The sequence below is a fragment of the Hetaerina americana genome, unplaced genomic scaffold, assembly GCF_022747635.1.
Source record: "Hetaerina americana unplaced genomic scaffold, ioHetAmer1.1.p SCAF_12, whole genome shotgun sequence".
NCBI lineage: Eukaryota > Metazoa > Arthropoda > Insecta > Odonata > Calopterygidae > Hetaerina > Hetaerina americana.
Genome location: NW_027286292.1, coordinates 18,443,172 through 18,515,260, shown reverse-complemented (window position 1 = coordinate 18,515,260; position 72,089 = coordinate 18,443,172). Strand labels below are relative to the sequence as shown.

Genomic DNA, 72,089 nt, shown 5'->3' with positions numbered 1-72,089 from the left:
AACAAACGGCTTACCTTAAACCGCAAATTGTCTACTGGAGGTTTTGCATATGGGATTCCTCGGTAGGCCAAAATCTTCCTTCCTTTGGCAGAGAAGAGGAAGGAGCCCTGAATTTTGCCTTTATCAGTATTCACCGTGGGTACTCTGTCAAGTTCAGAGCCTTCTGTCCACCCGATGAATAAATATATAATGAAGATATACCTAAATCCCCAGTGATTAGTTGTCGTAGACATCGTCTTTCGAACCACTCGTGCAGCAATGCACAATATCATAAGCATACTAGCAGCATTTGCTCGTATTCTATTTCTTAGATTTAATCAATCCTCATACCCACTTCGTTAAAGTAAGCATTCTTTTATCAGAACGACCTCCTACTCTCCTCGTCTTTTATCTCAGAAAATTCTCAAACTCAGCATTAGTATATAAAATGCGAGCTAGTAAGATCAAACGAGTGGCTCTGTTGATTCAAATCGCGAGTAATGAGATTCTTATTGCGTGAATAGCGACTCTTTGCGGGCGTTAATAGTAGTAAAACACCTATGAAAAATACATCTGAGCACCGCTACATGTAGTGTTCGGAGGAAATTTTCGGCACATGCTTGAAGGAAGAACATTGTACCTCGCATTCTGTTGCTTCGCAGATTTAACATCTTTCTGCGACACTTAAATGCACTATTTAATTCACACGTTTCGAAGAAGTCGTCGAGCCCTCCGTTTTTCCTATATTCCGTATTACGTACTGCATCAACCTCGATCTCCTCATTCGTTCAAAACCTTTCCAAAATCTACGAAACACATATCCTAATCATGTCACCTTTATTGTTCACAGTAATTTATAATGTCGACACCAATTCCTCTGCCCAAACTGATTTTCGCCGAGTTGCTTGTTCGCCCGATTACGTAACCTTTTATTCACGATTATCAGAACATTTGTTGCACGTGAAATTCATCTAACATGAGTCCTGTGTCATGTATAGTCCTCTTAAACGGACGCTTTTCTCTTTTTGAGAACAGATTTAAGTTGATATTAGGAAATATTCTTGTTAAAATAAAACCATAAACACAGTCATCCACCTGAAAGTTGGTTTGGTAGGTAATGGTTGAGTTCGAGTTCACCCAATACTAGGCCCGACGGCGTATGAAATTCACCCATCAGGGTATGGGGCCAGATCCTTACCCTGTGCCGCCCAAGGTTTCCCAGGAAGTGCTAGTACCAGAATAATCGCACAGCTCAGATGAAGCTGAGTGTGTTCAGAGAGAAGTGCCCGGGAATCGAACCCGGGACCCTGGGTCCAACGCTCTACCGCTGGAAACTATTTCCTCATAAATGCTGAGCATTAGTCCAAAAAAATCTTCCTTCCATCACTACCAACACTCTTTAGTTTATGTTCGTATACATCATCTATTCGTACTCCCTTGTTCATCTTCATCTCCTTCAGTGTTTTTTCTATCTCACTACCTGGTACCCCTGGGGGGCCAAGCCTGCAACTTATCTCTTCTGGAGAAACGTTAAAAAGTTTCCTTCTCTAGATATCTCCGGATGCAAGTCCGTAACTGGACTAGATAACTTTTTCTGCCAACCTAAAACGGAGAAATGTCATGTGACATGAGTGCATGAAAAATTCTAAATACGAACTGTATCGTAATGGAAAAGAGCTGTGGCGTAATTTTATTAACCAATGAAACTCAAATCGTATCTTCTTAGTAGCGGGAAAAGCAATCGACTTTAGATTGTTTTTCGTAGAACTTCATAGTAAAAACAGATTTTACGAGTCAGAAAACGTGGAGACAGTAATGGAAATGTAGTTAAGGAAATAAAGGCCATTTTCTGCGTTAAGCTGTTCATAATTATGGTAATGATATCATGAAATTATCGTACACCTTTTTAGTGAGGGTAGCGCTCGAAAAGCTAGATTTAATCACAGGCAGATGTCGACGATGATCAATTTTATGTTGGAAAACCTATCATTTGCACAAGGGTAGTTCGAAGGAATGAGGAGGAAGGCGGGTATACAGGATAAATGGATGAGGTTGGCGCTGCCACTAAATAGCCAAGGCTCGCCTAAGGATGTGGCCCTTTGGATGAGAGTGCGTAATTTACCATTCATTTATGTTTCAGTGTTGTAATTCTGAGCGCCTCTTTTTAACTTGTCTGTCACATTTTAAGACATGGAAAGATCTTAAGGCCAAAACAAGACCGAAGAGGGCCAAACAGAATGCGGCCAGATCTAGGACCGGGAATATAGAGTAATGAAAACATTGTTATGATCTGTAAGTCATTTACCTCTTTTCTTGTAATTTTAAAATTCTTTTTCGTTGCAAAACTATTTGTTTTTCTTCTGTAGATCAATATGTCACCGCTGATATCTGCTGAACAGTTAATAATATCCATTATTGGAGCAAATACGAGCCAGCCTCTCTAATAGACTACCGAGTTAGCTGTTACACCCAGGGCCCAGGCTTTAGCATCTATTTCAATTCCCTTTCTTTTGTTATACTGACTGGCCTAATATCCTTCTATTAAAGCTCTTCCGAGCATTATTCACACCTTTAGAAGAGTACTGGCACATTCCTCATTGACGAGTTTTCTAGAACATTGCTTTAAGGAGACATGCCACATCGTTCACATTAAGCCATAGAGCTAGCTCATTTGTGTTGATAGCGTCTCTCAAGACGGCCTTGATTTTTTTTTACTTTGGGAGCGAAGTCACACTGGATTATCTCGTTTGGCTCTCTCTTCCCCCCCTATCTTTAGGGGGAACACAAGTAACTATAATATCGCGCAGCTTAAACACGCTCTCGTTCGAATTGCTTAACATGCAATTTTCTCAAAAAATACAATTCTTGTAACTTCCCTGTTTTCAGAACATTATTTCGTAAAAAAGTCATTGCTTTGGTTCCAATTTCGTGTCCGTTTTATGTATTCATTAGAAATTGATTAAATTATGGATTCTACTGATAACTACGGAATTACATTTGCTCAATCAATTTCCGGTCGTAGATTTGAAAATTTGCTAAAAATCGGCGTCTTCTTCTGACGTGAAGACGCTGACTGCAACGCCAGTCAGTATAACTGCCGTCCTCGCAAAAGGATCGACGCGGAAGAAATCCCGGTAGATTTGAATCTTCAATCGCTACACTCTGCGGAAGCCTACGCAGAGAAGGATAGAGAAATGGGCGAATCCAGTATCAAATGAGGAATTGACTCACCCTAGGCTTAGAAATTATTTTGTCAGTACACTGCAGTATTATGTTTACCTTTGAATAAATTATGTCATTGAATTTCCAAAACAATTTATTTATGAAGTAATCTACCTATTTACAACTTTCCACGGTAATGCTACTTGGTTATTGTGTACAGTGACTTCGAATTAAAAAGGTTGAAAAATTGTAGCATTAAAAATGACGGAGCAATTCCATACCTTATTGAAAACAACATTTTTGGCAAATTTAACTTTCAAAATACGCTTGGGTTAAAATACATTTACTAAAGAGTCAATTTTAAGTATCTCTCGAAAAGTACCCCTCGGGCACATATGTAAGACTCGTGCTTGCACATCATATGTACTTCAAATCAGGCGTGGCAATGAGGCTCGATTTTTTTCGCTCAGTCATTGGAGGAGAGCGAATAAGTTAACTTTAGAAGTGATGATATTACTTCCAACTTTAAATTCAGCAAATCTCGATTTTCGCACTGTCATTTTTCTATTTCTACGTTGCACCCGGTAAGTCAGCGGTAGGGTGTGTGGCAGGGGGTGATTACACGCCAGGCATGCATCATCAAAAATGAAGTTTAGCTAAATATTTAGGAACAATATTTGTGTGAAATAATTCAAATAATGTAGTCGATGATAACTACAAGTACATGCAGTATAGTATATTAGTGAAATTTTCATATGGGAGTGGCTGTTGGTAACAAGAAGGGCTATAAATTATAACTTATATGAAATCGAGACAATATACTAGGCAAATTAGAATGAAACAAATGCTTTTCCCGTTAATGTGGCCCGGTACAGTTATCTCATCCTATATATTTAGCGGGAAAAATGACATCTTAATCTATTTGTTCTACATTTAATTGCTCCAATTTTACTATCGTGATTTCTCGTACCGTAGTACGATGGAGCTAATAACACATTTTAATATCATACAGCGCCCTTCCAATTTATGCAAAAGATTTAATCTGTAATTTAATTTTCTCTCCGTGAGTGAATCCTAACCTAGTCCCTCTAGTAATCTTGACTCGCCACTAAGTTGATCAAATAGCGTTCTGGAAATATATTTGCTCTATGCTACGTTATCGTTATATTTCATGAGATGTAATTGCTAAAGTGACCTTTTTCTCAGGACTAAGGATAGCTCTGTAAATCATTACATCGTCGGCAAATTAACGTATCTTACTATTAGCCCCGTAGTTAAAATCATGAACGGAAAGAAGGAATGAAAGAGGTCCGATAACACTTCCCTGGGAAACACCTGAAATCAATGCTACTTTTTAGAGTTAACAATTCTATGACTGCTCTTTGTACGCGACAATAAAAAAGTCTTTAAGCCCGCCTAGGATATTTTTATATGTACCATAGGCTTATGGATTTGTGAGTAGTTTGCTATGGGGCACGCCGCTTAAGGAATTTTTAAAGTCAAGAAAAACGGCATCAACTACAACTTTTTTTCTCCTGTGACTCAAAAAAATCTCCAATGAAAAATTCAAACTTTCTCTCGCAAGATCTACCCTTTCGGAAGCCGTTATAACTTTTCATCAATAGCTCCTGTCTATAGAAGGGACTCATTATTAAACTAACAATTTTGCCCCATGACCTCACGTAGTATGTATGGACGTGAGTGATCTGCAATTCCTGGGGACTGTGGATAGCCAATGGTAGTGCGGCAGAAGAGAAGAAATTGCGTCTATTCTGCAGACGAAGAGGCCACTTACTGATCCAGAAATGTCCACTATCTTCCGATGTCGTGAATTTTTTTGCTAATTTTAAGTGATGAAAATATGACATTTCTCAGTGAGTCAGCTCACGACTAACAGATAGTCTTGTAATACTAACGATTATATATATATGTGTCTGTTGGTATGGCTGAAAAATCGATAATCCAGCCGAGAAATAGTCTTGGGCAAAGTTCAGCTCACTCATTTCGTAAGGATTGTTATTTCTAGTCCAGTTCATTACGTTCTTTGAGTTGAAAATTGTGCCACAAGTGCTATTGTTGAAGGTCCAATAAAGATAGCTTTTCCTGCGATACGATTGTTTCTGTTCATTTGCTAGGAACAATCTAGTTTCTCGTAGCCGTTTGAAGCTAGGCTAATTATTTGGAGCGCCCTGAAATGGAAGAAAAGCTGATAGAAGTGGGACCTGTTCAAACGAGAGTTTTGTCAATTGGTGATTCATCAACAAAAGATGAAATAGTTCTGGTCATTCCAGGTGATTATTTTTCACTGGAATATTTGGTTGTTTGGTTCTTCGGTTATAAAAATGGGCTTGGGTGATTTATAAATTATGTAGTTGTATGTCATGCAACTTATACGATGTTAAGCTACTTAATCGGAAGTGATACCGTATTGTAATATGATTATTTGTTTCAACAGGCAACCCAGGGGTTGCAGAGTTTTATGTGGATTTCTGTAAAAAATTACATCACAAATTGAAAAAGCCTGTATGGGTGATATCACATGCCGGACATGAAATCATTCCTCACCACATGAAACCTGCGCCGCATTTAAAGGGTTAGTTGTTGGTGTATAGGCAAGATTACAAGTATATAGTATATTGCTCCTATTTGCTTTACTAAAGATTAATTTTTAAAGATTTCACCTCCTGCTAGGGTTCATTTACCATAGTATTTATTGTTGCATAGGTACGAAAGTCAGAATTTGTACTTTTAAAAATTACTAAGCAATTCTGTTTGCAAAAAAATCTAAGAACCTACTGTTGAGTAGGATTAAACTGCAAAATGCATCATAGTTTACATAAACAACATGACCCGACTACACCAACAGAATTGTTTAATTAGAGTGCTAATAATCTCTTAATAGGGGTTGTTTTAGTTGATCAATTTTATATATTTAATATGATTGGAAACACGTATGTAAATTAAGAGTTTTCATTTATTATTTAGACTATTACACTATGGTGTGCTGCCAGAAAGGCTGCCCCATGTTTGCATTCATTCATTTTTTAAATATATATGAAAGCATAATGTGCCTACAATATGCTTTGTAACTTTTTGTGACCATTTTGCAATTTTTGGAATATTGAATTGGTAAATTTAATTTGCATTAGTGTTATAATTTTTTTGGTCTCTTTTACAGGAAACAAATGTTTGTATGATGTTGCTGGTCAAGTGAAGCACAAAAGAGATTTTATATGCAAGTATATTCCTGCTAATGTGAAGATTAGTTTAGTTGGACACTCCATTGGTTGTAAAATGATTTTGGACCTTTTAAAAGATGATATTATCAGCAATAGGGTGAATAAGGGTATTTTGTTGTTTCCTACTGTAGAGCGTTTGGCTGAATCACCAAATGGAAAATTGTTTACTGCTATAGATAAATACTTTCATTTAATACTCGTTTTTTTAATGGCACTGTTGAAGTACATGCCGTATTTCATAAAATTTCCCTTAGTTAAAGGTTACTCGCTACTGACCAAAATACCATTAAAGTTTGCGGACACTATATGCAGGTTGGTGCATCCTGCTGTTTTAGAAAAAGTTTATTTTATGGCTCGAGATGAAATGAAAACTGTCAAAAGCCTTGACAGAGATTTAATAAATAAAAACATTAGTAAGTTAAATTTTTATTATGGGACAACTGATCGGTGGTGCCCAGTCAAATATTATCATGATATAAAATGTGAAATTCCTAAAGTGAAAGCTGAGCTTTGTAAGATAGGATATAGACATGCATTTGTCCTAAATGACCCCACAGAAATGGCTTACATAGTTGCAGATTGGATTGAAAGGAAGTAGGTAGTAAATGCTCTATGGGAGTAGTTTGAGGGATCAATGATAATGTCTTTGGATACATAGCAAAATCCTATGCCACGCAGTTTGCAATTCCAGTCAAGTTCAACAAATGAAATGAGTGCTCATTTTTACATGACTACTTTTGTTGACTCTAAGAGGACCTAATGTATTAGTAAAAAATCCATATTTTAACTATTAAGGATAGAGGCATATTAATGCCTATTACACTTTGCAGATTATGGGTCATAATTAACAAATAGTACACTGTGATAACATTTTAACTGTGATAATTTAATATCATTTGTAATTCGTTTAATAAATGTATTTCTTAATTATGGTTTTGTTTATTTTAATTCAAGGTAAAATTATTGTTTGATAATACAGTACTTGTATAGTCAACTGGAGCTGTGGTAACGAAAGTTCTAATGTAGGCTAGTCTTTCCTCCTTATTTACCCTGAGGGTGATCATCATGATGTGTACTGGTTCACAACTTCTTTAATCAGTCATATTGAGGTAATACTTGGTGTTCTCATTAAAATAAATTCATTCACTCCTTTCACTTGGAGCATATTCAAGATAGAGATTGATCCATCCACTATACACATCTTATCTCTGATTCATATTCAGTTTGATTAAATGCAGATGTGTTTGTTAATTCTATCGGCACAATGAGCTGGTATCAAATGGAAATCCAGTTATATAAGTCTTTTTAGGCTGAAATTATGTGGTAATTTCTATTTTTCATGTGATTGGCACAATATCAAAGATTTTTGAGGCTATTAATATGAGGCTACGTTTGGGGATGCCTTGTGATATAAAGATTTTATTTAATATAGTCAAAACGCACTGTTATAAATTATCAGTAAGCTACATAGGTGGGTTCTAGATAGCCATTAATTATGAAGTTATGAGAAAACAAAATGGAGAATTTCCCATTGACTTTTGTCCCTCACAGCTTCCCATTTTATCTTCCTTTACACCACATCTGTATCTGCCCCATTTATCACAAATCTCTCGCCACTCATATGAATGTTCTACCATGTGGACGGTCTTGCAGGTGGCCATTGTCAATAAATTCTCCAAGGAGTGATCAATTGCCTTAAACTCTTTGTAATACCTACCTTCCCCTCATCCAACTCCTTGTCTCTCCCCACTTCTCAATTATTGGCTATCGATGGCCTGCCTACTCTCTGATACCCATTTGGCCATAAACCAAACTCCAGTTCACACTAAATTTCAATGACAACTGTATTAAACACAAACCTGGTGACATTTCATCTTAATTGATGTGTGTATACATATATGAGTGTGATGGTGTGTATATGATTAATTTGGTTAAATGAGCATCTTGAGTTCATCTATCTAGTTCATTTCACCTCAGGAAGTAATGTCATTCACTTACTATAGTCACAAGGCTGGATGAAATTGAGATGGACTAAAATGACTAGGACCTAGTGAGACCTGGGAATTGAATTCAACAGTGAGGAAGAAAAATTAAGCGCTCAGGATTGACAAAAATACTGGACGAATTATGATGCAAAAGGTTAAGTTGAAACAAATGATGAGAGCACACAACAATTCCGCCAAGCATATAATTTCAGGATATTAAAAAGGGATTTACAAGGTACTGCCTTTGAGGTAGAGTGAAACCTCATTTAAAAATCAACATCTATCTCAACTCTATACATGGCGAGGGAAACTGGGATCTCTTTTAACTACCTAAATACCTGGCAAACTGACCTGCAAGAAATAAGCTCTTTCTGCAATGTATATTTAGTACAGAACTATTAAAATGATCGCACCTAAATGCTAATTTGATCAGTGCCACTTCACTCCTATTTTTAATGGTGCTAAATGTGTATAATATACGGCATTCTGTCTCATGCTACTTCAAATGGATGGAATGCTTTTAAGTGTGTATTTGATCAGTGCTTGTGGGATTAGGCTGAAATATCACTAGCATATAACCACAGGTGTGCATTGACCAAGAATAGACTTCATACACCGACAAAACACATCAAATCAGAGCTTGTGTGTTTGGAGCATATTTTGAAGCAGTATAATTTTTCAATTTTCTTTTCCCCATCATCATACAAGCCGGCATTACTCTGTGGTTCCAAATCCTATTCTCACTTCTATTTGAGTGGACCATTCTGCATCTCTACATTCAGTAAGATCCTTTTTCCACATCAGTAACCAAAAGGGGCCCTCCATTGAGAAAGGACTGCAGTAGTGCATACATATTTCCTTTTTGTCGTTTTCCAAGGGTGACATGTGCACCTTGTACATCTGCAAAAGATTTGCTTCCCCTAATGACAATAAAATAATTATCTTTAATTGGTGCTTCTGCTTTTATTGAACTACTGCTAAAGTGAATTGTATCAACATTTCAATGACTTTGCAAAACAAATTGTTTCCAAACACAAAAAACGAGATTACCTATGTATACATTCAACAATTGTTATAAGTGTTCCATCAGTTAAGGCAGGTTTTAAGGGATAGAGGCTATACAACTTTATATTTTAATACTCCTGCCACACGCCCTTGCAGCAGCTTGCGGGATATTATGTAGATATTTTCTTGCCTGAAAAAACATCCTAACATCCAACACTAGAGTAAGCCCCTCATCAGTTCAACTCCCTTCATTCCATTCAACATACCTATCCTATTCTTACTCCTTCCTCCTATGTTTCCACATAGTACAAAACCATGCTTCATATCAAGTTTGAAAGAGTCTCTACTCAATATCCCTGTCATCAATTCAATCTTCTTTTCGAAAGTTTCTTTGCCTAATGCAATTCTTCTGGTTATGTCTCTATTACATTGACCATTTTTGTCCAAAAGAATTCTTAGATAGTTAAACTGTTTCTCTAGGTCTAGTTTATGAAATCCTCCTTTGAGATTTAACTTACCTCAAAAACTTTTGAGTTTTTCATTTTGTTCACATTTATTCTCATACCATATCTGTTGCACTGATTTTTCAGTACATTCGGCAATGCTTGCAACTCTTTTACATCCAAGGTCCCTCAAGAATGTAATTTCAGGAATCATTATGTCTGCTATTTATGAATGACCTGCCTAATCACATCAATAATTCATAATGTTCACAAATTATACTAAATTATTTGGATGTTTAACACAATTTGATGCGATTGTATATTATAACAAGACGATTTTTAAAAAGTGCCTGAGTGGATTAATCAAAATCTCTGTTATTCAAGATAAAAAAATGTATTTGTCTCTCATAGGATAGTGTCAAAAGATTGAACGATTAGTGCTGCATCTTGGATGGTTCATGACTATAAACAAAAAACAAGTTAAAGATCTGGGGGCAATATTTTATGATCACTTCAGCTTCAAAATGCATTTTGAGCATATAGCTTTATCAGCATACAAAACCTTAGGTTTTACAACAGGTGTACTAAAAACAAACAGAAGCTAAAATATCTCCTCTATAGCACTATTGCAATTATTAATATTGGTACTCTACTGGTTAAGGTACGTTTTGGATGGATGGATTGTGGTACATTGACAATGCTCTTGTCTCTATTAACAAAACACAACCTGACATCTAACATGCCTATTGTATTCCTAACCCTTCCTTGTTTGCATAACATTCTCCTCTCTATCACGGTCGAAAAAATACCATTGCCAATCAAAATGCTTTGCATCCATTTTTCCTGTCTCCTTATGATTTCTTCCAACATTTCCCTCACCTCGCCCACCATACCCAGTACCTCCTCATTTGTTTTCCTTTCAGACCACTTTGCTTTCTCCATCTTTCTCTACACCCACATTTCAAAAGCCTCCAATCTATGCTGATCAAATTATTTCAATGACCCCGTTCCCTTGCTGTGCAACACCATGTTCCATATCAAAGCTTTGATGAACCTTATCTTAACATCCTTACTCAATGTCCCTGTCATTAATTCCCTCCTCCTTGTGAAAGCTTCTTTGTGTAATGCAACTCGTCTTATGTCCCAACTACTTGAATCATTTTGGTCCAGAAACCTTCCGAGATACGTAAATTGTTCCACTTGCTCTATTTTTTGCCCTCCTGTTTTAATGTTTAATCTAACCTTTCCCTTTCTAGGAAACCACCTAACCTTCATTTTGTTTACATTAATTGTCATCCCATACCAATAGTACTGATTTTCCTATGTACTCAGCAATGCTGGCAACCCCTCGGCTGACTGACAAACTAGCCCTTGATTTTATGAATTGTCCACCATTCCTATCTCATTCTTCGTAAGCCTCTTTTGCAATTTCCTCCACATATACATAGAAAAGCAATGGTAATAATCAACACCACTGTCTTACCCCGCTTCCTAACACTTCCCATCTCATCTAGCCATCTGCCACTTGCACTTGAACAGTTTCTATACTCCTATTTTCTGCAATACATTCATTAATCTTACCCGATTCTCTCTATCAAATGCTATCTCTTAATCTATGAAATAGACTTATTGTCTTCCATGTTCCTCTCTGTTTGTGATCTCATTACTGTTATGAAATCACTAGTGACTCTCCTCTTCCTGAACCCAAACTGATTATTCCCTAAGTAATAATTTGCCCTGCTGTTCATCCTGTTGTTGATGATTCAGAGAACCACTTAAGCTAAAACTTTCCCTCCCACATTTTCATGAACCTTTTAGTTGTTCTGCAGGAATGTTGTCTACCCACACAGCCTTATTTGATTTCATTTCCCTTAATGTCCTTTCTATCTCAGCATCAAGCAAGCCTGGACCTATGCCACTTATGTCATATTCTCTTTCATTGTCTAAAGTTGCAAGCATAATATCTATACCGAATAGTTCTTCTGACTCTATTGGATCTTTTCTGGTCCAACTAAAATTTATCCCGACTATTTTTGATTGTTTGCAGTGTATTTCCTGTCCTACTTCCACACATGATTTTTAACCTTCCTGTACAGCACACCAATTTCACTCTTCCTCAGCAAACTTTCCATAGCCTCACACTCTTATTTTGCTCTATTTGTTGCCCAACTCTGTTTTTTTTATCTCTTTATACTTCCTTTATTGCAATATGCTTTGGTAATTTTGAGCCTCTACACTTTTCAAGATATTATTGAAAAAATGTAGAAGAAATTTTCCGGAGTTCTTTTTTACTGCTTTGGAAATGATATTTATCTCAACTATATTAATCATGTACCCTACAATGAGTTACTAGGGGTAAGAAACCATAAACACAGTAAGCAACCTTAAGGTCGGTTTGGTAGGTGATGATAGAGCTCACCCAGTACTAAGTCCAATAGAATGTGAAATTCAAGCATCAGGGTAGGGGGCCAGTTTCTTTCTGTGTGAGTTATGGTAACCCAAAAAGATCTGGTTCCCAAAAAATCACGCAGCTCGGGTGGAGCTGAGGGTGCTCAGAGAGGCTTTGCTTGGGAATAGAACCCAGGCCCTCCGGTCAGTGGTCCAAAGCTTTACTCCTGGACTGCCGCGACTTACTTAGGAAATATAACCATATTAGTTTGAGGACTTGAAGGAGTTATTTATTAAACATTGCTCTTTAACATCAATAACAAGAGCAAATTTTGCCTCCTACTGAATAAATAATTTCGTTGTTCCTGCCTTTAACCATGGAGTAGTAAATTGTTATTTATTTCATATGTAAGTTGTTAACTATTGTTCCAATCCTCTACTACTTACAATTTGTGAAGAACATAACAAGATTTGTATGAAATTGATATTTGAATAAAAGGATTGTTCATTCATAATATTAATAATCTTTACTGCTGATAAATTGTTAACCTTGAGAATTCATTTTTATTTACTCTCCCTGTATTCAAGACATATCATGGTATGCCTTAACTCTGACTTGTGCTTGTTTTAAGAAATACATGTTGCTCTGTTTGCTCATTCAAATAAATCTATTATAATTGAAATACTGGATTTTTTCTGTTATTTGTTTCAACATTTGTGTATTTGCCATCAGATACATTATCTCAATTTTTAATGTTTTCTTTCACTTGTTAGAAAACTTTAAACAAATAAATAATATTTATTCATTGTGCATCAACCAAAACATAATAAATAATAAACCAAAGTCAAAAAATGAAAAACTATGCATTGTCATATACAATACATGACATTAAATGTTCACTGCAATATAATAATGAGATACTCAATAATAAAGCAATTCAATTTTCCCAGCAGGGATTTTTTCAAGGTGCATTTCAGGTATATGATACTGCAAGCATCTTTTGCAGATTTACTAAGTTTCATAAGTCTGATCCATATTTCTTTTGGTCCAATGGGATTCATTTCAAAATAATTGGAAAGAAGTGCCAGTCATTTCATCTATGGTTTCAAGGAGATTTTTACTTTTATTTGCAAATTTCTATATCCCAATTTTCATGTGCTCCCATCTTCCTTCTACTTGACCCATTTCCCTGTCCTCACTCATAAATATTTCCACTATCTACGGGTACTCCTTCCTTTTTATCCCAGTTATTTCTCCCACATTCCCCTTCCCTATCCATCTTCCTGGTTTTAAACTCTTTGAACCTGATATTAAACTTTACAAGTACTGAATTAAGATCAGAATCCACATTCACTCCCAGGAAACTGAAAAAAATCAAGTTCCCAAATCTGCGCCTAAACATAATATAGCCTAACTCACATCTTTTTAAATGCCTGAAGATTTTCCATGCATACTATGCTTATTGTGGTATTTTAACAAAGTCTATATTTAAGATTAAACCCTGTCACCTCTAGATTCAAAGGTTTTCTCCCCTCATTCATTACTCGTTCCTAAACTGTAGTCCCCTACCTGACTACCATCTCTCCCTTCACCTACTGTCATGTTCCAGTGCTCCATTACTGCCAAATAAATATTTCCTTCCTCATATCATACCTTGTCAATTTCTTCCTCTCTATAATTGGAAAAGCTAATAATAATAACTACCATTGACTCAACACTACTTCTACCTTACTTATGCAATACTAGTATCTTTCCATTTACCTCATACAGCCTAGTATATTTAAGCATCTTCTCTCTTAATTTTGCTTTGCATTATTCATTATATATTTTTTCAAACCCATTGTCTTCAAGGCATATGAGACTTAAAAAAGCACACACTCAATAATGCAGACATTATTTATTTCTTATGCCCAGGACTTGTATTTCATAGAGTAAAACTATTCTTTCTTTATTTTTACATGATTAACTATCCCTATTGCAGCTATCCATGGTGAGGCCATGATACCTTGCCTAATCTCTCCATTTATTTTGCACTGAATCTACTCTAAATAACTTGCCAAACATAGAAAAACATTGTGACAAGGGCCAAAAACATGAACAAAAATAAGTGAACAAATGTATGGCTGTTTGAAAAGGTGAATATTTATTAATATACCACATGAAAACAACATTGTCACAATTATAACAAAAACTTAAAACTACTCTGAAAAGACTGTTCTAACTGAATTAATCTGCCTACTCACCAAAATGATGTGACTAAAAAAAGAGAATTCAAATGCAAGCATAAAATCCAATAAGTCATAATTCTTAAATCAGAAGACAGCTATTACACAGCTGTGAAATAACAGTAATGTCTTCATCCACCAAAAAATGGCTTCTAATAATCAAGGCATGGAAGAACAGTTATTGTTATTTACTATATAACATATAAAACTCATCTTGTCAATAACATTAAAAGCAATGTCATAAGTCACAATTTCAATGTGTGACATTTCTGACACGTTTATTGAAAGAAAAATAATTAGGCCACACATGATTGACCTACAAACAAAACATACCAACATTGATATTTTTTATGTTTTAACACCTTTTCAACAAAAAACATTTCAATGGCACATGAAACATAGAGGTCATCATCATAACATGGGCATCCATTCTTAAAAAAATGTTAGAAAACATAAGTAGCCATCCCTGTTTTTGGGGAAAAATTGCGAGGCATGATGATACTCATTACACAAATATGCTATACATTTTGTATGAAGTTTAACAGCATTCATAAATTAACATTTATGGCACTAACAATGTTACACATCTGAAACTGCAAACTTGTAAGTAAAATTTCAGCTGAAGATACAATGGTCACACCCAAGCCGTGCTTACCACAGGTAAAATTTCCATACAATTTTCGAATGCAGAAAATAACACTTTCTCTCTTTAAGGCTATATACTTCACTCGCCAAGAATGAGTCTTTTTGACAAACCCTGGTTATATTCAAATAGCATTCATTTTATAATGCACAACACTTACTTTGTACCATGCATTTCTCACTATAATAAAAAAACAGGAATCTTTTTAACATTACATGTAACATTCACAAGTAAATGTACCAACATCCAAGGTGGCTGCAGTGTGTAACAGTTGAAGATTATAGATGATTATGATGAGAATAAATTCAGGTTAAATACTACTCCAGTATTTGAAAGGTTATCAATGTATAAAGAGTCGTATATTCTTTACCTTGTCCAAACTCTATTATGGAACAAAAGATTTTATCAACCAATATATATTTGACTTTGAAGACAAAAAATAGTACTGAGAACGATGTCATAACTGCTTGTGGCTGGGCCAAGTCTGCCTAATGGTGAAGAGTGATTCTTAAGGTCCCAGTGTAGTGTTTCTTATAGTACGTATGCACTTGAACCATTAGGGTAATGTAACCTAAGATGGAACTCATGCGACTAGTGACAATGTCTTGGACCTCAAAATGAAATAGGGGCCCATGCTCAGAGAGTGTCTTTTCTTTGAATGTTGCTCACATGATAGAAGTTAAAACTTTCCTACAGCGAGTCCCTCCACGAGTAGCTCACACAGAAGTTACAGTAATTGGCTAACACCTCGTGGTGACCCATGCTGCTAGAGAATTAACCAATTTACAAATTCAGAATGCGGTATTTTAAATCGTGTTATAAAAAATTGTAGGTAGGTCACTAAAGAGCACAAAAAGGTGACCCCAGTATTGCCTTGAGAAGATATTTGATAATAACTGATTAAAGGAATTTTGCATTAAAATTGTCACCATTCTGGAAGTTCATATTTCTCATATTAGTGAAACCTTCTACAACACTTGAGAAATGTATCCTGACTTTGCCAATTTTCATATTTGAGAAGATTAGTGATGGAAAGATACAAAATCAGAGTACTCCTCAAGTAAAACATTTCATGAACTACACTAACATATAATAGAAGTTAAAGACATCCATTCCTTAAGGCTGAAAAAAACAAGTGGGCAAGTAGGCTAACTTGTAAATAGGAGACTGTGAAGCAATTGCGTATGCATTTACATTGCCTCTCCTATTACAGCTACAGTTGCTGTGGATGGCATGTGAATCTTAAGTCACTCATCAAACATCAGAGAGTGATTTTACTGACACAACTGTATGTTTTCCTGACATATTGCTAGGATAAGAATTCTTCAGACCTCTATTGAGTTATTGCCAAGAATGTGACACCATCTCTTTAAAATCTGAAGAGCTATCACTATGTTCCTTGTAGTCTTACTTAAGTTTTTGCCAAATTGGGCCAATGACACAGTGTTGCATTCCTCACAAATGTGGAAAGTTTTAGTCAGGGAGTCACGCTGAACCATGAAAACAAGCTTGAAGAAAAATAAAAAAAGCATAATGTCTCACAAGGGAGGTGTTAGAAATAAAATTAGAAAAGAAAATGTTTACCCTGGACTGAAGCAACTCTTTGAAACTGGCTCTCTTGAAGATGGAAAAAACATGTGAAAATGGCAATCAACAATTACTTGCTTCATGAAGTTTTCTTGGGTCTTCCACCAGGTCAGGGGTTCCATGGAACCCCTGACCTGGTGGAAGACCCGAGAAAACTTCTAAAGCAAATTCGCCGGGAAAGCACCAGATCTTACTTAACAATTACTTGGTTTGTGCACTAAAATCAGCCTGAGTAGATACAAAGGAACTTATTTCTTCAGCTCTTCACCTTAGAAAATGATGGTGGAGTTAGCCCTCAAAATTTTGGTTTTTCAACGTAGCATAGGACTCAAAATGTTTAGTACTAGTGTTAGTAAGTTCTTTACAGAAGATACGAGTAGTACTCTAATTGGAAGTACCCTCAACATAGCAGCACACCACTGAAAAATTCTGCAACCTCCAGGATTCAAATCCAGACCCTTGGGGTAGGAAAACAGTACATTAGCCAACACAACACCCAAATTCCCCTACCTAAAGATGATATGCTGCAGTTTTCTCTTCATGACACCATGAGGGGTCTGAAATGTCAACAAAATTTAACATGCGCCAAGAACCAAATTGTGCAGAAAACCAGGAAATTAAAGCCAATACAATGGACAATATAAGTACTGTCTCTACTTTACTGAAATGGTAATTTGTGTTGCAAGAAATCATTTGTAGTCAAAGCTATGTCCTTCGAGACTAAAAATAATAGAAGCTCATTCGAGCTAACACGAATAAATGTCACGATTGGAGAATGGCAGAAAGTAGGCAGGAGATTTACAATTTTATCCCATAGGTATCAACTTTTAAGGGTAACCCAAGCTGATACAATTTTGGACGTCATCCAACTGCCATATCCAGGCTACAGTTGAATACATTAACTTAATTTGAAAACTACTAAATTGCAATAATGGTATAAGCTATCTTAACAGCTATTCAAAGGGAAGGCACTCAGTTGAGGATCTTTCAAGTTTGAGTTGACCTTGCCCCTTTTTTCAAAATTGGAAATGATTACTTAGCTATGGCAGTACATGTAAACTACATCAAAACCACAGTAATCCCTCTGAATGTTGTTTTGATAGGATAAAACTTGCCTCAAAATAAGAACTAGGTTCTATGAAATTTATACATCCAGAATGAGAGGTATCATTTTTTGCCTGTAGTTTGCATCCAAGTTCTGGGGCTAAGAAAATTTCATTACTTGGATTTAAACCCTGGACTTCTTGGTCAGTATTTAAGTGCTTTACCCAATGAACTACCAAAGTGAACCATACCAAACAAGAAAATCTCATTTTATGCTGGCAAAAACCACAACAATAAATCCATGGGTTGGCTAGGTAGGTGGCGTCAGATATCACTAAGTCTAGCGTTGTGAGGAATTTACACATCAGGTTAGGGGTCCAGTTCCTTTCCCTGCCACATTGGTAAAGTCATTCCAAAACAATCTTGGCATCAGTCATTTTTTTCACTTTGCTCTGGATGGCAGCATAAAAATTCAAAACCTTCATGGTAGGTAAGGACTCTCAAAACTAGATTAAAATTCTATAAAGAAACCCCTACTTTCAGTGCCTTTGGTCTGGATTAGGATATGAATCCAATTGATGTGTCCTTAACAACTGGCTATCGCTACTGGTCAGGTTATTTTAATGGATATGTAGTTTTTTCTTCGCATATCAAGATGGGGACTATGGAAGTTTTGTCCCCAATTTTAAAAATAAATTCTAATAATACTGTTTAGTAACAATGGAACATGTATATGGAAGAACACTGCTTTCCAAATTTTCTTTGGAATCATGTAACTAATGATAGACTGCAAATTGGTATAGGGTATGTTACTAACTTTTAACTAAGATCATCCATCTGAGGGATGGTAATATAGTCAAGAGTGGAGGTTACCTAGAATTGAAAAAGTTGCAACACCTGACATTTCAGAACATTCATATGGCAGTAGGTCAGTTTTTATCTTGACTGGACCACTGGAATAACCAGATCAATTATTGCGAAGAATATTATGCTGCTACCATTTCAGTTTATATATCATATGCTCACTCTGGTAAAAACCTGGCTGTCAATGATCACAAGGCAAGTGCTTAATATAGGGCAAAATGAGTCGAAAAATTTATGAGGTGTTGATTGCAGACTAGTGGCTTCAATTTGTCACACAACACTTCCCATTGGAAAAAAAGTATTGCTTGCAAAATGTTTCTAGGTCTTATAGACAAAAAAGGCTTTTAAGGTAAGCTCTTACGATTATCTTCAAGCAAAATCTTTAAGGGCTACACGCATTATATTTTACTCATTACTTTCACTGCAACATGGATCTTCTGGTAGGAAAATTATCAGGTTCCTGCTATATTATATTTTGAATGTTTTAAAACTTTGAATACCTTGTAGGCCATACAACAAATAAAATTGGCCAAGTAAAAATGAAACCAAATATATGCCTTATTTACAGTTCCTCCGACGAGTACTTCAAAATATGACTATATTTGCAACATTTTTTTCGAATGTGGGATTTCAATTTCAAAAGTTAATATAAAAAAACCATATACACTGTAATCAACTCGAAGGTTGGTTTGGTAGGTGATAGTAGAGCTCACCCAGTACCAAGCCTGACTGCATTTGAAATTCACACATTAGGGTGGGGGAGCCAGTTCCTTTCCCTGAGCCGGTTATGGTTTTCCAGGAAGATCAGGTACACGAAAAATTACATAACTTGGGTGGAGCTGCAGGAGAGGCTTACCTGGGAATTGAACATGGGCCCTCCGGTCCATAGTCTAACACCCTACCCCTGGACTACCAAGACCCACATAGTTAATACATTTAATAATTAAGCAGTTATATCTCAATTTAAGTAAATATTAATCTTTTTGACCTCATAAATACATTGCTCAAGATGTGGTCAAGGGCTAGTAAGTGTCGATATAAATGTGAAATGGTTTTGAAATCAGAAAAATATGAAAACACATGCAAAACTAATGTGAGAGAACTGAGGAAACATTGCGTGAAATAAATGTATAGATATCATTTGAAAAATATTTTTTAAGTTAGGCTATATTGAGGGCATAAGGGCCTCAGAGAATTTCCTATTTTAAATTTGGAAACAGCGAAAAGGAAACTCTATCCAGAAGCAGAATGGATGATACTTTGGACTGCAGAAACCAGCCCTTAATATGGAGTATAATGCACTGAAATCTAAATTTTAATAAGAACTATATCTTTGAATTATTGTCTCAGTATAAAAAACATGAGTTTCTGCAAGCAAAATTTAGACTTTAAGACCGCTCCCAGACCGATCTTAAGACATGAGTAATATCTATGGCCTAAATTTAGTGCACGTATCAATCGAACTCTCCGTTGCATCATTGCAAATACCTTTCTGATTAACATAATATCCTCTCATTTCTCATAAATTAACCTCTTGGGCCTGTTACATTTAAATCTGCTCATATAATAGCCAGAATCCTTCTCCTATATGAAAATAAAGGCAACAAACATGATTTAGATTTGACAAAATCTACTCTGAACTATGTCCTCATTATTTTAGAGCAAGTATTCTTGAAGCATTTATCTTCACTTTGGGGCCAACTGTTGCCTGTCGGGGATCGAGATGGTGCGGGGGCTAACGTACTGGCTTCCCACCCTGAGGGCGCGGGTTCAAATCCCGGCGGTGTTGAATATTTTTCAGAGGTATCTCGATCCCTACTTGGGGTGCTTTGTGGAGGGCACTTTGAGGGAGTACGCCGTCCGTCGGATGGGACGTTAAACTGCGGACCCCTTGGCGCCTTTCGTAAAGAGTAGGCTAATGCCGACGCCGGGTTTCTCTCCACCCTTCATCCTTTCCTGTCCATTCCCTATGGCGCAAATGACCTTAGCTGTCGGTCGCCTCCCCTCAAAACTACTACTACTACTACTGTTGCCTGTCTCCTTCCTCTTTCCTTAATTTAAGTTCTGTTAATGGAGGTTATCTGCCATTATCCATATACAGGGCATCAACTGCTTTGGGCAACATAGTTTGAGAAATTGACCAAAATATTTTACATAATATCTTCAGTAAAGAAACAAGTGCATGCTGATTACTTGCAAAAGCTTTAAACATTCATCAATATGCCTTGGATCAATTTCAGATATGTTAAAAGTTATCTACATAGCAGATCTACAGAAGCAGTTTCAGATTCCAAATTTGAAGGTGACACAAATATTAAGCTCTCCACTCCTAACAATCAGTTAAATACCAATAATAACCTGGTAGCTAACCTCATAAACAACTGGTCTGTGAATATTTATCTTGAGTTGAATATGAAAAAAACAATTTTTACACTTTTGTAACAGGAATGACAGTCCAGTGATACATAGTGTACTTGGATTCCTCAATATTTAAGTGCAATATTTCAACGAGTTTTACTATGCATTCCTGGGTGACCATGCCAGTACATCATGTCACAAATTCTCTTCCTTGGATGTTCTGCTAATCGTCTATTAATAGGAAATTCCTTTCTCAACTTTCTACCGGCAGCATCTTGCACTTTTTAAATTGAAAACTGGAATTTTTCACATCATTGCTGTCATTCCATAACATATCCCTAGCTAAAATCTGTTTCAGAAGTTGGATAGCTAGCCATGTCATTCTCATGTCTATATATACCCATTAGATAAAATGCTGTTCAAAAATAAAAAAATTACACTATTCTACCACGTGGTCAAAGGAAATTATCCTGTTTAATACACTACAAGAAATTTCACAGATTCTAAGAAAACGTGAAATTGACATCTGACAGACTTATTCTGTTGGGGATATTCTTGACTCCAAATTTATGTTATGTAAGTCCCTACTTTAGTTTTCCCTTATTTTTCCAAGTTTAGAGTTTAAAGATTCATAGCTTTGGCAATAAATTATATTCGATATTTAATTGCATGCACATTTTTGATGTATTATACCTTGTTAATGAGATCATTGGGCAAATAAATATTATCGTCACATAAGAAGGCACATTCATAAAGATCCTTATATATTTTAACAGAACAGAATTATTTGGGGAAAGTGAGGTGACTAGCTACATACATTAAAACCCAAACAGCCACCAGCCAAATAACAAAAAGACAATGGGAAGGTTTCTTTCCATTCCTATGACAAAATTCACAAAACAAGTTCCCCCAAAAATAAAATTAAGAAAGCATTCTGCCACATGCACACACCGAATAATCAAATTTTTCTAAAGAAAATCAATCATCATAAATAAAGCAATGTTAGTAAATGGCATCAACTGCAATCCAGTCTCTTTCGGACACACTAGGATATCATCTTCTTTCCGGAAATTAATTTGTTTAGGAACACATCCCGCCAAGATGGTATGGAGTAAGGGCTTCCAACTTTAGCATTAATGGAGTAAAATATACACTAAGTAATATAATGCTAGGCCCAATTTGTATACAGATTTATGGACATTTTTGAAACTGAAAAAAAAATTCATTTTTTGAAAAAAAAAATTTGTCCACAAGCACATATTTTACTCGGCATTAAAGTTACAATTACCATATTTTCCCATTCATAACTTGCACGTTATCTGAACAAAAATGTTCAGATGATGGAAAAAATGACTATGCACTTTATGTAATGAAAATTGAAAAATCCAAACAAAGACATATTTTTATACGCACACATCCGTTATAGACGTACTTTTACACATACTCCATATAATTTTTACATGCGCATATATATATATATACATAAATGTATATACAGATGCGTGGCATTTATACATGTTCCAGATAACTATGAGGCCCTGGGCGTGCGGTATCTACAAAAATTCATGTTAACTACCAAGTTCTGGTTGTGCGTTATCGATGAGAAAATACAGTAATTCACGTCAATGAAGAGTGAAAATTAAACACTACACTCTTTCTCTAGCTATTATATCATTTACAAATGTATACGTTTTATACTGACAGCTGAGCAGATAGAGATATTTTGTACCTTGCAAACAGCAGCTGGAAAATTCTTTAGCCCTGGACTTTTTGTTCTAGAGTTAACTTTGAAAGTGCACCAGTTCGTTTTCGAATTACTAGGTAAAATCAAATCTCATTTTTCCAAAGCATTGGCAAAATGCTGTGCCCATAAATGACACCATGATAAAGAAACTGCCCACGCACATAAAAATGCCTATAATAAGAATTAAATCCAGTTACAACTATAGGAACAAATTGTTTTGGCAAAGCCACTAGTAAGATAATAAGGACCAAGAAGCATAAAATGTTTCACAAAAAACTAAACCTATACTCGAATATACCACTTGGAAGAAATATTGGAGGCTTCACACCAAATGATTATATTATGAAGCAGGCCAGATGCTTTGGAGCAGTTTGATATGCTAGAATTTTTAAACTCCAACTGCTATGCTATCAACCAAATGCTTTCAATAATTGTTTCATTCCATAACAGCAGGTAAAGAGATTAACTGACCATTGTGGATTGCCACTTAGCTCCGCTATTATTAACCCTATTATCCACAAAATGGCAGTCAGGTCGGTGTGACAGATAGTGTACTGGGTATCCATTAGCCCAGAGCAGAATTTTCGGAGAGCACTTCATATGGAGTACGAAATTCAATGGAATGTAACCATGAGTTGTGAAGCCCTCTGAAACTTCCCTCTAAGATTAGGCTAATGCAAAGTTTCTCTCATCTTTGCAATACTGAATGACCCACCTATTACTAATGCCACTAATTACCTTGGTTATCTCTTATTAGCTTAAACCACCTCCATACGGTCACATTTCATTAAATATTATATGCTGTAGAATTTTGGATTTCTTTCCTAACAAGAATTAAATGGAAACTAGAAGATGCTAAAGATTCCCTTGGAAGGAGGCGATATGTCTGTTAAATCGAACTACTATCCATCAAGGCGTCTTATCAACACAATGTTCTTTAAGCAGAATAAAAATTGATCATTAATTACTTCTGGACTACTTATTGCAATGGAATCTAAGCAAACAAGTTGAAGTCACTTTGCCATGCATAGCTCCTGAAGCACCAACATCTGATAAAAGGCTCTTGACAGTGGTATTGCATATATTTGGACTTCAAAATTAGCCAATAACTGTTTGTGTCAAGCAAGATTATCAATAAAATTTATTAGAAAAATTATACCTGGTTTTTCAGCCCCATGGAGGCTAGCTATATGGCCGGAATTACAGTGGGAAATTCATAGGACCACACCACAGACTTTCTTTCCTTGAAACAAGGTACGCACTAAAACTATACATTTGACAGTGTTATTCTGAATGTTCCATACATTACTGCAATATATTATCTGGTTTCCTAAGTAACAACCAAATGTTTTTCAGCAACTTGAGTAAATATAATTGGATGAGTTTTTGGAACATAGTGGTGCTTTAACTTATAGTTTGTAGGCTCACACGTAATGTCACATGCAAATTTCAACTTCATTTTATTCTACCACCAGTTGAAGTACTTTTAAAGGCTAGCAATGAATAGATGTCAAATCCTATCTATCATTTAACTTGACACCCATGAAGGAAGCCATGGCAATAGAATGCAAATGACAATAAAAAAAAGAACATTCCTTGTGGAAAATGGCCAATCAATTTTTTTCTCACTGAACTGAATTTCCTGATACTAAGGACTAGGACTCAGTTTTAGCCCATATGAGATTCTAATGTAAATTGGCATGAAATACTACACAGGTCATGGAAAGATAATAGCATGTTTAAGCAGAGTGTGATCCACCAAGGTATGGTTGGGTCTTCGAATAAATTTGGTAATATACATAAATTTGAATTCAGATAAATATTTTCATTTATGCACAGAATGAAAATGTGTTGGAATTTTATAGGGGTAAACAACTCAAACCAAAACTCATCTTGCACCTATTATCACATTTTTCCCTTTTTTTAAACTAAGATTTTGCTCCTAATTTATAGTTTAAGTGAAAATAGATATATTAATGGGTACAAATACTGTGGCAGCACTGCCCTAATAGTATCATGCTGTGAGACCATAAGGGTAAAAATTGAAGAAATGATAAATTTAACAGTTAACTGAACAGTGTTTAATTTAACACACCCGATTGGTAAAAAATGTTTAAATATCGAATACTCAGCTAGCCTATCAGTTACAAATGAGGGGGATTTTTCCATTGTAAGAAGCTGGTTTCATATTCTTAAATAATTGAAATATATGGTCATTTTAGTTCATGGTCGCACAAATAATAAGTAATGCTTGGATTGATGCAACACCATCACTCAAAAATCATAACACAGTCATATATCAGAGAATAACAAAAAAAAGCTAAAAAGAGGATTTTGAGTTCATGCGATTAATTCTATAAATCAGATCAGAATGCTTTATTTTGAAAGTCCATAGTGCAGACAAATTCTTCACCTCTTTGTTATTTCATGAGCTAGCTAAATAATTTGAGGGCATTTGTGGGGGGGGGGGGAAGAGAGAGAAGTAAATCAGTTGGTTCCTACTAATGATGTTTTAAATAAATATTGTAATAATTTATGTTGGACTACTTGCACTAGCCTCAGTAGGATATTGAGATATATATTGACATAAGATGAGACAGTTCTTCATTGGTAGTTTAAACAATTTTTCCGACAAGTGCAAAGAATGATTAAAATTAAATCCTAACAAGAGATTTTACATTTGGGATGAAAAAAATTGGAATGAGACTCTCCATTTATATGATTATATGCATCCAAGTAGTCACCTTCCTTCCATGGAAGGTGGTGTTGTGCCAACGAACTTTAAAACTAACCCTCTTGTCAGTCTTTTTTGTGTGACTAATGTTTTTGATCTATACATACAATAAAACCTTATCCACCAACCAATGGTTCAACCTATCCCTTTTCCCTATATAACATTTTGGTGTTCCCAGTCCTTTTCATCCGAGAAATAATAACCATGTAAAAGATTCTAAATCAAAAAATTAATATCTGCTATTGGAGCTGGAAATGGCATAGCAGCTGACACTAGACTTGCCCTCTGAAGGAGCCACGTTTAAGGATTTCTAGTGTTCTCATTCCAAATTTGCCACCTATTAATATTTCTTGTCTAACTCCCCATTACGGAAGTGGTTAATTGGCACACCTACTACCTTAAAAGCAGTTTCTCAGGCTCCCTCTCTGGGATCAAACCCAGATTCCTTATTACCACGTTAGGCATGACCCCCCATTATCAAAAGTTAAGACCTAATTAAAAGGGTATCAAGATGGTCCAGTGGCTTCCCACCCAGAGCGCTCGGGTTCAAATCCTGGCGTCATCGAATACTTTTCAGCGGTATTTCGATTCCTACTTGAGGTAGGGAGTTTGTGGAGGGCACTTTGAGTGAGTATGCCATCCGTCCAATGGGACGTTAAGCTGCAGGCCCCTTTCCTTAAAAGTTGACTTATGCAGATGCCAGGTGTCTCTTCATGCTTTCCTGTCCAGCCCTAATGGCGCAAATGTCCTTAGCTGTCTGTCACCTCCCATAAATACTACTACTACATATTTGAAACATTCATCCTTCATGTTCTGACCATGATTAGTCGATGCACGAGTTTCATATATTAGCTCTAGAATTTCCACAGCTATCCATGTTTAAGCATCTGTAAGATTCAAGTAATCAGAATTGATTTAATGAGCCATTGGCAGTTTTGCCTTGAAGCAGTTAGTACGGAGGTACAATGCTTAATGCTTGAGACAAGCGTGACTATTGGCAGGCAGTACTCCTCACACCGATATAATTATATATTCATATAGGGCCATTGACTTCTTGTACCCAAATGAAGATGGCTAGGACAACTAACTATTGAAGGGAGTTATGCTTTAGTTCAAATTTTTATTTTTTTACCATAATTAAAGGCAAGGGTGCATCAAGAATTAGAGAACACCTTACGGTGGTATCGGCACAAAATAATGTGTGTGTGTGTATATATAAAAAACCATAAACACAGTAATCAACCCGAAGGTCGGTTTGGTAGGTGATGGTAGAGTTAACCCAATACTAAGCCTGACGGCATGTGAAATTCACAAATCAGGGCAGGGGGGCCAGTTTCTTTCCCTGTGCCGGTTATGGTTTCTCAGGAAGATCTGGTACCCAAAAAATCACATAGTTTGGGTGGAGCTACAGGTGCCTAGCCCAGGAATTGAACCCGGGCCCCTCCGGTCAGCAGTCCAACGCTCTACCCCCTGGACTACTGACCAGAGGGTCCCAGGTTCGATTCCTGGGCAAGGCACTCTAGGCACCTGTACCTCCACCCAAACTATGTGATTTTTCGGGTACCAGATCTTCCTGAGAAACCATAACCGGCACAGGGAAAGAAACTGGCCCCCCTACCCTGATGTGTGAATTTCACACACCGTCGGGCTTAGTACTGGGTGAACTCTGCCATCACCTACCAACCCGACCTTCGGGTTGATTACAGTGTTTTTTATATATAGAAATATATACATACACACACAAAATAAAAACAAGAGCTAGATTGCATTAGCCAACAAAAATATCCAAAAAAACAAAAAATGACACACATTCCAAAATTTTTGGGACAATTCTACCATTCTCATGTGGCAAGGAGGAGCTGGCATACGAATACACGCTCAAATTATCATGCGACAAACACACTAGAAAAAAAGTGTGGGTCCACCATGTATAATTTTGGCTTCATGACAAAGATTTTAGGTACACCATTAACAAAAACAGCTAAGGGATTCCAAATTTAGGTAATCATTAAAATTATTTGCCAGAATTTGGGACTATCATAGAAACTGTAACTTAAGGAATTAGATAAATTCAATGGAAATATAATTTATCTTTAATAATAGGTGAAGTTTTTTTGGTGAAGGAAGTTGCAAGAGTAACTTGTCTCAAAGATGAGCAAATAAGCTCGACTTTTAAGATGTCACACCTTAAGGTACAATTATTTTTCCCAGATCATGTGATGAAGCAAGCCTAATGTCCTTGAACTTGTTTATTTGAAAAATACTCTGGCAATCTGACTTTTCTAGCTTCTTTCATACATTTGACATTTGATGTCCTTCACAGGTCATATGATATGATGATGGTATAATGGAGGAATTGAGCGATGTGATGATTCTAACCAGAGAATTCCTTACTATGGCGCATACTTATACATAGTACGAGAGTTTGCCTTTCACTTATTTGAATATACATCACTTTCATACATTGATACTTAAAATGGCTATGTTTATTACACGATATTGATTAAAAGTTGGGAAATATTATTGTAGATGGCACGAGCAGTATTAAAAAAATTTTCATAAGTTTTTAGACCTGATTTTTCTTCAAATCATGTTTGAAGGTGCATGGCACAAGCCAGTCAAGTCACTCTTCGCATGCTGCTGCAAATAAAAACAAAAACAGAACACTGCAACTGTCTCAAAACAGTATTTGGTGGCAAATCAAAGGAAACTGGTTCGCATTTATGTCCGAGTTAACTCTTTTCTGATGTTAAGAGGAAACATTCAAGGAATCTTATTTGAATTTTTGAAACAATTTTTTCCAATTTGTTTGCTATGTTTCCGTAATTTATTTTGCCAGCATAATTGATCATTAAAAGTACTTTATTTGTCCAAACCAGTGGTTAAGCTAATCATTTATAATGTTGCTTTAATCAACTCTTAACCAACTGGTGCCAACATCATTACTACAATTGTTCTAGGATTTTGTCTTTTTTTCACTGAAATTAGAAAAAGTAATACTAACAAAATACAAAGGCTTCAATGCAAAATAATGTTCATTCTTGAGTAAAGTCAGAACTTATTTCATGACATACTTTCATATAATGAGATGTTCCAAAATGGTCTCAAACAAAATATGCATGAAATTATACAGTGGAATTTATTATTCTGTACCAATTCCACATTTCACTAACCATTCTTTCAATAGTTATTCCCCAAAAGGTTTGAACCATCTACCAAAACACCTTGATTTGTTTGGTGCATTCTTACAAGATTAGACAAGGTTCTTTTTGATGCAGGTAAGTTCAGGTGACAAGACATTCAAGTTTTCAATTCTGTGATGGTTTAAAATTAGGCGAATATAATATCTTTGCTGAAGGCTTCCACAAAAATTGGTCTTAACCATTCATATGGGATTATACTGCACAATTTGGGCATATTTATAAATATTTGTCCATTCCTCGACGTCTTTAACTATCCATCAAAATGCCTTAAGAGTTCATTCGGGAAAACAGAATTGGTACATTCAGTTCAAGAGAAAAACAGTCCATTTGTCAAATCTGTGGCCATAGTTAAAACTTGTGTAAATATAACCCTTTCCTTCAAGGCTTTCACAATAATGAGTCATTTTAGCACACATTTTCAGCAATTGTAATTTCTGAAGATGCCTTTTGCAACATGTGCAAACAAGAATCAATAATTTAGCCAACATTAAATTTCAAAAACTAGATTCCCCTACATATCAAATTAAATTACGATTATGTAAAATTTAAGTACTCAAGAAACAATCAACCTGAAGTTTGGTTTTATCGGCAAGGGTAGAGCTCATCTTATTTAAGTCCACTAGTATGTGAAATTAACATTCAGGGAAAGGGAGCCAATTCCTTTCCACATGCTGCCTAAAGTATCCCAGGAACATATGGTACCCAAAAAAATCACAGCATGTGTGAAGTTGAGGGTGCTCAGAGGAATCACCAGAAATCCAACAAAGGTCCTCTACCCACTGGACCACCATTCCCTTAATATTTTAGTACCAGCTAAAACCCAAACAGTAGTTAAGTACCAGCTCAAACCCAAACAGTAGCTAAAATATTTAAAAGCAGGGATGGAAGCGATCAATCACTTCAAATATTTCATCCCACAACTCAACAATTTGAATTATTTACCAATGGAGACATTATCCATGGCACTACTCGCAGATATTTCAGATCGTTCACAACATTACCCCTCATTATGCTATAAGTTTCTATATGTTTAAAACTTGTCCAACAAATTCATAATATCCTATTGGAATTACATTTCAAATTAACAATTATAAATCAAAGTGATGACGGATGTCATGCATATAGAAATGGTCCCATCAATTGGAGAAATTTTCTCAGTTCTATGATTAAAAATATATAATGTATCATCAATTGCAATGAGATCTTACAGGTAACCATTTAAGACCTGTAGCATAATTAACTCAGCGATTCATTGAGGCTAGGTCAGAATAATCTTTTTTCATAAGAGAATAGCCCATGCACACCACCTTCAACTTGGGCAGACTGAGATCTTCTTTCAAATTTCAGGTCACCTGCATACATCATGGATCTGAAAGTCATTAAAGGAGATAAAATAATGATTATCTTCACATGAATAACATACCTTCAAGCATAAAATGAGAAAACAACTTGGGAGAAGATCACATTACCTAAGTATGGACAAACTGTTAGCACCAATATCTTGGCATCCATGGCAAATTCCACACTGCAGGTATGGCAGGAACCTCAACACAGATCCTTTGTCAACTATAGAGCCACTTACACCCTGAGCAACTTTAAGCTTATCAAATTCACTGAAAAATTGACAAATTAAAAGATATAGTTTTCTGAAACACACTTGTCACTAATTGCAGCATACTTCTAAGCCACTCAACAAAATTCTTTCAACATATTTTCCTATGAATGTATGCCTGTAAAATGTTATTTGTATCAGTCTTAATTCAAAATATCATTCAGCCCAAATCTAATATCAGTCTCCGGCCAAAAGCATAGGACTTGGCAAGCTTTTTAATGTGGATAAAACAAGGTACACAAAATTCAAAATCAATATCTGGTCATGTGACTTAAAAATATTTATTCCAAAATCTCACTTGAATTTCCCTTATTACTGCTATGGCATTAAAGAGTCTTGAACCAACAGATGAGAATTCTCCTTCAGGCATGATAGTGATATGAAATCTAATTTTGGTGTATTTATAATAAAACTAACTGCTCCATTCAGTTAACTCAAAGAGATAAATTGGACCAAGATGGCAGACTAATGGTGGCAAAGCACACACGCCTTACACATTAATTACACCTAACATTTGCATGATGCTGGGGGACCCATAGTCATTTTTTGCTGAACCAGCTGGCTGGCATTTTTTTACAATTTCAGTAATTTTAAGTGTATTTTACCAGTATTTTTATCCTAATTATTACAATAATACATGATGGTTAGACATAATTAAAACTTTGAAACTAAATCGTAATTATGGTAAAGAGTTTTAAGATCACATTAATTATTGCTTTCAGAGGACTTTAAATTGATTAAAAGCTTTAGAGAAGTTATCAAAACAAAAACGGCCAATCAAAAGGAACCACAGAATTAACCTCTCACTATTAACAGGCTAACAGATTGAGCTACCAATTCATGTGCTCCATATAAAAACATATTATGGATATCACACGGCTATAAAACTTGATTTACCTATGAAAGTACCTATCCATTGCGGATCCCTGGGCATCCTTGCGGTCCATTGCCTCTAAGCTCCCCATACCTCGATACTTTTTTAATCTTACACCATCTGAGAAATAATATTCTCCAGGAGCTTCTGATGTTCCAGCCAATAATGAGCCCATCATAACTGAAAATTAAGGTATTCTTTATTTTGATGCCCAAAATTTGGCAATAATATACCATGGATTCAATATTAGTAGTTAAATTGATTATACAACCTGTAGATGCTCCAAGAGCAAGGCCTTTAATTATGTGACCGACAGACTGAATGCCACCATCCGCTATTACAGGTACTCCAAACCTTCTGGCATATTCTGCTACTTTGTAAACGGCAGTCCCTTGGGGACGACCAACAGCCATTACTTCTTGCGTAATGCATATTGAGCCACTACCCATGCCAACCCTCAGACCATCAACGCCAGCATCTATCAAATTTTTTGCTTGGGCTGCTGTTACAACTATCAAAGAATTTAAGTCATGATGTGATATCGCTCAATTCTAAAACATTGTCATTTATAACATTTTTTTACAGAAAAAATGAATTACCATTTCCACCAACAACCTGGAGCTCTGGATATGCTGCTTTTATGTGCCTGATCATATCAATCTGATATACAGAATTTCCTTGTGATGAGTCCTAAAAACCAATTTATAACAAGAATTCATTAATTAACTGTGGATATTACAGTACTCAAAAGGAGAATTCATATCTTACCAAAACTACAACATCTACTCCAGATTGGGCTAAATGCTTGAGACGGATTTTATCATCTGGTCTGGTTCCTATTGCTGCCCCAACAAGAAGTTGCTTATTTTCATCCTTGGAAGCATTAGGATAATTTCGTGACTTTTTAAGGTCTGTACGGGCGATAAGTGCCACTAGTTCTCCTTTATCATTGACTATTGGCAACTTGCCCTTCTTAGACTTTTCTAAAACTGAGTTAGCTTCTTCTAGGGTAACATCTGATGTAGCAGTTACCAAATCTTCTAGTTTTGTCATTACCTGTAAAAATGAATGACCTTATGTTATTGAAGTTGAACTGAAGAGGCTAACATTACTGCATAGCTAATTATTTACCACATGACTCTACTAGAATATTGGTAACAAACATATGTCCAAAATCAGACTCCAAAACCATTTTATGTACCACATATTTTAATGTAATTTTTCAAACAACTTCAATAAAACCATAAATACAGTAATCAACTCTTATGTCAGCATGGTAGGTGATTGTATAGTTCACCCCGCACTATGCCTGACAGCGTGTGAAATTCACACATCAGGCCAGTTCCTTTCCCTCTGCTGGTTATGACTTTCCAGGAAGATCTGGAGCCCGAAAAATCACATAGCTTGGGTAACGCTGAGGGTGCCCAGAGAGGCTTGCCTGGGCCCTCCAGTCAGTAATGGACTACTGGACTGCCTGACCCCCTGGACTACTGTGACCCACATAACTTCTTTCATAAACCATATACACAGTAATCAACCCAGAGGTTGGTTTGGTAGATGACAGTTGAGTTCACCCAGTACTAAGCCCGACGGCGAGTGAAATTCACACAACAGGGTAGGGGGGCCAGTTCCTTTCCCTGTGCTGGTTATGGTTTTCCCGAAAGATCTGGTACCCAAAAAATTCACATAGCTTGGGTAGAGCTGCAGGTGCCCAGAGACTTGTCCGGGAATCAAACCTGGGCCATCCGGTCAGTAGTCCAGTGCTCTACCCCCTGGACTACCGCGACCCACCAAAAATAATGCCAAGGACACTTAAACAAGGGCTATTAACATTTTGCACAATGATTGTCAGACTTCCTTAATTGTGACTTCATTTAAATCCACCACAGTTAACCCAAAGGTTGGTTTGAGGGTTGGGAGCTCACCCAGTACTAAGCCCAATGTCATGTGAAATTTGCAGGGGGCAGTTCTTTCCCATTTTGCCTATGGTTTTCCAGTGAATTTCTTCGGAAAAATCACAAAATTTAGGTGAAGCTAATGGCGCCTAAAGTCATGCCTAGGAATCGAACACAGGCTGAGATTTGTTAAATTCATGATGATAATTTAAAGGCTACATCTCTGTTTAGACCAACATAAAAAAATCAGTGGCATCAACTCTCACAGCTAGCTGAGGGGAGAAGCCGATTTGATCCATAATTTACTTGTTATGAACTGCAAGCTGAACTGAGGCAAATTATAGATTGCAGCCACAAAATGTGTTATGAGCAATAGCTGAGAAAAATACGATAAACTGCAGTTTCATTTCTGTGAAGCTATAGGGCTTTTTGTAAATTCAAGGTTTACAGGACTATAATGAATGACTTTCGAATGGAATCATACTATTAGAGTTATACCATGGCAAGCTAACTAGCCTTTGAAACTCTGGGTACATTCCAAAATCCTCTAGCAGTACAGCAAGTTTGTTCCCAAATCAATGCAGTGCTGTGCAGAGAAGTTTATGACAACATAGTAACAATTTTTATTACTGTGTCTAAGGCTGTGACTGTTGCCTACTAGCTGCGGTTTTGCAGCAAGGAGACAAACAGGAACATAAAATGGTGACCATAAACCCAAACTAGTAAATAAAAAGAATCACACAACATTTCTTATAACAATGAACACTTACTAATCCAGACTGAGTCAACCTATGCACAGCACCTATCTGCGGGTGGCTTATTAATGGATCAAGAGAAGCTGGATTGCTGTACTCAACTGAAATACAGTAGAACCTCTCCTAACGAACACCTCAAATTGAAAGTTATTTGCAGTACAAGCAAAAATTGTTTGAGCAAAAATGATTCTCTTAAAAAGTGACGCATCACATAGTGAGTGACGAGAAGAAAGGAATTCCTGGAATGACTGCTACTTCAGTTTGTGTTTATCACTCATTCCACCAGCATCTTTAGTGTTGCTAGTGATTGCATATTTTTCCAAACTTATGCTCAAACATTAGCAGTGTTTAATAATATTTTGTTCTTTGTTTTAAAAATGTGCCCGGAGAAAAATATGCAAGAAGAGAGCCATAAGAGAATAAAATTAACAGAAATAAAGTAAAATTATTACAAAGTGATATCAAGATGCGAGCCTTGCTGATATATCATGTACATTAAATCAGCCAATGCCAACAATTCCCATTTTCTTCCATAAAAAGGACAAGATTAAGGAGATAGATGCTTCAAAGAGACTGATGAGAATATTTACATATTCTCAATGACATTGAATGGTTGCTTCTCATATGGATAAACAATTGCAATTATAGTATTAGTAAGAATATCATTTGAGAGAAGGCAAAAGTGATTTTGCATATCCCATTAAGATGATGTCAGGATCACCAACGGCCGAAGATTTAATAAAGCAACCAGTGCATGATTTGAGAAGAAAAGAACCAGCAACCAGGGATTGTGAGGTAAAGTGAAGAAGCAAGCTTCAACTTAAGGCAGCAGAGAACTTCATCAGTGATTTCAAGAAGCTCTTAGATTCCGAGGGTTACCTGCTGCAACAGATTTTTAATTGAAACCAGACTTAGTCTCTTCTGGAAGAAGCCGAAGTGAATCTATATTTATACAGAACAGTAGAGGAAAATGCACTGCCTGGCCCCAAATTAATGAAAGACCATCTTATGCTGCTATTTTGCTCCATTAATTCAATTAATGATAAAGCTGAATCACATTTTTACAAAATTTTTAAGCATTGGCAAAAACAAATGTCACTAGACAGCATTCTAGTGAAAAAGTAATTAGGTATATAGTATATCATAAATTAACTAAAAATTTCAATTCTTTTGTTTTTACAAATAGAGGTCGCATTCTCCGTTGCTTCATTCCATGATAGAAGAAAAGATGCATACGATCCACAAACCAAACAATGAATATATGTTCTTTGAATAATCCTTTTACATAATTATTTTTTGGTATGGAATGTATTATATTTTACATTAATTTCTACGCACAAAAGTGATTCACCTGTATGTATAGCCAACTAGTTTCTATGAATAATGTTGAAAATTATTTTGATATTTAATAGTTGTCTTTAATTTTTAATAATCCACCAATGCATTTGAAATTATTAATAATTATTGCTACATCAAATATAATTCCTAAGTATATCCATGCTCCAGACGTTTTTCAAAAGGGATGGGTGCTAGAAAAAGATAGTTAATTATCTCCAGGCGATTTTCTCAATCCTCATATACCTAGATATTTAATTATATTAACTTAAAAATTATACTAACGAAACTTTTCACAACAGCAGAATAAAAGCAGGGCAGTATAAGACTCAAATAACCTGAAAGAGTAGAAGACTAAGGCTTATCTATTTATTCAGGTTTCAATGAAACTTCCACAAAATGGAAAGGCAGGTTGTGAAAATTTCTTATGTTAACTGGAAGTTGAAAGCTAGCCAGGTTTTGTTCACTGGTGATATTACCATAAATAGTCACCAGGAGTAAAAATTCATTTCGATCATATACAAGATTCAGCATAAAAACTAGTACTTGTGAGTGGAGAACTTTGATACAAGTGGTGATTGGATACAGCCGTTTATAATGAATACCCATTTACAATAAACTTGTATTACCAGTGCCAACAGCTATGCCGTGGACTATTTCTGAACATCTGCAAGCAGAATGGCAAAATAGGAATTACAGTTATATCAGTTCTATAATAATATAGGTAAAATGGGCGTTTACTGAAGAGCTTTTACTAGGCCAATATACCTAGAAGATTTTAAGGTTCCCAGAGAAAAAAAATCAGGTAAAGAAAGGGTGCCCATGCTTTGCATTCTAATGTTGATTGAATCCACAAAGTGAAGTGTGCTGCCATGAGATAGCATCTCTAATTTCAAATGCCAAAAAAGTATATGGATGGCCTGTCTCTACCTGAAAATAATTTGATAAATGCATATATATCAGGACAATCACAACAGACTGGCTCCATGATCATTTCTGTCCCTTTACATCTATGTCCTGAGCATTTTTTAGAATGAAATAGAAGTGCTTGTTAGAATTACCAGCAACCAGAGTATATCACAAACCACTAAATTTTATCAAAACTACACATTACAAAAAATGCAAACAAGACTAATAATATTCATTTGTCGATTCATCTCTTGCAGTAGGAAGGATGTCTCTCTAGCAATGATGTTTAAACTATTATTAGAGCCATAATTTTATGGTAGGAGAGCTCGTGTACATTTTAGAGAGATTAGGGGTAGAACATAGATTTATAAAGTCATTTTTCCTTCAGTCAATAAGGGACCAAAATGACATTGCCTAACTGCACCAGGGAGAAAAGGTATTTTTGGTTACAAGTAGTCTGGTATGTAATCCCCCTGATACACCCAGGTGGTAGCTAGCACGGTACCACATAATAATAATAAAAATAATTAACTAGTCATTCCACATACATCACCCTGGAAACTGGATCTTACTTCAAACAAAGTTTGAGAAATGATGCTGCATCTATATCATAAAAGATTTGAAAAAGAAAATGTTAGAAACTACCTAGTCAGAAAAAAACCTTATCTATTCCAATTTGTTTGTCTCTGCTGATTCATGTGATTCAATTCATACCTCTTCGCTCAGTCCTTGGCACAGTAACAGTTAAGTTGGCAGCGTTTAGCACTACAAGTTACACTGGTATGAGCTTGTGTTCTAACAATGTCTTTTGCCTAAGCTCTAATGTAGTATTAACAGTACTTAATCACAGTAAATAAGGAATATGACAGTAATGGTGGCACTGGGGATAAATTTTAGAATGCATACGTCTACTTTTCAATACTGCAGCAGTTTCTTTACACCAATGATTTTAATTTGGCATACTTAAAGCAATACTATTAAGGGTGGGTTGCATGCTATTATTTTGCATAAAATGCAATCAGATGTGTTGAGTAAATACAGGTTAAATAAAAGGTGTAGGTATAAGTTCTTCCAAAAAATCTCATAACTATTACGGACAATTCTTTTTAATAATAACTTTTCATAGTTAACAGCTATCAAGTAGATTTAAATAATTCATTGTAAAACCCTACACTTTCAATCACAATCATCATCTGAACAAAATTGGTGAAGTGGAACACAAGCCAAGACTTCTATACTTAGTTGTCTTAGAACAAAAACAAAAGGGGTTATAATTGACAGGTGATGTATGCAGGATACAAGTAATCCCATTGAAATAAGGAATTCAAACGTAGTGAAACCCTTTTGGCTTCAAATATGCTGTTTGTTATGCATTTATTCTTTGGTACACCATTGTGATGTGACTTAAAGGAATCCAATTTATTTCTTTTCCTTTTTTTTAACAGTGCTTTGAGTATCCACAGCTACTCATCAATCACCCCTCTCTCGACAATATATAAATTCCTGCAGATGACTGCGTGCTCATTAAATTATTATAGGAGAGGACGCGTTCGGTAAAATGAACACTAAAATCTCTAGTCTACAAAAACTCCCTAGTGTACGCTTGGGTGAAATGTACAAACTACTACCTTTTTTAAGTTTCACCTCTGATAACAAGACAATCATTTTTCCCAGATTAATTTTATCTGAAGAAATTATCCCTAGTCCCTAATCACCTACTTAAGAGAAAATGCCATCACATTGGAATAATAAGTACAGATGTTTCTAATTTATCAGCATTAGCTTACAAGAAAACAAGTACCTCGTTGATAATGCATACTCGGGGAAAAATATGCTGGTTAATTGTACCCAAATTTCACTTGCTGCATCTGATGATACCTCTAACATATTATCATCAATGAGTTGACATTTTATAATTACCTTACTTAGCTACCTACCTAACTTGCATAGTTATAAAAATAAACTGCAATATTATATTGTAAAAAAGGGCATACCTCAAATTAATTAATTCAATATCAGAGAATTAGCACTTTTTTCAAATTTCCTTCTATATATATATTTAGGCATGCTAGTGGACAAAATGAAGATTTGAGATCTATGATATTAGCTATGTATCAAATTACAAAAAGGATTATATCACATCATATAGAATTTGTTACATGTAAACGTTACGCAGATTATTTATTTGGCTCTCATGGAATCTGTATGGTGGGAAAACTAGGTAGGTATCTATCACATAAAATAATCCGTTTAGATCGCAAACTAGGACTGGAAAAATTATCATTAAGAAAGGAAGTCAAGAGATGAGGATAACCATATTATCAAAAAGAAGGCTATAACTTTGATATTCCAAAATATTTTAACCAAAATGATGGCTGTAGTTATATGTAATTTTGTTAATACAATGCCAATCATCTGAATAACCTTCGGTGAGATTGAAAAAGTTCACAACTCTTGAAAAGGTAAGACCATCAAATGATTACAAAATATTTGTATTAAACAAGAAGGTTACACAATAGTAAAACTTAACTTTAGTATGAAAATTATGCTTAAGTCAGGAGCCTGACAACATTACTTCAATATATCATTCTTTGCAATAAAGGTAAAAATGAGTGACAAGCTTCATTTCATTATTGATCCACAGACTACAGCTGAACTAATCCCTTTTCGATTTCTTATCCTATTTTCCTAAAAGATTGAAATTTGACCTTTAGTAACATTTACATGAACAATGATTACATGGTTATTTAGCAGATGCCCATCTCTGGGTTTGAAAATACATTTTTATGGTGTATTTTCTCACCGAAGAAGGAATCTCTTTTCATTCAATACACTCCCCCATCCAGTGATAAATGATTTTACACAAGATAATTTGGTACTGTGTCTTGTACCATATATATGCCGGCATTCAGACATTCCTTTTATATGCTACTTTTAAAAAGAATTTTACATTTTAATGAATTTCCATGATTTTTTGGTTTATATTTCTATATATTATAGTTATTTTCAACTATAAAAATGTAACTCGGTGGGTGCCTTTTCATCGCCAATATCAACCCAGAAATTTCTCCGGAGCTAAATGATGACCACTTTAAGCCTCTTTTCTCAGACATTGAGTCTTGGTAGTAGCAGTGGGAGTTTAGGGGGAGGCGACCAACAGCCAAAGTCATTTGCACCTCTAGGGATTAATGGGAAAGGAGGAAGTGAGGGACGAAATCTGGCATTGGCATTAGCCTACTCTTAATGAAAGGCGACAAGGGGTCCACGGCTTAACATCCCATCCGACAGACGGCATGCTCACTGAAAGTGCACTCCATAAAGTATGGATTGGGATACCACTGAATAATATCTGCCACCTCCAGGATTTGAGCCCGTCTTTGCATGGCAAAATGCATCTTTAAGTACAGTAACAATTCCACATTTCTTAAACTATTTTATAACTCTCATATTTCACAGCATTGCATGGAGTTTTGACCAATTCATTAATTTGTGAAATACTCAAGTCTTCCTCTTTCCTGAAGGTGGCACTTCAAAATTTGCAGACAGCACGCAAGTGCCCCATTTCTCCAATATTATTCCTTTAAATGGTTACTAAGGCAAACATTTAAATATAATACCTGGCTTGTTAGGTTATCTGGCATTAGAGCTATTTGGGTTTTCAGTTAATGGATGGTATTTTTCACAGCTTCCGTGCTGTGACTCCAAAACTGATCCCATACTAGCAAGGCAGGTTCATAAAGCAATAGAATACTTAAGAATGTATATTACACCCTATGTTTTAAACAAATTTCTACTCAATTTTGGTTAGTGAAGCATAAAACAAACCCCATATTTTAAGCAGGAAACAAACCCCATATTTTAAGCAGGAAAAAAGTGTGTCCCATTTGCCAGCAACCATGTTATTTTAACTAAATGACTACATAAGTACATAAAACTCGTAAATCTCAATTTGGCCATCATAAAATTATGGGAGATATAAATAAGGGTGCTTCCCGTTGCCTATATTACTAGTGTTTTTAACATGAAACCATCACTTAAATGGCCCCCCACTGGGTTAGATGCCTTTGCAGCTGCCTCAATGAGAGACTGCATGAACTACATCAGGCTCCTACCAGCACAGCTCTTAAGGCATTGAAACATGCAAGCCCTAGCACCATATATTGGGCAATGAAAAATTAAGTGCACCAAATTTGTAAAGAAAGGACAATCACAAGTGGTCCATCTCTAATGCAGCTCAGTAATGAACTTCTAACCTTGTTTTTGCATAAAATTACACACTTTCCCTTTTACACAAAGAATTCTATAAATTTATAAATTCTAATCAAGGAACTGGAAAAAATACTCCTGCCTGGTTAATATCCCCTTTCTGAAGCAAACAAAACAAGTAGCTTATTATCTGAATGCCCCTCCGTCACTTTTAACTGAGTCACCTAGTTATTTGACACAATGAAATCCATTAAGCCCTTATCCATATTTTCTGCAATTCACAAAACCAAACCAACACCTTGCAACAGACAAAAATGTAAAACAATTCCTATTGCATCCCATGGTACTACTCCGTGCACATCTTACCATAAAATCTTAACAATTAAAGGACTCCACACCTCCTACTACATTGGGTAGTACACAACACTCCTCAACATCCACAACAACAATTACAGCATCTCATCCAAATTTCGTGCATCTTCTGGCAAACAAGCATCTCTACCAGGCCCTCAACTTGCCTCCCCCCTCAGAAATTGCGAAAACTCAGAACCCTTGAGGCAGTATGTATTTGGCTCCTGGGAGCCTGCTTGCACCCGTCTGAACATTGTCCCCTAGGGTCACACCCTTCTCTTCAACCCCAACCCCTGCAGATCACTCCCACAAAATTTCCTCTCCTTCCCAAGACCTACTCATGCTGCTCGTCATCCTCAGCTCCCTTCTTTCCATTGAGAAAGTTGGCTGTCTCCTAAATTAACAAAAATAATCTTTATTTTGTGTTCCTGTAAGTTTTATATGTCATTGCCATGCTTGTGAATAACCCTATATTCACTTTGTGACCATTTTTTGAGAACATATATATTTATACATATACATACCTACACATATATTTGGTGGAAATGGTATCCCAGAGATAGAGTGTTGAACACCAGACCAGAGGGCCCAGGTTTGATATCCAAGCATTGGTCTATGGGCACCTTTAAATTCACCCAAGCTGTGTATCTGGGTACCAGAATTTCCTCGAAAACCATATGCAGTCAAGGGGAAGGTTCTGGCCCATATTACTTGCTGATTAAATTTCACGAACCCTTGGGTTTAGTACTTAGTGAACTCAACCAACTACCAAACCGACATTAAGGTTGATAACTATTGATGATATTAATATATATAAAGACTATAAACTAAATTACATTGTTTCAAAACATGGTTAATATTGTTTATGCATGCATGCTTCCACCCAGGATTGACCGAATTGAGTAAGTTATTGCCATGGGTGCTTTTCAAAAATCCACAGAGCTCCTTTATACACAATTGCCTGAGAATTGTTTGATATTGCAACATGGTATCTTGCACAGATCAATAGTTTTTCCGGGTAAACTTTGGGATATTTATCACCAGTATCAAATAACTTTGATTTTCGCACTTTGATATTGCTGATATCATCACAACTGCCATTTTTGGAAAATGAACATTTTCCCAAATAAACCAATTGGCTATGATTAAAGAAGAAAATGGTCACTTCCATGGAGATCTGTATAGATGGTAATTTAGTATTGCCCTCAGTGTTGTCGCAACCACTTTATAAAAAGGATGTTTCAACACATTGAAATCGGTTTTGAACTATAGATGGGAATCAGATATTGACCTTGACAAAGTACTACTCAACAAATCCAAATTATACTTTGTCCAACAGGTATGTTCCCACTATGGATAAGGTAGAAAACTTAATGAGAATCGAAAGAGCAAGTATAACAATCACAATTATCAGTAAAAAGATGGCAAGAAAGCAGAACAGTTTGTCTGGTATGTGATCAAGGACTAACACAAATACTAGCTTTATTCTGAAACTAAGTTTTCCTTTAAAAATATTAATTAATAACCTCCCTTTTGATGGTGTGCTATACAACATCAAACAAGGTCAAACTTGAAATACACTTTTACATGAAAATTCAGATTGAAGAAAAACAATTGGAAAAACCTCAGTATTAATTTCAAAATGAATACTACCACAAAATTCCTGAAAACACCATTCAGGCCCAACTCCAAAAATTTTAACTCTGAATTAAGTTCAAAGTCATGACTGATGTCTCACCACTTTTATCTACCATCAGGTTTGCAATGTAGTACACTGTGTAATATAGACTACCAATTCCTCATTCTTCAACAACTTCTTACACACTTTACATGCAGAATCTTCTTTCATTCCCAAATGAATGACAAAATTGCTAGGCAAATGGTGATGCTACACAATCAAGATTTAAATCTTCATTCAATACCAGGAAAAAGTTTGCAGAGTACACCCTAGTGATATTGTCAAATACTGAAAATTACTCCCATTCCAGGTAAGTTTACACATGAAATAGGAATAGGAACGGAGTAAAATTAAGGGAATAGGACTTAACACAACAGAGTCAACAGATTTAGTTGGTAATAATGCAATATATTGCATAGCATAATATAAAATGATACCTTCAGCAAACATTGAAAAAATAAAACCACAGCACAACTCACCTGTTCTAGCTTCAGCGAATCATGTTGAGCTTCCTCTATAAAGTCAATATCGCGGGATGTAACAATCCCCACAAGCTTACCACCTAACTTTCCATTCTCAGTAACTGGAATGCCACAAAACCCATTGGCCTTCTTGACTTTAAACACATCCGATACCTGCAAATAAAAGTAGATTCAATAGAAGTTGTTAACATGATACAAGCATTCAAAATCAAATGCCATTGAGTGTTTCCAATTAAGGGTAATTAAGAGGCTCAAACTATCCACCAGAACACATATCACGTAGATTATTAATGATCTACATTTAATCTAAACAAAATTCCACTAACATTAAAAATTAAAAAATTGTGCAAAAAGAGGTAATCGTGGCCAATAATGGTTTAACAATCCCTCAGTTCCAGTTAAAAAACTAACTGGTAGTTGCAATTAGAAGACAACAGTAATGATAAAATTGAGATATGAATATACAACAATCAAATTAAAAAAAGAAAACTTTTGTCCTAGTCCAGCCTCCAGCATTAATTACCACCAACCAGCAATTTCATCGAACATTTCATATATTAATTAAATATAAATACTCGTTTTAACTTTTGATGTTAGAGGTCCTCTGATACTACGTGTATATTGGAATATACAAAATATATTTAAAGGAATGGCTTCACGAACTATCACCCAAATTCATTCAATGCAAATTTGGTTTTTATTATATCATATTTATAGCATCCACAAAATCTTGATGCACACATAATGAATTACAATACAAAGATTAATTAAAATGAAAACAACTAATATATTTCACTGGTCACAGCCACCTTCATCACAGTAATGGTAAGAGGAGTCACTGCAGTGAATAACCCGGATGAAGATGGCTAGGACCACCAAAAAATTAAATAGTTTTTGTTTCGGTTAATCTTTATATTTTTCTTGTGACTAAGTAAATTCATGTGCATCAATGAACACTTAAGTATATAAACAATAAACACAGTAATCAACCCAAGACTGACAGCATGTGAAATTCACATATTAGGGTAGGAGGGCCAGTTCCTTTCCCTTCGCCGGTTATTATTTCCGAGGAAGATCTGGTACCCATAAAAAAAATCACACAGCTAGGTGGAGCCAAAGGTGCCCATGGGCTTACTCTGGCTTAATCGAACCCGGGCCCTCTGGGAACCTTCATCTCCACCCAGCTGTGTGATTTTTAGGGAACCAGATCTTCCTGGGATACCATAACCATCACAGCGAAATGAAACAGCCCCTACCCTGATGTGAATTTCTCACACTGTATTTATTATTTCACATGGATATAGATATAAGGAAATGGGATGGGAACACAAAGGACAAAGGAGTACAAAATGGGCATATGCGTCCTGATTGAATTTTATGTTCCATTGTATTGGTGACCTCATTACTGAAATGGCATCATGTGCACCTCTCCCGTTCCGGAACCTGATCATCCCTTAAGTAATCAATTGCTCTGCTCTCCATCATCTTGGTGGTAATCCTGAGAATCACTTAAGCTGCACGCCAAAGGTAACATTCTGTACTGAACTGTAGTCCTACCACAACAGAGCCTTCAGATTTTTTGACATAGGAACCAACACAGACCTGATTGATTTAGCCTTCTGGTCAAATTCCTCTCTCAAAAATGCTTTGAATTAGCCCATTAAAAACTCTTCCTCCCACCTTTACCAAAACCTCTAAGCAGCTCCATTGGATTGCTGTCTACCCCCCACGCCTTCTTTGATTTCAATTCTCTAAATTCCCTATCTATCTCACAGTCATGTAAGCCTAGACCCTAGAGCTATTTTCATCTAAGTCTTATTGTCTTTCCGTTTATAACCTTGCTGGCCTATGTAATTCTATACATTCCTTCCATCTCTCTTTGATCTTTTCTGGTTCAACTAATTATGCTCCATACTTATTGCTGGCCCAGATGGTGGTGGGGTAAAGTCCTTGCCTGCCAACACAAAGGCTGTCAATTTGATTCCTACCTTGGTGGGTTTTCATCTCTCTAAGGCTTGGGTGCTGTTTGTAATCACCTTTACAGTCTGTTTAGGGGATAGTTGGAAGAAGGGACCAAGTCTCAATCTCTGCCCAATGAAACCATCAAATAAATATCTCAAATTGTAGGCACAAATTTTCCAGGAGCGTGATTGAAGACAGTGCGAGTATATGGACCGTTTGCACAAGAAGGAAGAAATTGGTTCACTCTACAGGATGGTTAAAACACTGTGGGGAAGTAAGAAGGGAATATATATACATATATAAAATTATTAAACATGTTTATCACAGGTACCTTCCCCATATTTGAATCTTGAATACCTATTGTCCTGACTATTTTCCATAAAAATAAACACACTGGCCCAAGTTTAAAGGGTAATCTTTGATGCCTATACCATAATACCCTTTTTCTTAATTTCTATAGTATTCAAATATACTCTCAATTCACATATTACTAATAAAAAATATGTAAATATATCATTAATATTGCCTTTGGCTGCCACATCAGGAGAAGGCCTTTCATAACTTTCAAAGATTTCTAAGATCAACCGAGAAGGAGCCAGAATTAACTGGAATATTAGATTTTATTTAGTTTTTCAAAGAAACTAAATCCCAACCAAAATACGTATGGAGGGAAAACACAGAACATAAAATTTGTGATCTGTAAGAGACAAAAAACCCCAAATATCTGGTTATCAAAGCAGCCAACATACCAATGGAAAAAGAGAATAACTGATGTAGCTTAAACTGTCTGGTAAGTTTAAAAAATGCCTCCAACCCTAACAGAATACTGATTATCTCCCAATGTCTTATCATTCCTATGATGCTCTCTGTAAATATTCGGCCCCAAGTAAACCATTCATCGTCTTAAATTTTCATCAGACCGAATCGGTTTGTAATTACTTACATGGTGATTTGGGCTTAGGACGACTGGATCTCTAATGAATCCTTGCTTATACTTCTTAACTTTGTGCACTTCGTTTGCTTGGTATTCAGGAGAACAATTATGGTGGATTATGCCGATTCCTCCACACAACTGTAACAAAAAATTTATTACTCCATTATGGGCCAGTGACCATTTACAAAAAGTGTCAACCAATATAATAAAATAGTTACAGCCATCGCAATCGCCATATCAGATTCCGTGACAGTGTCCATCGGGGATGATACCAAGGGTGCTTTTAATGATATTGTTTTTGTCAGGGCAGACGTAAGGTCCTGAAATACACGAAAAATGTTCACTTCAATCAAGAATGACTCCCAAAGTCAGCGGTCTCACGCGAAAGGTGTACTTACAACTTCTTCTGATGTAAAATCGATGAACCCGGGAAGGATAATAAAGTCACTGCAAAGAAATTACGAGACCAGTTAGACGTGTATAAAGAAATTACTGTACTTCCCGCAGTAAACCGCAACCTGTGCTGGGCGCTCAGTTTACACAAATGACAGCCGGCAATTCTGATCCTTTTCACGATGCATTATTCAACACAAAAAGTTTTGTTTACTTAATATCACCCGCATTTGAAAGTGAACGACCATTAACCGTGAAAATCTAACAACAGATCGTAATAAATAAGCAGTGGAATAATTCAAGCTTACTTTTAAATCTTAACATATACATCAATATTTAAGTCACGCTATAACCAATATCGAGGAAAACAAAAAATCAGACTAGAGTCAGCTGTTGTAGCTTCATTGATGACCTGGGATGTGACTCCTAAGCAAGCATTTGAAAACACTTACTTGTAAGTTAGTCCATCTCCTTTCCCGAACAATTGCGCGCCAGTGAGGCCGTCTTCCGGCACATAACTATTTCCTCCACAGATTAAATAGTCAGCCATGCTGCAATCAATCGAATCATTTGAAAGAGTTAAAACCCGTTAAGCTGAACCACGGCACATACATGACATATAAAAGGCAACGTGTAAAGTCTTACTTAAAGTGGCGAGAGGTACAGTCTTAAGAAATACCACGTGGGGAATAACACACCTGACCGAAGACCTGCGCCTTTCCGTTGAGTTATTCATACAGAATGCAAACCCTGAATGATACTCATCGACGCGCGGTCGGCGGCTTTAGCCGATTCTTACGCCGTTGCCAAGTGGCATTCTTAAATCCGTAGTTAATGATAAAAATCCATTTATAACAAATATATACCTAAAAAAATCGTTAAAAAGATTTTTTAGCCATATTCTATGATTATTTCTATTTGATAAGAAAATATATTTGTGAAATAGGCAACATTGCCTTGGGCGCGTAAAACAAATTCCATAATTACAATTGTTCGAAATGGTTCTCTTTCCTTTCCTCTATCCTAAACATATCGGTATATGAAAGAAAAAAAAATAAATAAATGGATTTTTAATCCATGGGAAGATGCCAACGTAAGGAATACCAGGCTTCCAAGAATAAATAGACAGTGCAACAATGTATTTCAGGTAATGAAAAATCCTTCCGTACGTTAGATCTTCTGTTACGGTCGTCCAAAAGGACAAATATGTATACAATACAATTAAATAACTGGAACCTATAAATGGCAATAATATCGGCCATTAAATATTTCCTGTTGTGGTCCTGAAATATGATAATACCAGTTTTTCACGAGGGACATATAAGTGTTTAGTAGTTGTAGTGCCCTTCTAAATTGTGCTCCACGGTGCCCTTGCCCATATTATATTCATTAATTTAGATAAACGAATTCAGCAATTTTATCACCTTTAAAATTAATGCTTTTACTTCCTATATTATTTTTGTTATATTAAAAAACTAGCATATATTCTGAAAAAGTTTCATGTATACTCGGGCTATGTATGAAAAAGTGGAGTACACTGTTTGAATATTTTAGAGGGGATCTTACTAAATCAAAATTTTCGTCATCATTGATCTTCAAACTTGACCATTGATTTGGGTCAGCTCTTTATTGCCAAACGTCCTCATGTACGTACATATTTTTGCTCTTAAACTTCCGTGAGTATTTTTATTTAGCTTCGTATTTAATATTTCCATACCTAGTCGGACAAAAGATCTTATAAAATCTCTTTATTCATTAAGTGATGCCGGTAACTATCTATATTCTGTCTAAAATATGTTTTCCCTTCTTTTTAAGGGCAACACTTTCTTTTCTTACTCTTCATAGAACTTCTTCATTTGTAATACGATCCGTCAGGATTGAAGGACATATCCAGGCATATCGATGGAAGGGTTCAACACATATTCCCTGTCGAGATAGTTGTGTGTAGAGAGGAATCACGGGGTACATTTGATTTTCACAAGGCATGACTGCTCTATCGTTAGCTGACTGGTCGAAAATATGTCCCACTCATCACATTGATTCTCTGTGTCCAGGTGGATGCATCTGCTGGGTGGAGGGTAAGAACTCATTAACGGGGAAACTTCGAATAAAACGTGACCTCCAAATTTATTTAGCCTTACCCGTATAAGCCGGGCTCTGTATGCGCGGACAGGAGGAGAAACAGGTCAGGGTAGAAGATTTTCAATGCAACAATTTCAGAGCGTAAAAGTCATTCGCCTTTACTGGGATTCGAAGATCCGGATCACTCGATGTCCGGCTGAGTGCTTTAGCCATTTAAGATACCAAGACGTCCTCTTACGCTCCGAAATGTTGGAATATTTTAAAGGAACAAGTAGTTGTGACGAAATACCGAAGCGTCACATCGAGGGATCCAGGGTCTCTGACATCGAGCGATCCGAGTTCGAATTCACATTCTGAAATTGCTGCATTGTAATTCACATTTAGTGGATAACTTCGTTAAAAGTCCCTTTCGCGGCATCGTCCATAGTTTCTTGGAATTTTCCAGAAAATTTTAGGCTGAAGTAAACAGGAGAATGGAAGGACATAGGGAACATGTCTGGATATAGAAAAGTTTGGACAGAGATAGGGAATTCACATTCCGTCCTTGTAATTAAATGTGATGGGTTGGTGGCAAAGTTCATTACAACAGATTCTTCTTTTAAAACAATTGATCATATCTCACTTGGTGACAGTGAAGTAATGGAGGAGAAACATAGCTACATCCAAGAGTCAACGTATATTAAACGAGTGGCTCCTAGATAAACGATGGGGCAGGAGCTTTGTTGTTAGAAACCTCGCAAGAAGGTAATCATCACAAAAAGACAATTGAATGTGTGTCAGGATGAGCCCTTTTCCATCACAATATATATACACCATCAAAGAGGTTGACCTTGAGCATAGACCAATGCAATTAAGCACTTACAGTCAAGGGACATTCAAAGCCGTTAAATTCTGTAGTGTAAATCATGTATACTGATTGTGCCAAGAGTGGCTAAACGATAAATCGAGACGAAGAAAAGTAGAACTTATCTGGGCACTAGGGCATAAGGGTATAGCCGGAAATGAGATAACCGACAGGTTAGCGAAGAAGCGATTCTGTCGATGCCGATTAAGATTTTTTTTCTTCAACCGGGATATTCGAGATTGGGGAATGGGCAACAGCACAACGCCATGCGATTTGGCTCACCATACAGGGCTAAAGGCAAGCCATAGCTCATTTTCCAGGGCCAAGGTCAAACGGTACCAAAGAAGTATTTCTATTTCTCGATATACGTCAACTCAGATCGACGGTGAGAATATTAACCGGCCACTATCGAGTGAATATCGCTTATACCTTCTGTGGTTCGACACTCCGAGATTTAGATGATGTGAGGAAGGGATTGAGCCCATATCCCATATTTTGTTTGAATGCCCTGAGCTTTTCAGAAAACTAAATCATTTCCTAGGATCACCACTAATATAACTTAAGGGTTTTAGGGACTTGCCCACAAGGGACACATTGACCATCTGCTAGGCCATATGAATTTAGAAGAAAATTTTATTTTTTCTACCTGAATAAACTTATAAACTGAGATTTGAGAATTTGGCAATTATTAGCCCTCAGTTTTTTTTAATTCCGACGCATGTATACATCGCGTCGTTAAAAGTAGCGTTTATTCTTTCGAAATTATTCTGGTAAATTTAGCGTTCAAATTATAATCATAGCATGTTGCTCACTATGAAGTTAAGTAAATTACTCTAGCCAATGATAAGAAAATTTTAGAAAGCTCCAATAACGTTATTTCGGTCAGTCGGTGACCATCAACGGGGAGTGCATTGTTGGAAATGTCCGTTAGTGTAATTTGATTTTGGCTAAGTTAAAATTTTTTACTAATTGGATAAGTGTGTTGTGTATAATGCCGGGCTCATTGTTCATAATGTTTTCTTGGCGCATGTGTACGCTTTCGGTGGTGTCAAGTTTGAGGTTATCTGTTTATTTGATTAAAGTTAAATCTTTTAATGTGATTGCGTGGCCTGTTTCAAATATGAGTTGGGAACAACTGATCGGTTAAAACGACTGTTTTTGTATTTGTATAGGTGCTCTTTGAACTTGATTATCGGGTTTCGTCTGATGTGTCCTTCATAAGTGCGTTGGCAAGTGGTGCATGTGATTTCGTAAATCTCTCTATTTTCTAATGAGGGAGTTTAGTATTTGGGGTTCCCTAAGAGATTCTTAAGTGTGTTCGGGTTTACTTTTGTGGTGTTTATACTTGTGGTGTTTTACTTGTTTGAACACTTTTTGGAGTCCCTTGCTAAGGGTGGGGTAGTTAGGAATGGCAATGAATTTCTTTTTTTTGGTGGCGATTTTTTAGTACGTTTAAGCTCGTTGATGTGCCGTTGTTTTTTTATGGGTACTGTAAGCAGTCGATGTAAAAGAAAATTGAAGGCAGCCATTTTTTGACTATATGGATGGTTCAATCCGGCTTTTATGAAGCTGTCGGTGTGTCTGTTTCCTATACATGTCGAATTTTAGCACATCTTTATATTTGCTACTCGCTATTGCGAGGGGGGAGTCATCGATTCCGAAGATCAAGAAACCCTGCCCATTTCTAGCCCATTGTTTGACTAAATTCGAAGCAAATCATATGGCTGCTTGCAGTAACCTCAAGAAATCCTGAAGGCCGAAGAATTGTACATGTAGGCAGTAAGGCTAGGGACCAAGCAACGTCCATCTCTCCCAAGCCTTATACGTAGTCGTCTCATTGCTATGAGGGCAGATGATTACTACGGCGAAGATAAAGAAAGTAAGAAAATTTTTACAGCTCTTTGTTCGCCAAAAGCCTTTAGTGAACCTCAAAAAGTCAAAAGAAATAAATAATAAACAAATAAAATCGTGGTTTCTGACTACTGAGCCTCATCAGTATTGGCGAAATGCCGCTTTTGGGATAAGGTCACTGATATGGAGCATCAAGATCACACCCATCGCACCCGACCCATCCTCATCTGTCCAATCCACCTCAAAAACAACAAGGTTTAATTGGCTCCAGCGTCGACTCTTTCTCCCACCCCTAAGCCGAGGTTTGCGTGAGGATGAAATCAGGACTAAACCTATACATGCGATTGTGAATATCTCATCAACTTATGAAGCAATGAGGAAAACTGTGACTGAAGACGATAGCAGAATATCTAGAAAATGCAAAATATTGTAAACAGTTTTTCATTTTAATTTAAATGAAAAATTTTCGAGGGAAATTATAGTTTACCGCATAAAAATAGCATTTTTACGTATCACTCCAATCTACTGCTATTTTCTGTTAAAAAAATCATTAGTCCTTCCTAATCCACTCTTTCAAACGCTTTTTCGAAATCTACGAAACAGGCAAAAACATTCCGATTGTATTCTATGTTCCTCTCTATTAGTGACCTCATTACTGAATGGCATCGCGCTTACCTTCCCTTCCTGAGCTCAAACTGATCATCACACTAGTAATCATTTGATCTACTCTCCATCCTCTTGTTGATGATCCTTAGAACCACTTAAGCTGCATGCTAATCTAATTTGCGTGCTAATTATCAAACTTATTGTTCTGTAGTCCTCACCTGATGTAGCCTTTGCCCTTTTTGAAACAGGAACTAGTACTGACCTGACAATGTCTTACGGTCAAATATCTCTCTCAAATGCGACAAATTGATCCATAAAAACTTTTCCTTCCATATTATCCTAATACTTAATGTAGTTCCACAGGAATGTTGTCCACCCCCTCGGCCTTATGTGATTTCATTTCCCTTAATCCCCTTTCCATTTTGCCATCGAGTAAGCCTGGACCTAAGCTATCCTCACCTGCTTCATATTCTGTCTCTCTCTAACCTTGCTGGCCTAATATTTTTACCTCACAGTTCTTCTATATATTCTTAATCCCTCTCTTCGATCTGTTCTTCTTCCACTAATATTTCCCCGACTGATATCTGATTGTTAACACAGATTTTCCCAATAGTGCTTTAACTTTCTAGTATGGCACTCCGATTTCACCCTTCCTCTGCAAACTTTTCATGGCAAAGCTTTCCTGCTCACATCGATGAACTTAGATAACTTCTACCCCGTTCAAAGGTACATATCATTGCCGTAGCATAGAATTGGCTCAATTCTAAAGTTTTATCAATTACCGTATACAACTTATTTCGGAATGACCACATTGGCAAAGGAGGAAGAGGAGGAGTATGAATTCACGTAAGAACGGACATTTCATGTAAAATAATTGAAACAAGTGACTCTAACTACTGCAGGCGCCGTGAATTCCTCTTTCTCGAACTGAAAATTCACATTCGAAAAATACTTAGGGAAATTCACATTCAGAAAATACTTAATACTAGGAATTTTCTATGGATCTCCCAAAATTGGAGATCTTTCCGACATTGATGACGTAATTTCCAAGTATATTGACGCCTTTAGTCACGCTATCATCGTTGGAGATTATAACGCCAATTTATGGACATCCCACTGGGACTCAGATTATCTTAAGAGCTCCCTTAATTCTTTTGGGCTAAGCATTCTCCCGCTTGAACCTACTCACCATGCACCTAACTGTTCAGCAGTACTTGACCGAGCCTTTACTGCAAATCCTGATAAAATACAGACTTACGACCAGGTACTTGCTCCCAGAATATCTTCATATGATCTTATTCATATTGCTTATTCCTTAAAATATTCCCAATTTAAACAGAAATACATCACCTATCGTGATTTTAATACTATTAACGACGGAAAGTTATTCATGGACCCGTCGCCTTATCACGCCACGTCTTTGAATACCTAATTATATTGATGACAAAGTGAACAACTTAAACTCACTTTTTGCTTCATTTATCGAAACATAGGCCCCTCGCAAGACCGAACGAATTTCTAAAATTCACGCCCTATGTCTAACTGTAGACATGGCCAGACTTGACTGCTCTACGATTATACAGAAGACCAAAAGAACCTACAGCCCTGCATTAGTTGAAGTGCTTCAGGATTAAGATTAAACAATCCATTAGAAATGCTAAGATACGTTTTATCCATTTCTCAAGGCGCTCCAAACTGACATCCTTTGAACTCGGGGGAAACCTTACATCATTCAGCTTCGGAAAATCCAAAGATCCATCATCGTCACTATGTCTCAACAAATTAAGCACAATTTATTACCCCCTCCCCCCCCCCTCTTAACCCCCGATGACCTAGAGAACAGAAGTGAATACGTCAAACAACTTTCTCAATTAACTCCGCACCGCTCACCTATTCCCTTCAATTTCTCACTAGTTACTAAAACCGATGTGCTCAAGACTTTATGGAAGGTTAAAGCTAAATCTGAAGGTTCTGATGAAAGACCCATTTATTTCATACTTAAATTGGTTCACATAGCCTTGCCATTTATTACGCATGTTTTTAACAGGTCCTTCTTGCATTACACATTTCCATCACATTGGAAACTTGCCCTAGTTCATCCTATGCCCAAGAAAAATCTTTCTACTGGTGTAACCGAATACAGACCGATTAGTCTTTTGCCTGCTCTCTCCAAAGCATTTGAAAAGCTCGTTTTCGAGCAGATATCCATTTCATAAAGAATAAAAATGTATTCAATCCTTGGCAATCCGTAAATCACACAGCACTTCCACATAATTAATTAAAGTCACAGACAGCATTAGATATGCAATCGACAAAAGACTAATTACTGCCCTGGGCCTACTTGACTTCAGCAAAGCTTTCGACTCGGTGAACAAAGGCATATTATTAGCGAAACTCCATTTCATGAATTTCTCTTACTCTGCCGGAATCTGACTCAAGTCTTACCACAGCGTACGCTACCAAATCTCCCATAGCAAAGGACTCCTAGCAAGAGTCAATCACTTATCATTGGAAATGTTAGGGTCCTCTCACAAATCAACTTTACTGAACTCCCGTCACTCTTCTATATCCCTTCATAAAACAGTATCTAACCTTGGGTCTAACGAAACTCTGATGTGGAGCAATCATGTAAATACAATCTGCAAAATCATATACTGTTCTCTTCACACTCTGCAGAAACTTAAAAGCGTTCTCTCTTTTCTTTTGCGCAAGCAGCTTATCAATGCTCTTACTCTACTTCGACTACTGCGGTACAGCTTACCAAGACTTGTCAAACGAACTAACTTCAAAACTACAACGAACTCAAAACTCCGGTGTTCTATTTATCTGCGGTCTCAAGAAGCGAGATCATGTCTCTGAAAGTTATTGTAAAATTAAATAGCTAAAACTTGAGGATAAACGAAATCTGCATACACTCTCAGTTCTTTTTTAAGTTTTTAAAATTTATTTTTTATTAACCCGAAAACAGCAGTTAGGCCTTTACATCCGACTTTTATAATGATATAACAATAGAAACCATTACAAACACTCAACCCCAATATGGAGAAAAACCCACCTAGGTGGAAATCGAAACCGCGACCTCAGGCGCGCACGTTACCCCGCCGCCACCAGGGACTAAATGCATTTTTCCATAACAAAAATACTTAACTACCAAAGTACTTATCTGATAAAACTATCCTGATTAACAGTATGCACAGTGCCAACACCAGGGGAAATAATATCTACTCAATACCTCGACACGAAACAGTAACTTACAGTAACTCTTTTCATGTAACAGCCTGTAGACCCTGGAACACTTTGCCTAGAGACATTAAAAATGGCCAGTCACACACTTCATTCAAAAACGGATTCACTAAAATGATTCTACACGTCAAAAACACCTCTATAACTCTACTCATATGCAGACCTATATCATTCCAATTCTTCTTTACCTGCACCATTTCTGACCGCCAGCTTCACCTTGCTTTAGAATATATGATCTCTTATTTTACTTTATTATGCATGTCTGTGTATTGTACTCTACTCCATTGTATACCGTATTGTATATGTGTTACCATATTGTTTTGAGCTGTACCTCACACTCTTATATATGTATTTATTGTACTTAATTTACTTATTTTTTATATTGTGCTGGGGTTTTGCATGTTTATCACATCCCCCTTTTTTGAGAGTGTTTTCCTGCGTAGATCTTTAATAGTGTTTTCATGTCTGAACTTCCTAGTATTTTCCCACAAAAAGTAGTATTTTACCTGCACCATTTCTGACCGCCAGCTTCACCTTGCTTTAGAATATATGATCTCTTATTTTACTTTATTATGCATGTCTGTGTATTGTACTCTACTCCATTGTATACCGTATTGTATATGTGTTACCATATTGTTTTGAGCTGTACCTCACACTCTTATATATGTATTTATTGTACTTAATTTACTTATTTTTTATATTGTGCTGGGGTTTTGCATGTTTATCACATCCCCCTTTTTTGAGAGTGTTTTCCTGCGTAGATCTTTAATAGTGTTTTCATGTCTGAACTTCCTAGTATTTTCCCACAAAATTACATCGTGGGATTCATAGCTTGGGTGGAGCTGCAGGTGCTCAGAGTGCCTTGCCCGGGAAACGAACCCGGGACCCTCCGGTTAATAGTCCAACGCTCTACCCCATGGACTATCGCATATATATATATATATATATATATATATATATATATATATATATATATATATATATATATATATGCGATATATACACACACAGAGTACGTCTGAAAAGTAATGCAATTGATCGAACTACTTGGAGCAGGTGGGGGAAACACTAAACTTTGCCGCGAAACCGGTCTCAGTTCTCTCCAAGCTGTGGAAGCGGGAGGACGTCAGTTATTGTAAACCTCTGCGCGCCGACCGAGTCAAGAAAAAAGGAATCGACGATCGAGCATCGTTACGCGGTTACTAAGTTTTGTGCTCAACTGAAAAAATCTCTTGAGAAGACTAACAGAATGATTCGCGAGGCTTATGGGGACTCTGCTCTGTCCTACTCACAAGTTTCGAGGAGGTTAAAGGCCTGTAAGGAGGGCTGGAAGGAGGTTCACGACGAACAACAGTCTGGGCGAACGTCAACCAGCAAAACCGAGAACAAAGTGGCTCGTGTTCGACAAATATTGGACTCTGACTGTCAATTGAGTATCAAGATGGTTGCCAATGAACTGAACTTGTCTTCTACAGTTGTGTCTCACATTGTTACTTGCTTAAAGGATCATCGGGACGAGAAAAGACATATCCGCTACCTGGCAACTCCATCACGACATCACGACAACGCGCTAAGAGTCCGCGAGTTCCTGGCCAAACACCTGGTGCCAACGCTACCCCCCTCCCTTATAGTCCTGACGTCGCCCCAGCAGACTTCTTTTTGTTCCCTCGGATTAAGGCAGCCCTGAAAGGAACCGGTTTTTCGTCCATAGAAGAGATCCAATCAGCCGTGACGAAGACCTTGCGAGAGGTCCCCAAAGACGCCTTCCAGGGCGCGTACCGATCATGGCAAGGTCGCTGGAAAAAATGTGTTGAGGCTCAAGGACATTGCTTTGAAGAATTTTGAGTGTTTGTGCAAATCTGTTCTATAAATATCTTTAAAAAAATAATTACATTAATTTTGGCACGGACCCATTGTGTGTGTGTGTGTGTGTATATGTATATATATATATATATATATATATATATATATATATATATATATATATATATATACACATATATATCACGAATGTGAATAATAATAAACATGGTGTTAGCACTAGCGAACAAAAACAAATCATAGTAACAGACAAAAAAGGGAAGAAACTCCGACGTTTTCGAGTTTTCGATGGTCAAGCCACATTTCTGTGTATACTATATATACTAAGATTACAAATGTTGTATTAATAAATAAAAATATATGTATGTATATATACAAATATGTAATATGTATATACAGAGATTATATAAAAATACCGGGAAAAGTTCCAGAAAATAGACTTCTTTCAGATATTGCTACAGTATCTCAAAATTCTTCGAAGTACAAGCATTGAGCGTGGACATACTTCTGCCAGCGGCTTTACCAGGATTCGAAGACTGACTGGTTGGCGGATTTCGGCCCTTAAGGGAACGCTTGCAAACTTTTCTGACGGCACTTATGGTCTCATGGTGGTGTCCTTTGAGGGAGGATATCAATTATGGGAATAGAAAATAGTCTGTTGGTGCCAAGTCGGGACTGAAAGTGAGTCGGGGAATCGTCGCGATGACGTTGCAGAAGGGCTTTGTAAGCAGACATTTGGCTGTGCTCTTGGCCGTCCGGCAAGACCTTCGGCATGATTTTGGCGTAGATCTTTCGCATCGGCAAATTTTCTATGATAATGGTGTGTACTGATATCTTTTCAATGCAGGGTGTGCTGGGTAGGGGGGGAGGAGGAAAGCGGCAAGGATGTAGTGGTGACGTTTGAGTGCGGTGTTATCTATATTCTGACTTGCAATCAATGCTCTAAATTTGACATGGGTGAATGCATTACCCCATTGCCCATCCTGATTAACTATCACCGTTACTCCTGTAATTCTGCCTCACTTTCTTCTCTTTCTATCCCTTCACACGCAAATTCCCACCACCTTTCCTTGACCAGTGTTTCTCCCTAAACATTCTATAATCCCTACCCGATTCAGCCACCAATATAGCGGTGAGAACTCGCGAATCTGCGTACATATTAGCATTCTTATCTTTTGAAAATCCTGGACTCAACCGTCACCACTAGATCCTTACCACTTTTCAACTCCCCCCCTTCCCAGCATACCCTGCGCCTCCCCCGCCTCGGCCATCATATTCCCTCCACTCGAAACCTTCCAGTCTGACCTGCTGAAGGCCCCTGAGAAGGCTGCATTATTAAACTTTCTTAAATGTGAGCGTCCTTTACGTGTTGCGTTTTCTATTTATATTGTTGTGCTCTGTTGAGTCGTCCAAATACATATATATACAGGGTTCGTCCGGAAAATAAGTGTACTGAGCTCAGGAAAAAAATGTATTACACTTTTACATATCTTAAGCTAATATTCCTCAAAAGAGGACCCTTGTGAGTCGAAACACTTGTTCCAGCGGCGTTCCCATTCCTGAAACGCTCCCGCGAAGGCATCATCGGGAACCTCTCGAAGACACGTCGTCACGGCCTCTTTGACGGCGTCCAAAGTTCCGTATCGCGTTCCTTTCAAACTCCTCTTTATCTTCGGGAACAGAAAGAAGTCCGGTGGTGCCAAGTCCGGGCTGTAGGGCGGGTGCGGCAGCGTTGCCACGCCGTGCTTGGCCAAGAAGTCCGACACGACAAGCGCGGTGTGAGACGGCGCATTGTCGTGATGCAGCCGCCAGATGTTTTTGATCGCTGGCCGGACGCGGGCGACTCGTTTTCGACGCCTGTCGAGCACTTGGACGTAAAATGCAGCATTTACAGTTTGTCGTTCAGGTACAAATACGTAGTGGACGACTCCCCTTTTGTCAAAAAAGACAATGAGCATCGCCTTGATCCGAGATTTGCTCATGCGAGCTTTCTTTTGACGGGGTGATGATGGGGTGTGCCACTCCGCACTTTACTGAGTCTCTTCGACTCCGGATCGTCCTCAAAGATCCACGTCTCGTCACCCGAAACAACGTTCTCTAAAAAATGTGGATCATTTTTGCAGTGATCCGCAAGTTGTGTCGCGATTTCCAAACGATTGAGTCTTTGATCATCACTGAGCACTTTCGGCACCAACTTTGCACAAATTTTTCGCATCTATAATTGGTGCCTAATAATCTCGTGCACTATTGTTTTTGGCACATTACACTGCTCTGCTATCATCCAAACACTAAGACGACTATCAGAGTTCAGTACATCGCGAACTTTTCGCACATTTTCGTCGGTGAGTGTCGTTGATGGGCGTCCAGGCCGTGGTTCGTCGTCGACCTCTTCTCTGCCCTCCACGAACATCTTGTGCCACCGAAAGATCATGTTTCTGGACATGGCTGACTCCCCGTAAGCCTGGTTAATCATACCGACAGTTTCGGTAGACGATTTCCCAAGCTTTACCGCAAATTTGATGGAATAACGCTGCTTCGGCATCGCGTTCCGTGACGTGGGTCGAGCGTGGAGGTTCGCGTTAACAGAGCTCCTCACTACACCACAGCTCAGAGCCGACTGCCTTTTTCAGCGTCGCTTGCCAACATACTCCCCTCCAATCGCAGCCCGTCAGAGCGGTGCTGGGCGCGCCTGGAGCGGCGGGAAAAAAATCAGTAGTCAGTACACTTATTTTCCGGACGAACCCTGTATATATATATATATATATATATATATATATATATATATATATATATATATATATATATATATATATATATATATAATGGGCTGACACAATATAACACAAATAGAATAGAATAGCAACATTTAAAAGGACACTCACACGGTAAATTGTTCGAGCTTTCGGCCCTCTCAGAGGCCTTCTTCAAGAGAGACTGAAAATATGCCGTTGCTTTGGAGAGGGGAAAGAGGTATGGGCGGGGAGGGGAGGTGTGGAGGGAATGCTGGGAGGGAAATTAAATGTGGCGGTTAAGGGTGGGAATATTGAAAGAACGGAAAGCTAATATGTAGGCGGATTCACGGGTTCTTCCCTCTATATTGGTGGCTGAATCAAGTAGGGATTCTAGGATGCTGAGGGCAAAACACTGGTCAAATGAAAGGTTGTGGGAATTGGCGTGTGAAGGGATAGGAAGAGAAGAGAGTGAGGCAGAATTGCAGGAGTACCGGTGATTATTCATTCGGATGGATAAGGGGGTAATGCATTCGCCTATGTAAATGGAAGTGCAATGTTTGCATGATAAAAGATCAATAATATTTTTTTGAGAGGCAATTAGCGTGGGAACAAGGTGAGGGGGCAATGAGGGGATGTAGGGAGAGGGGAGTAGGCATAATAAGAGGACAGGTTTTACATCGGGGGCGGTTGCAAGTTGGGGAAATATTGGGAAATTTGTCACGGGGGGGGCGCCAAAGGGTTGGTGGATCTCAGAAGGTTTTTGAGATTGGCGGGTCGTCTGTATGCGATAGATGGGCATTGGGGTAGTAAGGATGAGGTCGCGTCATTGTCACGTAAAATTGGAAAGAGTTCTTTAAGGAGGGTTTTCAGTCTGTGTGATCCGGGGAAATAGGTGGTGCAAAGGTTGGGTCCTGCGTCAGATGTATACGGATATATATACGGATATATCACGGATATATATATATATATATATATATATATATATATATATATACTCATTTATATAGAAACAGATATAAGGAAAAGGGGTAGGAACACACATAAAGGACGAACACAATAGAGGTGGGGAAGGCGGAATCGAACGGATCACAAGAGTAAAAATATTTCCTTGACCGGGACTCGAACACCGGATCTTTCCACTTGCCGGGCGGTTCTCTATCTTCTGGCTATGCGTGCCACAAAACGCACTGTTCCTTTCCTGTATGATGTTGTATGAATTCTAACCCACTGTCATTTCCTCTTGTGTGTGTGTGTTGTCTATTTCTCCTTTGGTGGGTGAAACAGCCCCCTGACGCCATCTCTTGGCTAAAGAATCGGGGCGCTTGGCGAGTTATTAGACCCACGGATCTCAGGATCTTTTCTTTGAATTTGGGAATTAATTAAAAAACAACTATTATTTCGATCTCAACTGTGCTAAATATTATTTTAGGTTTGTATTAAATGGTTTCAATTCTGGTTTTAAATGCACTCAAAACGTTTTCTTTTTCGTTCACTAACCATATTTCTATGGCCATTGAAACTTATCTTTAAAACATTCAGGAAATGGTATTTTTTAAAAAACTCCTTGTTTTAAAAAAAATGTGAAAAAGGCATAATTTAAAAACAACTCCTTATGAAGTAAAGGGAGTTCAATGCTATATTTAAAGCTAGCTGATTCGTATACTTGTATACGATAAATTGGAGTGTCTCAGCGTACCCGAAATATGATTCGTTTACAGTATTTCTTAAACGTATTTTATTGCCGAAATTCTTCTTCAATTCCGCATACTTTCTATCGTACTTAGTCACATTTATTCCGTCTAACATGGCTATACTTTTCCATTCCCAACATCGCCTGGATAACGTTAACCCCTTTATTACTTTCTTTAATATTCCTTCAACCATTAAAATTCTCTCTATCCACCTTTACCACCGCTTTTGCATTTTTCCCAACGATCCTCTCCCCTCCCATCCCCGCCATGTCAAGTACTTTTCGTTTTTCCCGATGCGTTGTCCTTGCCTGGGACCAATACAGTGCAGAACATGTCTATCTAGAGTTAATGCATTATTGTAAAAAGATTCTTAATGGAATCTGCTTCCAGTAGTTACCGAGAAAGGGGGGTGGAACGAGTGGAAGCGATATTGCACGCGAATCTTCCCCGTCAGATGCATATAATCCCTCCCAGTCTCGTGGACGACCCGTGGGACGGATTTACTTGCACTGAGAGTAAGAATGAGGTCATGAAGGGGGAAGCAAGAGATTGTCTCAGCCATCGCTGCCCCGAGGTCATAGCCATCCAGCGGACACTACTATTAGAGGATGCGAAGGCAGGGGAATAAGTCAGGAAGGAAGGGGAACCCTTAGTGAAACTAGCGCGTGCTGAGGAGCAGGGAGAAGTTTTCAGGAGGGCTATGGATAGACCTACTTCCAGACTTGGCCTGTTTCGGTACAGTAGTAATATTCGCTCATGAGTATTCCGACAGCCACAGCTCTGAAGCCGATTGACTGAAACATGGCACAGGAATAACTTAAGCAGAAACGTGAAGATTTCATGTCTTCAGAGAATAATGTATTGGGTTTTGCACTGTTGTTGAAATTCAAAAACTATTACTTTGCTATAATATCTTTCAGTCAGTACAAGAGAGGAAACATGAATTGGATCACGGTTTAGCCACAAATGTATCATGGGATGTAATCGCAAGGTAAAAATACATATTTACTCTAACTTTACAAATTAATCATTAAAATATTTACTAAGAGAATGATCAAAGAGAAATAATAATAATAATAAAATAAATTGGAATGTGAAATATCAGTTAGTTGTTTGAGAGAAAGCGGTGGATCATCATCAAGATATTCAATTAAATAGGTATAGTGATTTCTAGCTTGAAGAAGTGTATTAACTCATTTAAATGAGCATTAAAATATCCTACAAATGCTAAATCTGTAACACTGTCCTTAAATCTGTCACCTTTTATTTCTGGTACATTTTGCTTTTTAATACCAGAACGACATGATTTCGCATCGTAAATCAGAAAATCTTTAAAATGTTTCGCCGAGACTCGCCATAGTCATCCCAACTTTTAAGGAATTTCTTGAATTGGCGATTAATCACTCCGTTGACCCTCATCAAATTCAGTCTTCATGGAAATGTTTACGAAACTCTACTTTTTTAAAGCTTTGCCCCGTTAGCTATCTTGGTGTAATATAAAATGGTATAATTCATTAAACGTAAGCTTGGGAAAAATTGCACCGTCTTCTATTAATTTAATTGCCTCTCCCTTACCGGCTATCACCGAAGCATTATTAGTAACTATATCAGAGAGATATGCTGACGATGGACAAAGAAAATCGCTCTAAAGTATTTTTGACAGCTTCGTATCAATTTCTTTAGGTTTCATATTGGGACTGAAGAAGTTATTTTTCAGTGAAATTATAATAATCATTAATATATTTCATAAAAACCAGTAGCGTCAGAACTCTAATATATTGCCAAAGCATTAAGTTCAAAATTACTAAATTTACTTTTTCAATCTCTTTAAAAATATTTTCCAAGTTCAATATGCCTGGTTATTACCTGGCGAAAGAAAAATAAAGATGGATCTCCTTTGCTACATGGGAAAATTACCTATGCCACCGCTTTTCCTGGATTGCTTAATGAACTCACCATAATTAGTGAAATTTCGATTTGTGGCTATTAGATTTGCTATCACATAGGGGGTTGTCTGTACAATGATTTCTTACTGAGCCATAAGTTTTTAATTTTTAACAATAAAGACTTATTTTCAGGTCCACTACTTTTCCTTCCAGAATACAAGTATACATTGAAAATATCAAATTTGGTAGAATCTTTTTCACGTGATTCCTCTTTTACGGAAGACATTGCATTTGAAATTTATACGAGGGTGGTCTGAAAGCTTTTCGGCCTAATGATGAAAATTACAATTTACATTTTCAAAACATAATCGCCATAAATATTTATATATATCATCCGTCGGAGTCCCAGAGCCATCATCCCGTCTCTGTCGTGTTCTGCCGAAAATGCTTCAAAGTACTCATCTACAGCCCTAATCGCTTCTTGATAGGAAGAAAAACGTTCATCAGCGTGGAAACAAGTTTTCAGAAGAGATGGAAGTCTAAGGGAGGAAAATCCGGGGAATAGGGTGGATACCGTACCTCTTACCATACCTTTGGAGAAAGAAACTTGCATGTAAATGAATACACGTCTTAGGAAGAAGGTTATGTAATTTCCTCTGGTACCTCTTCAGATTAGGGCGTAGTGCGAAGAAACGAATTCTCACTTCTGTTAAAGATTTACTTAGCTATAATTCGAGTAGAAATAGTTGCAACGAATACAGTAATACATTAACATCTGAGTTTTCTTTTAGTAGGGTTAGAGGATACGACAGACAGCTAAGTTCATTTGCACCATTAGGAATGGATGGGAAAGGAAGGGTGGGGAGAAATCCGGCGTTGGCATTAGCCTACTCTTAACGGAAGGCGCCTAGGGGACCGCAGTTTAACGTCCCATCCGACTGGCGTCGTACTCACTCGAAGTGCTCTCCACAAAGCACCTCAAGTAGGGATCGAGATACCCCTGAATAATATATCTGCCGTCTCCAGGATTCGAACCCGGGTCCTCTCGGTGGGAAGTACGTTATCCACTGCACCATCTCGATTCCCCGAGTTTCCTTTTATTATGAAAATTATAAACAGAAAAATAGAAAGTAAGGTTTCAAAGTTAATTAAATACAAATACTTTCATAAATTATAAATGGCCAACAAACGCCTACTGTTCACAAGGTAGGTTGAAATGCCGTATTAAAAAAAGCAACGAACAACAAAAGCGAGCCGTTGCAAGGACGTGTGGCAGGGGGTGGTAGGTCACCAGCTCTCCCACATGCATTCACTCTATTTCCTCATGCACCTGGCGCCTCGCGATCCACCAAAAAGCGCGTAGAAAGGGGGCGACCGCATTCAAGCAATAAGCTTACATATATTGCAAGTATAACATCGTTAGCAGATATTCCTATGCCTACACTAAGAGGGTGAGAAAATACATTAAAAGAGGGCAAGCACACATGTGATTCAGACGCTTATTGCCGGTTAGTATTCTACGCATTCCGGACGGACAATTCACAAATACGATATGCCTGTACGAGTATATCAGAGAAATATATAGCGTCCATGTCATATTTCTAAATATATTTCTTCCGTGTTTTCCAAAATTTCATTTGCACTGGCCCTATAATTTGTGTTATGTAAATGAATTCTGCATCTTTCTTCGTTCTGAAAATTACCATCGTCACGTACTGAGACCTTCTTCCAGCTCCATTACTTACGTTTTTGCTGATGTTCCTTCTGGGTGGGCAGTAGGAAATAAGGAGAACTCGATGATGGTTGGGTGAAATACAATTAAAAGGAACTAACCATATGTCACGGCATTACACATAGTTTGTTTCGAGCTAATTCTCAAATAAATGAAAGATAAAAAAGCTACAATTACACATTGTCCAGAAAGTCGCTATGGAGACGTATGAAAAGGGATATCGGGAAATGATTCATTAATGGACACTTATGATGAAAATTGGATGTGAAGAAAAGACTTTGCAATAATCTCCTTAATTTTTCACATTCCAAATAATCAGCACATTCACCATTGCGATACTATAATTGCAACAAATTAGAAAAATTACTAACTGTCACAATTACTAACTAACATTCACTAAATATAATCACGATTTTCACAACTTATGAACAATCAATAAGACTAAGGCTTTAATTGTTCCATTGGACTCCTTACATGTTGCTTAGTAACATACTACAGAGTATAAAGCTAGATGGAGAAGAAAAATAGCAGATAGCATCATACCTATTCGTCTTGATTGTAATTAAAACAAAAATGGAAGGCAAAGAGTTATTTTCCGCATACAGGTCATGGCAGAGTCGCTGGAAAAAAAGTGTATAAGCTCAAACACAGTAATTTGAAGAACTCTAAGTGTTTATGCAAATCTGTTCAATGAATTATTTCAAAAAAATAATTGCATTACCTTTGGAACGCACCCTGTATACGCTCATCTACACCCCACCTGGCTCAAGGGCGCACGGCGGGAGGCGTTAGGACGCCAGACATGTGCCAAGATACTTGGATAGTGCTTTGTGGGAATTAACTCTTGTGAACCCCTATTTTTGACTGCGTGTACCTATTGTTTTCTTAGGTGTTCCACCTTTTATTGATGTCGTGGATAGTGCTTATTCCACATTCTCCCTGTATATGCATGTATATATGTATATAAATAAATACATAAATAAATTAATATATATAAATATATATATCAACATATATATATGTATATATGTATATATATATATATATATATATATATATATATATATATATATATATATATATATATATATATATATATATATATGAGAGGAGTCCGGATGGGCAGTATTAGGAAGAGGTATAAGGCAGGGTGGTCCATTATCACCGTTGCGGCTCAACCTGCATGTAGAGGAAATGGGAAGAACTGGAGGTAGGAATGAAAATGGACGGGGAATTCGTAAAATCAGTTAGGTTCGCGGATGATCAAGCTTTAGTTTGTCAGTCAGCCAAGGGGCTGCAAGCATTGCTGAGTGAATTGGAAATTCAGTGCGACAGGTATGGGATGAGAATCAATATTAATAAAACGAAGGTTATGCGATTTTCTAGAAAGAAAAAGCCTAAGCTAAACATTAAAATAGGAGGGCAAAAACTAGAGCAGGTAGAACAGTTTACGTATCTCGGAAGTGTTTTGGACAAACACGGTCAAAGTACGAGGGTCATCCGGAAAGTAGTACCCGTTCGTGCCGCATGAAGTGCTGACGACGCGAGTAGCCGCTGGACGAGGTCAGATAGCTTCAGTGGCTTGTCTGCCTTCTCTGAGCCAAGTTGCGTGACGCTAGCATTGCCTGTGTTGTTTCTGTGATTGTTTACAATGTTTAAAAAAATTGAGAACGCCGCCAGTTGTGAAGTGAGGGCAGTGATTAAATTCCTCAATGCAAGAAACGTTCGCCCATGTGATATTCATCGCCAATTAAAGGAGGTGTATGGAGACAATGTAATGGACGAGTCGTCTGTTCGGCGGTGGTGTCGCAACTTCAACATGGGGAGGGGGAACACACACGACGATGAGCGTTCGGGGAGACCGTCTGTCATTACAGACCAACTGGTGAGCTCAGTTGACGAATTCGTGAGGAACGATCGGCGCGTCACAATTGATGACATCTGTGAGCATTTTCCCAATGTTTCTCGAACAATTGTTCATGAAATTGTTAAACACCATCTGCATTATGCAAAAATTTGTGCAAGATGGGTCCCTCGCAAGCTTACAGATGAGCACAAAACCAAGCGTATGGCTGCAGCACTGACGTTTTTGGGACGTTATTCTGATGAAGGAGACTCTTTCTTGACTCGCATAATTACTGGTGACGAAACATGGGTTTGTTATGCATCACCTGAGAGTAAACGACAGTCAATGGAGTGGCATCATGCTCATTCACCAAACAAACCAAAAAAATTCAAGACAGTTCTGTCCACCAGGAAACTCATGGCAACCATTTTCTGGGATCGACGAGGTGTATTGCTTATTGATTTTATGGCCCGTGGAGACACTATTAATGCCAATGCGTATTGTGAAACATTAAAGAAATTACGGCGGGCAATACAAAATCGGCGGCGAGGTCTATTGTCTACTGGTGTCATTCTCGTTCATGACAATGCCAGGCCTCATGCAGCTGGGATAACACAAAAACTTTTGCAGCAATTCAAATGGGAAACTTTCGACCATCCACCGTATAGCCCGGACTTGGCCCCTTCAGATTTTCATCTCTTTACAAAGCTTAAAGACTTTTTGGCAGGAAAAAGATTTGACAGCGATGAAGAACTTAAAGAAGGAGTGACCCTGTATCTCAATGAGCTGGCGGCGAAGGACTATGCAGCAGGAATACAGAAACTTGTCACACGTTATGACAAATGCCTTAATTTGCTTGGAGATTATGTTGAGAAGTAGTTTAAAGTATCCTCTTTCAAATAAAATTTTTTATGTTTGTTAATATTTACTTTTGTGTCTTTATTTCACGAACGGGTACTACTTTCCGGATGACCCTCGTATATTACCTAATAACATGCTTGAAAGATGCTGTTCTTTGAGCCCTTCATGCAACGTCATGAGACTATTAGTCTTACCGACCCAATTTACATGTGTTCACCCGTACAATAATACTCAGGTTGCAAAGAGTTTGGGAAACTGACCAGCTGAAGCATTTGTCCACCTTTATCGGAAGAAGATGGATTGAACGTCTAATAAGATAGACGGTGTATTAAGACGGTAGAGTCGTATTATACGTGTATGATGGCTTATGGCTTCACTCTGCGAGGTGCTTCCCCCCTATTAAAAAATCAATTTTTTATATTGCCGAATAAATACCTGCATCTGTGCCATTCTTGTTTAATTTCACGAACCTCATCTTTGAGAAATATTTAGCAAACGAAATATGTTACCATAATTTCTTTAAAGCGACAAAAGGATCATGCATGCTATGGCCACCCATAAATGTTTACCGTAAGTTATGGGCAATGGAAAGAATTGGCAAATGGACTGTATAAAATCCGTACGTTTTTGTCAATGATTCCCGTCAAAGTATTGGAAATGATAGTTTTAATATCGACTGTGAAATATTCGTTTTTAATCTAATGTTCTATACTAATACTTTAGGGAAAGTGGGCAGTTAATAGGTTGCATCGAGTATTCGGTATTTGCATAATTGAAATTTGATAGCCACGGGCTTGTAATTAATACAAATTTTGATTCATGGGCTACATGATTGCTTCATTTTATCAGGCGGGGGTGACAGGAGAAGTATTTACTTCGACGGACATTTGAGTTTTTTTTCCCCATTGGCTTACTTAGAGATACCTTAGCAAGTCGGAGTATAGCACTCAGCATTAGGGTCGAGATTTCCCTAGCCATCTCAGCTTTCTTTGATGCGCAGAATTTTTTTGGTATTCCATGATGATCCACGGAATGAGGTTAGGTGTGGGCGAAAATTAGCGCTCAAACGAGCGTATCGTAATCTACCGACTGCGTCTTTTCTTCTACCGCCTTCGTCCTCCCCACCTGTCCACGGAGCTTAGTCGCCCGCACACCAACCGTCCGCCCGGAGGTCCTTACCTCGCTCCGAGTTCATCACCCCCATGCTCCACTCGCATTCCCCTTGCAAACACGCTAGACGGCCGGCGGCCGGCCGATACTCGTACCGAACGACCGCCAGCTCTCATAATGCTTCCCTAGAAAGTATTTTGCTGTAGGCTCCTCCTGCGCACTTTCGCGCGAGAGCTAGCCACTCGAAGCGAAGTACAGTCACTCCTTCTTTCTTGGAGTTACTCAGTATGCCCCCAATGCGTAAGTAAGGTGGCCGTAAAAGCTAGATCTTTTCCTTCATCCCGCACACCGATGTGACTTTATCAACTGTGCTATAAACATGTAAGGACTTCAAAGAGAGAATTAACATATTTTTTAGGTTTCGTATTAATGATGATCGATCTGGTCTATCTGTTGTCGATCGAATTATTTTGTTTGAGTTATTAGCCTTATTACTGGGAGAGACATTCTATTTACAGGAAGATATTATTTTCAGAAATTACCGTAAATGAAATTGATTGCTAATTTTTTTAATTTAAGGTTCAAGGTATTTCCTAGTGCTATATTTACTTAGTGTTTACCGAATGTTGGCATTTAAAATATCACATTATTTCCAGAAATCTGATTTCAAAGACTGTCAGCAAGGAGCCGACTGTCCGTTCTACACATACGCATTGAATCTAACTTTGAATAACGCCACGGGAATGCTATTTATATGTCAACATAAATTAAAGTGTATATTACATTTCCATGAGGGCTAGCTTAGTTTTCAGTCGTCAAATCCCTGAAAAAGATAAAGCACTACTTTCCTGGGACACCGGTCTTGTGGCAAAATGTCGCATAACCTTTTGGAATTAATGGACGAAGGTTGAAAATGAAGAAACGATGTTAAAGCAATGACATTTGGATAATGTGTAATTTATGATCAGTCGTGTAATATTTCAGGCAATAAAGTTTGGAATAGAAAGAAACAAGGTGATAAAAGTTTTGATGGAAGTGAGTTATTAATTAGAAGAGGAATTACTTGAGGCAGAATATTGTGAAACATTCATTTGTTAAAAATATGGCGAAAATATTAACACTTTTCACTTTGTAGGTTACTTACTGATCCAAGTGTCAACAAAAGTGTACAATTTTCAAGCCCTTTCACCTTTTTATCTTGGAAGCAGGCCAATGGGGCTAAGGCAGATGCTAAAATAATTGGTCTCTCGACTTTAAACGGTAAGTAAAATTGTAAAGGAGGTTGAAACTGAAGTCTCTTGGATAAGTTATCGTAAGTACGGGTATACCAATGAATTTAATATGAATCAAATTTAATATCCGGATAGTATTTCTTACTAAAGTATTCCATATGAATCTTTCAAATGGCTTTTGAATTTTCCGTAAGCGATCATAGTCAAACCTTGTGCGTGGAAATTGGATCACTGCTACAAAACAATTGGTGCGGTGGATTGTGGCTGTTGGGGGAAAAAGGATAGTTAAAAATATTTCCTTCAAATTCACTAAGTGGTGAATGCCTGCTGTGATTTCTGCGGTTTTTGGCACCTGCCGAGTGCAATAGTTCGGGATTTCCCTTGGCTTATTTTTAGCTCATGCCATATCCGTCACGGTCTAGCCCCCTCATGTGTTTTATTTTGGAGTGTACTAGTACTTACTTCGTGGACGAAAGTAGTCGCGCGCGTCCTGGGATGGGAAAACATGCGTTAGTTTTGTGTTCGGCAGTTGCACGTGCACATAGACAGATAAACAGAGTCAAAAGAGAAATATCAGGTCGAGGAACTAGTTGGTCGAGCCAACCTCGTACTCTTCGAAGTTACTAGAGGCTCTCAGCTATGCCGGTCTCTCTACTGAGATTACTGGACGCTGTTCTTTAAATAATCAAGGCCATTAGGAGAAACAGGTTTTGTGAGGCTAACCTTGAGAGGAGATCGTCTGCAGCAAGCCTTTGGTGAGGTGGCAATAGAAAAGTGAAAGTAATCAATTAGAGCGCTGAGAATCTTTGACGAGTAGGAGAAAAGTCGCTCGATATAACCATCGCTAATAGTATGGCATGGGCAGCTCTTATTTCCGACCTGATAGCACTCTCTCCCTCGGGAGACCATCTTCGTGCTCAGCCAAGGGGTCACCTTTTCACGAATACATCACGGGCCCTCAGCGAGCATGGGGAGAGAAGGGCTGGATTGCCAGGGGTTGGATGGGAAGCGCAGAGGAGCACGCAAGGCGTGAACCTTGCTCGCTTGCCGTTACGTAAGTGTCCTTGCGTAAGAGCCTAAGGTGACCAAGCCGCTTGAGCGACATTCCGAGAAACAGCCTCCCCAAAAATGTTGTCCATGACATCCGGGCCGGCGTTGTATGTAATTTATTTTCATTCCTGCTCGACGTCGGAAGAGAGGGAGCAGCGACCAGGGTCGGATTCACGCGTCAGCCAAACACTCCGTGCTCCATCTCAAGGTCCGTGCCGTTCTAAACAAAACTAAGAGTCGAAAAAACTGTACGTACCGAATATCGGGAAACGAATAGGAATTTTAGACCAGACAGGCGCTCAATTGCTTATAAAATTATTCAGAAAATGTTATCTGAACTGTTGTAGAACAAATGAATAAGGATCGTAAAACTGAAATTTATTATTCGACCCTCTCTTCTCGCCCCTTGAGCGACCTCACGCAGGACGCATCTGGTCGGGCATTACGCCACGAGGAGCCTCGCTCCATTCTCAAAAAATGGCGATAGACTCCAGATTAAGTCCGATTTGCAATTTAAGATTCTTCTAAAAAAAAGGAAATTCAGACTAATACGGTTTGAATTTCAAAACTGAAGATGGAAGAAGGGACCATTAGGTCTCAATTTTACCCAAATAAAGACCTCTATCTATCTATCTAAATAATATTATTTGCTAGTTTGAAAAGCATTAATCATATACATAAATATTAACATAACGTTTACGAAGACGGCGTGATGGTTTAATCATCCATTTCTTCACCCAAAAATATCGCGAGGGAGGGAAAAGGAGGAATGATGATTTTAACAGATAAATGTCGAAAAAATTCGCATGAAGCATCGCTAATCGGTAGGAAAAAGGTATTCGATGTTTGAGACAGCCTGTAGGAATCGTGCTACGGACTGTCAATGCAAACTTCACTCCAGTCGGAGGGAGAAGGGAGTCCGGACTCAACCAGGGGCTTAGGAGGGCTTATGGAAGTGCAACACGTCATCACATGTTATCAATTTTTGGTTTATTGCTAAGAACATGTATGAAGGCTCAGACCAGTGTGACGCTCTTCAAGACTGCTTTTTAGGAGGGAGAGGAAGTAAGTGTTTTAAGTTTGACAAAGGGAGAGACGACAGTTAAAAATGGTCAGACAATGTATGAGGTAAGTTTGGAATACAATATTCACCATATAAAAAAAACCCGCAAAGGTACCTAGGCAGTATTAAGGGATTTTTGTGGCAATCCTAGGTGAAATTTCATTCGTACCTTTCCATCCACAAAAGTATAACCTTTGTCAAAAAAGTGTATACTTTGCTTCCTGTGTGATTTAGGTATCATTCAGAATTTCTAAATTACATTCTGTCTTGTTGAATCCATAAACGATGAAATAATTTATTTAAAGAAATGATCATGACATCGATATGATTAAAGATGATTGGTGGCTAGGATATCGGTTCTTTTATTAAGTAATCGCTGCATCGATTGATAGCATTCAATGGATAATAATGGAATGGTTGAATTGGTTGATAAATTTTAAAAGACTCAG

At 37.4% G+C, this 72,089-nt stretch overlaps 3 protein-coding genes and 1 long non-coding RNA gene across 5 annotated transcripts in view; 1 reads left to right on the top strand and 3 right to left on the bottom strand.

Annotated features, from left to right (window-relative positions):
* Positions 1-266, bottom strand: part of LOC139685882 (esterase E4-like) — a 12,827-nt gene extending 12,561 nt beyond the window's left edge. Inside the window, exon 1 of the mRNA XM_071583010.1 lies at positions 15-266. Coding sequence (XP_071439111.1) covers positions 15-233 — 219 coding nt within the window. The 5' untranslated portion in view covers positions 234-266. The remainder of the gene's footprint in view (positions 1-14) is intronic.
* A 4,848-nt stretch (positions 267-5,114) lies between these two features.
* On the top strand, positions 5,115-7,308 carry sturkopf (lipid droplet associated hydrolase sturkopf). The gene is made up of 3 exons (XM_071583009.1): positions 5,115-5,432; positions 5,597-5,734; positions 6,320-7,308. Exons 1-3 carry the CDS (start codon positions 5,336-5,338, stop codon positions 6,976-6,978), a joined length of 894 nt encoding a protein of 297 aa, XP_071439110.1. The 5' UTR covers positions 5,115-5,335; the 3' UTR covers positions 6,979-7,308.
* A 7,014-nt stretch (positions 7,309-14,322) lies between these two features.
* LOC139685721 (uncharacterized) lies at positions 14,323-26,667 on the bottom strand. Its single transcript, XR_011700216.1, has 2 exons — positions 20,599-26,667; positions 14,323-20,273 (listed from the first exon to the last, which is right to left on the bottom strand). It is a non-coding gene; the product is annotated as an uncharacterized lncRNA (long non-coding RNA).
* A 1,529-nt stretch (positions 26,668-28,196) lies between these two features.
* ras (Inosine-5'-monophosphate dehydrogenase ras) lies at positions 28,197-46,758 on the bottom strand. Of its 2 annotated transcripts, none has more exons than XM_071582753.1 (12): positions 46,689-46,758; positions 46,443-46,541; positions 45,996-46,044; positions 45,816-45,917; positions 45,607-45,735; positions 42,699-42,854; positions 31,859-32,146; positions 31,690-31,780; positions 31,362-31,601; positions 31,114-31,270; positions 30,074-30,217; positions 28,197-29,973 (listed from the first exon to the last, which is right to left on the bottom strand). In XM_071582753.1, exons 1-12 carry the CDS (start codon positions 46,724-46,726, stop codon positions 29,868-29,870), a joined length of 1,599 nt encoding a protein of 532 aa, XP_071438854.1. In that variant the 5' UTR covers positions 46,727-46,758; the 3' UTR covers positions 28,197-29,867. The 2 variants fall into 2 exon arrangements, with proteins under 2 accessions (XP_071438854.1, XP_071438855.1); XM_071582754.1 differs by having other exon boundaries at positions 46,636-46,739.
* Positions 46,759-72,089: the final 25,331 nt, after the last annotated feature.

Excerpts from the sequence above, each read along its gene's own strand:
- sturkopf (XM_071583009.1), top strand. The coding sequence starts at position 5,336 with ATGGAAGAAAAGCTGATAGAAGTGGGACCTGTTCAAACGAGAGTTTTG. Across the intron at positions 5,433-5,596 it reads AATAGTTCTGGTCATTCCAG|GCAACCCAGGGGTTGCAGAG; the intron begins GTGATTATTTTT and ends TTGTTTCAACAG. Across the intron at positions 5,735-6,319 it reads ACCTGCGCCGCATTTAAAGG|GAAACAAATGTTTGTATGAT; the intron begins GTTAGTTGTTGG and ends TCTCTTTTACAG.
- ras (XM_071582753.1), bottom strand. The coding sequence starts at position 46,726 with ATGAATAACTCAACGGAAAGGCGCAGGTCTTCGGTCAG. Across the intron at positions 32,147-42,698 it reads ATTCGCTGAAGCTAGAACAG|GTAATGACAAAACTAGAAGA; the intron begins GTGAGTTGTGCT and ends TCATTTTTACAG. Across the intron at positions 31,602-31,689 it reads CCAGGTTGTTGGTGGAAATG|TTGTAACAGCAGCCCAAGCA; the intron begins GTAATTCATTTT and ends ATTCTTTGATAG.